The sequence below is a fragment of the Geotrypetes seraphini genome, chromosome 7 (genome assembly GCF_902459505.1).
Source record: "Geotrypetes seraphini chromosome 7, aGeoSer1.1, whole genome shotgun sequence".
Taxonomy (NCBI): Eukaryota; Metazoa; Chordata; class Amphibia; order Gymnophiona; family Dermophiidae; genus Geotrypetes; species Geotrypetes seraphini.
Window position 1 is genome coordinate 34,877,950 of NC_047090.1, and position 72,089 is coordinate 34,950,038.

The following is a 72,089-nucleotide window of genomic DNA, read 5'->3' on the forward strand; positions in this document are numbered from 1 at the left end:
CCCCAACTTACAGCGGGCACCCAGCTGGCCCCTGAAAAACTCCATTCTGGCAAAACACTGCATACAGCGTCTCGGACCATCCTTTACCACTCGTGTTGGACACCTGCAGTGCCAATCCTTATGGACTAAAAACAGCACCTCTCAGCCCGGTTGGACTTATTGGACCGGAGATCCTAAGTTAAAAATACCCAGACGATGGAATACTACTGGCAATGCTACCACATTAAATGTCTACCTCAACCTGCCTGCTTCTGCCCCTTGGGCTGCACCGGAAGGATACTACTGGATCTGTGGGAAAACGGCATACCCCACTCTACCCTCAAATTGGACTGGCACTTGTGTTCTGGGCACTATCAAACCAGCCTTCTTCCTCCTCCCGTTATCCGAAGGAGAACATCTGGCTGTCCCAGTATTCGATCAACGGGCCCGTCCTGAAAGAAGTTTGGAAATCGGTAAATGGGATGACACTTGGCCCCCGGAGCGCATCATTGCTGTCTACGGTCCTGCTACTTGGGCTGATGATGGTATGTTTGGGTACCGGACCCCAATCTACATGCTTAACCGCCTCATACGACTGCAGGCGGTTTTAGAAGTTATCACCAATGAAACAGCTAGGGCCCTGGGAGCCCTGGCCAAAGCGAACACTATGATGCGTACCGCCATCTATCAGAACCGACTGGCCTTAGACTATCTATTGGCCGCTGAAGGAGGGGTATGTGGCAAATTCAATCTCTCCAACTGCTGTCTACAACTAGATGATGAAGGATTTGTGGTTGAAGAGGTCATAGATAAAATTACCAGATTAGCTCACGTTCCTGTCCAGACTTGGAAGGGTTTTTCTGCTGATATGTTTGGACTCAACTCACTGACTGATTGGGCCTCCAAACCGGGACTCTTTAAAGCCCTCACCATAATTTTCCTGGCATTCTCTGTCATATTTTGTGTTCTTCCTTGCCTGTTACCATGTTTATTGAAAACCCTTAACCGTACTATTAGGACTACGATTGACAAAAGTACCACCGCCCTAGTCCTGGCCCTTTCCTCCTATCACCCAGTCCCCACCTCTGATACAGATGGCCCTGACCTCCCGTAACCCAGCTAGTCAGCTAGCCTACAGAAGAAAAGTTGGGAATGAAGGATCCCTAGCTAGCTGACATAGCTGGGTCACGGTGTAGATGAAGAAAACTTTATTTTAGACCAGTGGGTCATAATTAGTACAAAGAACAACTTGTGACTCCATTTTACTGCTCTGAGAAATCACGTATGCATGCAGGCCTGTTCTATGTATCTGTCTTAGTGCCTGGTACAGCCAGGAGGCAAAGGAATGTAGATGTTAGCTAGCCATTGATGTATAGATTATAGGATGGATTTATGGTTTTGTTTTTCTCTTTGCTCCTACCTTTTGGTCAGAACTGGTTAAACTGGTTCGGACTGGTTAGGACCCTATATAATCTTTGTGTTTGAAATTCTCAGGGTCTTCTGTTTATGCAGCCAGTTCTGCCCAGAAGTCCAGCATATATGCTTGTTTAATAAAAGCCTTTTTACATCTCTTCAGTCTCTGGCTCAAGTCTCTGCACTACTGACGGAGGGCCTTATCCTAAAAGGTACCTTCAACCCCCAGTGATACTGGTCTTGTTTTGCATGTATTCTGTTGTAAAATGGCTGCTCTTCTTGCAGTTATAAAGGTATTTTACAAAAGGCTCCACAGTGAACCTTTTGCATATTTGGTACTTTGAGTGTTCTGAGGCTTATCCCAGGGGATCTCAGACAGATAAACTCATTGAACCTGTAGCCTATAATATTACCAGGCTGGACGCTGTGATTCCTTAAACAAGCTTTCTTTAATATAACTTAAACCAAATAAATAAATCAACTCACGGTGTCAGGTCAAAAGCGCGCCGTGACAAAGGCGCGCCCAGACAATTGAGCGCAGCGCGGAGGTGCGCGCCGCTCTAAATTACTGTTTTTAGGGCTCCGACGGGGGGGGGGGCGTGGGGGGGAACCCCCCCACTTTACTTAATAGACATCGTGCCACGTTGTGGGGGTGTTGTGGGGGGTGTGGGGGGTTGTAACCCCCCACATTTTACTGAAAACTTAACTTTTTCCCTGTTTTTAGGGAAAAAGTTCAGTTTACAGTAAAATGTGGAGGGTTACAACCCCCCAAACCCCCCATAACGCCGGCGCGATGTCTATTAAGTAAACTGGGGGGGTTCCCCATCAAAAACCCCCGTCGGAGCCCCTAAAAACTGTAATTTTGTGCGGCGCGTACCTCCGCGCTGCGCTCAATTGTCGGCGCGCGCTTTTGTCTTTCGCGCCGGAAAGCCAGAAGTGTTTAGCACAGACTCTTTGTGCTGGGTAATACTGTACTCCAACTTATCTCACTAAGCTGTAATTAAACTAGAAATACAAAGATGCAACAACAGTGCTTTCTAAGCCATGTGCTAGCTAACAACAGAGTCTGCTTTTCTCTATACATACAAGAAGAAACAGGAAGGGGGGGGGGGTGTTCAGTACACAGAGCTGCAACAATGCACAATGTTTACATATCTGAAGCAATCTGCTGTCATGAATGTGAGGGCAGAACATCCAGATTTGGGTGTCCCTTGTCCTACCAAGATAAACAATGCAAAATCAGCCTTCCCGCCTAGTCTTCTGTTTGGAGTGCATGCTAATAATTTTCAGTTCATTGAGGTTTAAATTTCATTGTATTCCCTTTCTGTTTCATTTCAATCTGAAAAGTCAATCGCACTGTTTACAACTAGAACACCAGTTCTATAACACAAAAGGAAATGAGAAAAACATTTCTAGTTGTCTTTGATTTCATTTCATTTCATTTTTTTTTTTTTTTTTTTAGCAAAATGAGGAGCGGTTGCTGTTTCATGTTAATTAAAATGAAAGCACGTCCTTATTTTCCTGTAATAATTATAGGGAAAATAAAAATGTTAAAAAATGGACTTGTTATTATACATTTGTTTCACAGATAACATTTTTACCTATGCAAAAATGCTGTTTGAATATTATCTCTGTAAACATGTCTGCAAGCATGCAAATTAGATTAGCATGAATACATAAACATGGACAGTAATAGAGACATGGTGGACTTTAGTGAATTTGCTCCAGCGTGCCTAATTTTGGGTGCCATTTACTGAACTTAGAATTAGCCTCCTGTGACTTCTGGATTGTAAAGTCCTTCTTGTTGGTGTAGGGCAGGGGTAGGCAATTCCAGTCCTCGAGAGCCGGAGCCAGGTCAGGTTTTCAGGATATCCACAATAAATATGCATAAGATAGATTTGTATCTCAAGGAGGCAGTGCATGCAAATCCATTTCATACATGGTGGATATCCTGAAAACCTGACTTGGCTCTGGCTCTCGAGGACCGGAATTGCCTACCCCTGGTGTAGGGGTATGATTCTAGCTTTGGGTGCAAGAGGTCCTGGGTTTGAATCCCAAACAAGTCCCTCACTTTCTAGGGCAGATTCAAGATGGCTGAAGGGTGTGGCTTGGTACTGGTCACCATATTGTTACCTTGCATGGCTATTTCGAAAGAGTTGATTACTCAAATTTCTAATATCTTGGATAAGGTAGAACAGTGGATGTCACAGGTTAGGTTGAAACTTAACCCTGGAGAAACCAAGATTTTCCTAGCAAGTCCTAACGATAAAATACAGGAAACAACTATCCAATTGAAGGGACAAAGTTTCGAGATGGTGCCAAATTTGAAAATTTTGGGAATAACCTTGGACTGTAGTTTAACTTTTTTTTTATTTATAAATTTAATAATTAACAATATCAAATGATACCAAGGAAAAAAAAGGTTTCTAACACCAAATTTAACAACAATTATACAACACAAAAAATCCTTTTCAACTCCACAATAATGGGGAGACATGCTACTTTACAACTAACAAAATTAAAGGGAAAACTAAGAAATTGTTCTTGATTCATATGAATCTTAACCATTCCCTACTATTTGGGACTCTAACCCGTAGTTTAACTTTTAAGAAGCATATAGATTTGCAAATTAAAAAAAGTTATGCAGTACTGTTTAAGTTAAGGACCATCAAGAAGTTTTTTGATATGGAGTCTTTCCGGTTGTTGGTCCAATCTATGGTTCTATCAATTTTGGACTACTGTAATACTGTTTATTTGGAGCTACTGAAAAAGACTTTACTAAGACTCTGATTGGTTCAGAATGCTGCTGTACGTTTGATTTTCAGACTTAAAAAATATGACCATGTCAGCCCTTTTTATGCTAAATTACACTGGTTACCATTTGAGGCTAGAGTGTTTTTTAAGTTTGGGTGCATATGTTATAAGGCACTTTTTGGATTATTGTCATCCTATCTGGTTTCTTATTTGAAATTGTCTTGTTCAGCAAAAGGTACTAGAAACTCAGGTATTTTCATCTTCCCTGCCTCAAGGTCTTGCCGTTACAAAACCTTTTTAGACAGGACATTGGAACATCAGGCTGGGAAGATGAACTCCTGGTTACACCCGTTGATTCCTCAAACTTTACTCCTATTTTACATTTAGGAAATCATTAAAACCATATCTATTTGATAAACAAGAAAGTTGATTTTAATAGCGATGTGGTTCCGTTATTACCCTTCTTTATTCTCTAATTCTTAGTTTATCTTAAATTGTATTGTAATTAATGTTGGATGTATTTTTTTATTATTATTATTATTCTCGTTTTCAATTTCTTAGTATATTTTAAACTGTATTTTATTCATTATTGTATTTGACCGCTATAGGATAAATTGTTTTTACGAAATTGTATTTTTTCGCTGAATTGTTTCAGTTCTTCTTTTTTGTGAACCATTCAGAACTGTTGGTGGGGCAGTATACAAGAAAATAAATTATTATTATTATTTTATTTTTGTGGAGTGGAAAGGGTAGATGTGAATCGCTTGTTCACTCTTTCCAAAATTACTAGGACTAGGGTTACATGCGATGAAACTACTAAGTAGTAGATTTAAAACAAACCAGAAAAAATATTTCTTCACACAAACATGCAATTAAACTCTAGAATTTGTTGCCGGAGAATGTGGTGAAATCAGTTAGCTTAGCAGGATTTATAAAAGGTCTGGCTAATTTCCTAAAAGAGAAGTGCAGGATACTGGGCTTGATGGATCTTTGGTCTGTCCCAGTACGACAATTCTTATGTTCTTAAGTACAGGGCAATCAAGCCATTGTGACATGACCGGTGGAATGAGGCATTATGACATCACAATCTCAGCTCTGGAATGTTGCTGCTATTTGGGTTTCTGCCAGGTACTTGGGTAACACCTCCCAGTCGTATTTGCGTCGTTTTTCAATGACGACATTCCCTATGTGAGGGCGAGCGTTGTCGTGAAGAATGAGTGGCCCAGCCAAGTGCAACTGAGGTCAGGTTTTATACATTTTTCTGCAATAAATCACGATAATACACTGCTGTGACACTTCTTCCACATGGAACTTTGTCTATAATGATGACGCCTTCATGATCATAAGCATAAATAATTATTTGTTTGACTTTCGTGATTTCAAATATTTTTATTGAAATTTTTAAACAAGTAGAACATAACATATAGAACAAAAATGGTGGCTGCCAGTGTATGAGAACATAAGTGGACAAATAAAGTTTTCAAATCCTAAACATATAATAAGAATTCTGTAATCACACACGGCAACACCAACGGAGTCGGAAGAAAATCCTGGAGAGGGAGGAGAGAATAGTACCTTGCTCAGTCAATAAGTAAAGATGGAGGACTGTTCAAGAGGGGTGTTTTGAATTGTAATGTAAGTAGCAGGGAGACTTCAAGTCATAATTTCAAAGAAAATTGTAGTGGAAATATCATTGGCATTTAAGAAAAGTTCACTATGGGATCCCAAATCTTATTGACTATATTCTGTGGTGACAGGTCAAAAGCGTGCGATGACAAAGGCGCGCCGACAACCCAGCGTAGACAACTGAGTGCAAGGCGGAAGCGCACCGAAGAAAAACAGTATTTTAAAGGGCTCCGACGGGGAGTGTGTGTGGGGGAACCCCCCCACACTTTACTTAACAGAGATCGCGCCGGCGTTGTGGGGGGTTTAGGGGGTTGTAACCGCTCACATTATACTGAAAACTTTACTTTTTCCCTAAAAAAGAGGGAAAAAGTTAAGTTTCCAGTAAAAGAGGGGGAAAATGACAGTTCCCGCTAAGCTGCGCTGGCGTGCGCTGGCGCACAAAATATTACATCGCAGCGCACAAGTTTCTCGTCACAGCGCACACACTAGTGTGCCGCGAGATGTTGCCTGGTGTGCCGCAGGGCCGCCGGGCCCGGAGCTTACAGGGGGCCCGAGGCAGGGGCGCCAGTAGCTCGCCAAGGCAAAGTGAGTCGATCACCCAGGACTCACTTTGTCTTGGCGATCTAATCCACAGTTCTTCAACCGCCGGTCCGCGGACCGGTATCGGTCCGCAGGAAATTTTTGCCGGTCCGCGCAGGACCGGCAAGATTGACTCATTTGAACTTCCTGCCGGTCCGCGCAGGACCGGCAAGATCAGCATCGGAAGCGTGCGCTGGGCCGGAGAGATCTTGGGGAGCCTCCGACAGTGGCTTTCTCCCCTCTCTGCAGCTCTTCTTACTTCCCAGCGCAGCGATTCACGAAGGCAGCCTCGGGGCTTTTGCTGAGTCGCGGCTGCCTCTGATGATGCAACTTCCTCTTTCCTCAGAGGCGGCGCGACACAACAAAGGACCCGAGGCTGCCTTCGTGAATCGCTGCGCTGGGAAGTAAGAAGAGCTGCTGGGAGGGGAGAAAACCACTATCAGTCTGGGAAGCTGCTGGGCAGGGGAAAAAAGGGACAGCTGCTACTGGAAAGGGAGAAGGAGAGATGCTTCTGGGAGGGGAGGAGGGAAAGGAATCTGGGAAGCTGCTGGGCCAGGAAAAAAAAGGGACAGCTGCTACTGGAGAGGGAGAAGGAGAAGGAGAGATGCATCTGGGAGGGGAGGAGGGAAAGGAATCTGGGAAGCTGCTGGGCCAGGAAAAAAAAGGACAGCTGCTACTGGAGAGGGAGAAGGAGACGGAGAGATGCTTCTGGGAGGGGAGGAGGGAAAGGAATCTGGGAAGCTGCTGGGCAAGATAAAAAAAGGGACAGCTGCTACTGGAGAGGGAGAAGAAGGAGAGATGCTTCTGGGAGGGGAGGAGGGAAAGGAATCTGGGAAGCTGCTGGGCAAGGAAAAAAAAGGGACAGCTGCTACTGGAGAGGGAGACGGAGAGATGCTGCTGGGAGGGGAGGAAGGGAAGAGAGTTACTGCTGGACAGGAGGCTGGGAGAAAGAAAGAAAGGGGGCAGGCAGGGAAACAGAAGGAAAGAAGAGAAACAGAAAAAAAGAAAGAAAGGTCAGGGAGAGAGGAAGAAAAAGTTGGGGGAGGGATGAGGTGTGGAGGAGAGAAAGCATACAGGCTGATAGAAGGGAAGAAAGATTGGATGCACAGTCAGAAGAAGAAAGTGCAACCAGAAATCACCAGACAAGGTAGGAAAAATGATTTTATTTTAAATTTAGCAAAGTGGAGGCAGTATTACCACAGTTTTCAAAGGAATTTGCCCAAATAACTTAATAGTTAACTGGGTAAATTCCCAGAGATGAAAACTTCCCTTCACTTACTATGCACAGTTCTGAATTTATATCTGCTGTCTATATTTTACAATATGGTCCCCTTTTACTAAACCGCAATAGTGGTTTTTAGCGCAGGGAGCCTATGAGCGTCAAGAGCAGTGCTGGGCATTCAGCGCAGCTCCCTGCGCTAAAAACTGCTATTGTGGTTTAATAAAAAGGATGGAGGGTATATTTGTCTATTTTTGTATGCTATAAAAACCAAATACAGAGAGAGACTGAGAGCTGTTGACGAAGAGCTACGTGTGTGTCTTTCTTCCATTCCAGCCAGAATATCAGCTTTGTGTTCAGCCAAACAGGCCCAGGTTTCGCACTGAATAAAGTATTTTATAATTTTTATAATTTTTATTTCATAATAAAGTAATTATAAAATACTTTCTTTGTGTTTATTTGATTCCTATTCAAGAGAATTACTTTATATATAGTCAATATAGGCAGAGAGTTAAATTTTTTAACATTTTCTAATGGTGGTGTGCCTCGTGATTTTTTTCATGAAACAAGTGTGCCTTTGCCCAAAAAAGGTTGAAAAACACTGGTCTAGAAATTGAAAGCATCAAACGTATTGTCTTCTGGACTGTTTTTAATTTACAGTTTACACATATGGATGTAACAGACATAACTACATTTGTTGTAAAACATTTATTAAGATATCATTTCATCCCTACAATTTCTGTGTTCTTAAAAATATTATTTAACGTTATTTAATTTAGCGTGTAGGCCTAAAATTCCTTTGAATACCTCGTCCTCATGTATCAGCAACTTTGACAACATATTTATTTGGCTCATAACTTGCTGGCGCCCGATATTTTTAGCTCACAGTGAAAAAAGTTTGCTCACAACACCCGCCCGCTTAGAGGGAACACTGGTTACAATCCCCCAAACCCCCACAACGCCGGCGCAATCTCTATTAAGTAAAGTGGGGGGGGGGGTTCCCCACCAACACCCCCCGTCGAAGCACCTTAAAATACCATTTTTCTTCGGAGCACTTCCGCCTTGCGCTCAGTTGTCTGCGCTGGGTTGTCGGCGCGCCTTTGTCGTCACGCTCTTATGACTATGAACCATATTCTGTCTGTTGGAAAATTCTGCTGCTTTAACTTCATATAAGGGCTCCTTTTACAAAGCTGTGCTAGCGGTTTTAACTCACGCACCAGATTAGCACGTGCTAGTCGGAAATCTACCGCCTGCTCCAAAGGAGGAGGTAACGGCTAGCTCATGCGGCAATTTAGCGCGAGCTAATCCGCGCATTAAGGCCCTTTGTAAAAGGAGCCCTAAAGTATCACGAGGGACTGTATTCCACCAGAATGTGACATTCAATAGGTCTGCAGACTTCCAATTATGGAGTATCATTTGGATAGTAAGTACTAGCAAAATGTTAAGTAAGGATTTCTGCCAGGTGGTCAAGGAATCTTCAATGGCGAGAGCTCTAAAAATAAGAATATCAGTAGAGAGTTCTGATTGTATTGGAAGAATCTGTTTGATGATAAGCCATACTTGTGACCAAAAAGTAGCAATATTAGGACAAGAAAAAGATCATATGACATATGTCTCCCAAGTCTGAATGACAGTGCCAACAAGGATTAGAGCCTAGAAGGCCAGCATGAAACATCTTATTTGGAGTCCAAAAGGGTTTATATGATAGGAAGTAAAGAGACTGTGAGAGACTAGAGGATGCAGTGGGTCCTAGAATCTGACTGAAATAGAGCTCCCAATCCTTGGCTGATCCTTTCCAAGACATTTTGTTAGATCATATGTCTATGGACTTTTGGATCTGGGGAAAAGTTTGGAGCGCAGTTCCCTATAGAAAATAGATGTGGAATGACCCAAAGTGAATCCGAGATGTGAGAACGAGAGCAAAGCCGAAGATTTAGGATATTCAGAAATGGAAGGCGAGCACATTTGTTTGACTTTTGATTGAGCTCGTCAAAATTTTTTGGGCCGTAGGGAAGATGGAGCTCTCCACTCCTCCTTGGAGCGGCTGGGGCACGGGCAGTGTGTCTGGGAGGGAATGCATGGATGGGAGAACATCGCAGGGGAGGAGACATAGGCATCCTGGGACTGTCTGCCAAGTCTCTTCCCTGAAGAAGCCCTTTCTGGAAACGTCAATCGCTCCTCCTAAACTTACTTGCTCCACTTCATCACTGACGCTGAAACCGTGGATTGAAGACAAAGTTTTATTTTATTTTTCTTTCCAGCTTATGATTTATCTTTAATCTTATCTATTGTTTTGCCTTTTGTCTTTGTTTTGTTCTATTTCTATCATTTAAATTTCTCCAGAATTCTACTGTTCAACGGCTTCCCCTTCTGCTTCTATTCCTTTCTCTCCTCTCTTCTACCTTCCAAAGTATTTAGATCAATGCTGTCTTGTTAAAATGTTTATTTTATTTTTATTTTTCCTCTAACTCTACTTTTCACTTCTCTATTACCCTCCAGGTACTTTAGTTAGATTGTGAGCCTTCGGGACAGTAAGGGAATTTTTCAAGTACCTTTCTTATTTCTAATCTTAATGTATATTTTCTGTAAACCGCTTAGAACCTAACGGATGTAGCGGTATATAAGAAATAAATTACATTACATTACATTACATTGAAAAACCTCGCAAATACAGCTGGGAGGTGTTACCTCATGCTCCCTACAGTCCAGACATGAGTCCACCAGACTTTGACCTTTTTCCAAAGTTGAAATAATCTATGTGTGGACATCGTTTTGCATCTCTGGAAGAGTTTTCTTCCGCCGGTACCTGAACCGGCGGTATTCGGTAACTGAACAAAACGGTGTCTTGGATGGAATAATGAAGCTTCCTGTACATGGGATTTAGTCATTGCAAAGCAGAGAGACTATAATTGAAGGATTGTAAAGAAATACTTGAAAAAAAAATAAAACATGCAAATTAAAAAAAAAATAGTGTGCATTATTTATGAAATGACCCTCATATGTTTGATAATTGTTTATTAAAAGTTCAGGATAATTATTGCTTCAATTAAATCAACAATAAACATATATTACCTGATCCAGTTTTCTTTTGATTTTTCAAACCCATTTACGCAGGTAAACATCGATTTGTTTTCTTAAAAAAGGCTTCGTCAACAATCTCTTCTGCCTGAAGCCCTTGTAGCCGGGCAGAAAACGACACTCATAAGGACATATCCAAATCAGAGGCATAAAACAGCTTGCTTACTTTTCCAAAGTACACACAATATAAACAAGTAAAACAATGCACAGTAAAACAGTCGGCATTTTCAAACATCAAAGCAATGAAGAAGCAGCTGCTCTGCTTCCGTCTCCTTTGACCGTCTGCAGCAATGGCAGGTGCAAACTGCATGGTCACTTTCAATGCATGGACGTTTTGGCAGTTTTCAACGAGAAATCAAATAGGCATTTTTTCCTTTCCAAATTGGGTTTAATCTACACAGACTGAAACTGTCCCCGTTTATTGCTCGCAATATGCGTCGTTCGAAATAGTCTCTAAAGATTCTAAATTTTTATTACTGGGCTGTGTATTTCTGATATGACTCTATACTTATTGTTTATACACTAAAAGGCATAATTATATAATCGCAAAATCACACAAAAACACACAAAATCTGGCATATGCTGTTTCTTGTACATAGTTTCTAGTTTATTTGATTTTTTTTTTAATCTTTATTAATTTTTCAAAACTAATACAAAGTGCCAGGAATTATACTGACATTAATAAACAAAATAAGCACTTAAATTCAATCAATAACAGTGCAGAAGAAAAATATCCCTCCCATCCCGTCCAACAATTTAATCAAAGAATAAACCAAAAAGATATTCCCCCCCCCCCCACGTCCTGGATGTGTATAAAAAGAAACAAAAATAAAACAAAAGACAACTATGTTGAAGTCACAAAGGATGTCAACGGGCCCCAAAACAATTTAAATAATTTGCTATGCCCCAACATATCAGCATTCATCTTTTCGTATCTGTATCCTAAATATAAACTCGCCCACCAAAAAGGAAAATTGAGACGGTCGCAATTTTTCCAATTGCGAGTTACCATTTGCATGTCATAGGAAAAGCCTGCATTTGTAGCGGTCCATAGGGGGCTTAATATGCAGCAGTGTTCTTACGTGAAAGGGATTGTTGATCCCAGTATGAGGTTAATCTGTCCCCATCTTGACTTCCAGAAGTTGAGTATCAAAGGACAATAGAACAACAGATGATCCAGTGTCCCTATGTCTAGATGACAGTGCCAGCATCTATTCGATTAGTTTCTTTATTTGTGTCCCGCTTTACACAAAACAGGTCAGAGCAAAATACAAACATAATCGTCAAATCAACAATACGTACAGAACAGAATAATCACAAACAATAAAAAAGCAAAAAGCAACCAGCGCTCAAACATACAACCTAAAATTCAATTCCCATACTACAAAGTAACACTCTCTTGAATTTAAACATAGTTTGTGGTGTATCCACTTATCTGTTCCACCATTGGTTCTGGGATACACCATGTAATATGTTTAATTAAGTTGATTGGGGCAATCTTGGACATGTGCAATGATTGAGAGGCGTTATACAGATGCATGCTTTCGGGCTTTTGTGTTTTCCAGTGTTTCCTTGAATAATTATATAGTGGTCACGCTGTCCATTTCTCATCAAGTTGCGAACTTGCCAGCTTTGTTCTAATTATGGCAGGCATTTTGGCCCAGATTCTATAAAAGACGCCTCAAGTTAGACACCTAGATAGGTGCACCTAGCCAGTCTAGGCACCTAACTTACCCCCTCTTTTACAAATGCATAGCGTGGGTTTTAGCACCGGCAGTGGCGATAACTCTTACAAGCGTCGGAGCAGTTATCGCCGCTGCCGGCGCTAAAACCCACGCTACGCGTTCATAAAAGAGGGGGTTAATTATTTAGTAAGCTTAATCGCTGCCGACAATGAGCAATTGCCAGCTCATAACTGTCAAAAAATAAAATTAATTGGGTGGTAGTCATCTAACTCGGTAGGGGCCTATGACTTTCAGGATGGTGCCTAGGCCATGGTGCCTACCAGAGAATGTGTATGGTTAGAGGCGGCGGACCTTGGGTGTGTTTTGCATATAGGCATCTAAAGTGGACTTAGGTGCCTAATTTAGGTGCCCGAATTTAGGCCAAGAAAACTCTGGCATAAAGAGGGGGGCGTCTAAGTTCACTTCAGGTGCCACTAGGCGTGATTCTGTAAACGGCGCCTAACTGAAGATTGACAGGCACGATGTGCTGTGTTCTTTGGCACCTATGTTTTAGGCACCGTTTATAGAATCATGTCCTTTCTTTTCATAACATAATTAACAAAGGACCCCTAGATCCGCCCCATCCCCGCCCTGTTATACCCCAGTCCCGCCCCCAATTGTGCCCTAATCCCGCCCCAATCCCCCCTTCTCCCCCCCCACTGCCTGCTCTTGTCAGTTAGGAGGGCATCCGTACATGCAACAAGATGTCATGTGCACCCTCCTGCCCGACGCAATTTCAAGGAAGCTTTTCAAAACCCAGACAAAATGCTGGGTTTTTAAAAGCCATTTGGATCCCTGGACATGTCCTCGAAAAGGAGGATATGTTCAGGGAAATCTGGACATCTAGTAACCCTAAACAAAACATTCTGTGGATACCTCCATTATAGAAACATAGAAGCATGACGGAAGATAAAGGCCAAATGGCACATCCGTCTACCACTATACCACCCCCAAGGACTTTACGATCAACCAATCCACATTTGCTAGCCATTCCTTCAATACAAGAGATCTTCTACAATACCACAGTAAAACCATTTTTTCGGTCACAGCTCCCTCACTATAGAACTCCCTCCCAATAGACATCAAGTTAGAGACTTCGTTAGACAAATTCAAATCAAAATAAAAAATGCTCCTTTTTAGGGATGCCTTCAACCCTGAATTGCTTTCCTTTGAAATTTGCACTTCCTGCAAGCCCAGAAAGTAAAATGCTTCTTTAGAAGCGAATCTTCCCCCTATTGTGCTCTTCCCTTTTTTTTTTTTCTTCTTTTGACTTTGATCTACTTTTTTTTCCTTTCCCTACCCCCCCTCCCTATTGTTCCAGTTAGTCTCTGCCCTCATGAGGACTAGACGATAGGAGTTTGAACAAGTGCTGACATTTACTGTGCTGAGTGAAAAACAGAGAGCGAACCAAAGTATAAGCCACAAAAGGGCAAACAAAAAAAACAACAACCCAAAAACACAAGGGATCTTCAAGTTTTGGGCAATCAGACTTCAATGTATTAAGGGGTCCAACACGTGCCATGTTTCAGCATACGCGCCTGTATCAAGGATCAATCAATAGAATTGTTATTAAACAAACACAACCATCTGATATAAGATTATCTCAATATTATGAGTTTGATTGGAATTCTGTCTTGATAAAGAAGCTCGGCGTGTCAACAATCCATTAGCGTCCGCATCATGCCAAAACGAAAAACACATGCAAAGAAATCTGGTTGCGGATGGTTGTGTTTGTTTACTAACAATTTCATCGATTGACCCCCAATACAGGTGGGTATGCTGAAACACAGCCCTTATTGGGTCCATTAATAAATTGAAGTCTGATTGCCCGAAACTCGAAGGCCCTTTTGCTTCTTTTCTTTTTGCTATTTATTGTACTGAGCAATAACAAACATTGTCCCCTCTACTTCTGAGTGTTCGTATCTGTCTTGTTCACTAATTTAAAGGACCCTAGATGCACATGCCTTTCCTGGAGGACATGTTGCAATTATCTAGGTGATGGGACTGGGAGTGGGACCACAGAAAACAAAAGCAAATAGGGCTGGAGGTATGGTAGGCTGATCGATTTTCAGAGGATTGTGGTTGTGAGGAGCTCGCTAAACTAAAGGTGAATAAAGCAATAGAAACATAGAAACATAGAAAGATGACGGCAGAAAAGGGCTATAGCCCATCAAGTCTGCCCACTCTACTGACCCACCCCAATAAGTCTGAATTCTAATGACCCAGTTCCTTAACTCGACCTTCGTATGGATCCCATGTAGATGTCCCATTTATTCTTGAAGTCAAGCACGCTAGTGGCCTCGACCACCTGCACCGGAAGCTTGTTCCAGTGATCTACCACTCTTTCCATGAAGAAATACTTCCTGGTGTCACTACTAAATTTCCCCCTTCTGAGTTTAAGCGGATGCCCTCTTGTGGCCAGGGTCCTTTGAGAAAGAGGATGTCATCTTCCACCTTGACACGTCCTGTGATGTATTTAAATGTCTCAATCATGTCCCCCCTCTCCCTGCGTTCTTCTAGAGTGTAGAGCTGCAATCTGTTCAGTCTCTCTTCGTACGAGAGACCCTTGAGCCCCGAGATCATCCTAGTGGCCATCCGCTGAACTGACTCGACTCTAAGCACGTCTTTACGGTAATGTGGCTTCCAGAATTGCACACAATATTCCAGATGAGGTCTCACCATGGTCCTGTACAGTGGCATTATGACTTCTGGTTTCCAGCTGACAAAACTTCTATTGATACATCCCATCATTTGCCTCGCCTTGGATGAGGCCTTTTCTACTTGTTTGGCAGCCTTCATGTCTGCACTGATGATTACTCCCAAATCTCGTTCTACTGAGGTCCTAGCCAATGTTTCTCCATTTAAGGTGTAAGTTCTGCATGGATTTCCGCTACCGAGGTGCATGACCTTACATTTCTTAGCACTGAAGCCCAGCTGCCATGTTGAGGACCAGTTTTCCAAAGCAAGAAGGTCCTGTGTCATACTATCCTGCAAATAGCCTTCACTTACTATGTTGCATAGTTTGGCGTCATCGGCAAATAATGTTACTATACTCTGCAGCCCTCGTGTCAAGTCCCTTATGAATTTGTTAAAAAGCAGTGGACCCAGGACTGAGCCCTGCGGCACTCCGCTGGTCACTTCCGATGTTTCAGAGAGGGTGCCGTTGACCACCACCCTCTGAAGTCTACCACTAAGTCAATCATTGACCCATGCAGTTATTGTCTCGCCCAACCCCATCAATTTCATCTTGTTTAGTAGCCTGCGGTGTGGGCTACTAAACAGAGGCTGGATGGTATACTATACATCCAAGAGTACTGAGGGAACTTAAGAAAGTTCTGGTGGCTCCGCTGAATGACCTTTTCAATGCTTTTCTAGAGTCAGGAGCGGTACCAGAGAATTAGAGAAGGGTGGATATGGTCTCTCTCCACAAAAGAGGAAGTAAGAAAGAAGCAGGGAATTACAGACTGACTTCTGTGCTAAATAAATTAATGGAAACACATTTAAAACAGAGAATAGTGATGTTACTGGAATCCAGTGGGTTATAGGACCCAAGGCAACATGGATTCACAAGAGGAAGTTCTTGTCAGACAAATCTGATCAATTTGACTGGGTGTGGATGGTCAACTGGTTAAGCCTTCTTTTGGAGTGAGTCTTCCCCTTGTTTGGGTTCCTACTGGGTCCCTTCCGGTCTTCAGTTGCTTCTGGTCACTCATTAGTCACTTCTTGTCTCTGGTCACCCCAGGCCACTCTGTGGTCTCTGGTCACCTCTGGTCACTTCCTTTCTCTAATCATTCTGTGGTCACCTCTGGTCATTCTGTAGTCACTTCCAGTCTCAGGTCAACTATGGACACAATGGAAAGGATTGTGCCCTTTGCCATACTCTGGCCACAATGGTAAGGTTTGTAGCCAAGAATTCACCTTCCCAGAGGTCTTGTGAAGAAATTCCCAAGTGGCGTAGAGTGAGATTATTCTGATAACACTCTCCTGACCGGAATAGATTCGAGGACATCTTCCTTCCTTTATTGGGGTAAGGCTTGAGTCTAAATTTAATTTCTCTTCTCCAGTCACATTTTCCGTGTTTTACATTTTACATAAATGACATGCAAATTAGGATTCTCTTCACTTTGCCTTATGGGTTCCACTGGAACCCAACTGGTCTTAGCATATTATCTTTTCTTGAGGTTTGTAGATCTATTGGTCTTTCGTGTTGGGATGTATGCCCTAATCACACTGGGTGCCTAGAGAACTGGACAGAGGGAGAGCGCTGGAAGTGGTTTTAGCAAATCCTTTGACAGTGTTACTCACAGGCATCTAATAAATAAACTGAGTGCCCTCTGTATAGGACCCAAAGTGATGAAATGGGTCAGAAACTGGTTGAGTGGAAAGCAGCAAAGGGTAGTGGTCACTGGAGATCACTTTGAGGAAAGTGATGTTACCAGTGGTGTGCCTCAAGAGTCGGTTCTTGGGCCTGTTCTTTTTAACATTTTTATAAGTGATATTGCTGAAGGGCTTACTAGTAAGATTGACCAAAATCTGCAATAGAGTAGATATCCTGATGCTGTGGAAAACATGAGGAAAGAACTAGTGAAGCTTGAGGAATGGTCTGAAATTTGGCATCTAAGATTTAATGCTAAGAAATGTAAGGTCATGTGTTTGGGCTGCAAAAACCCAAGAGAGTAGACAGTTTAGGGCAAAGGGTCACAAAGTCCCTCCTTGAGAGCCGCAATCCAGTTGGGTTTTCAGGATTTCCCCAATGAATATGCATGAGATCTATGTGCATGCACTGCTTTCAATGCATATTCATTTGGGGAAATCCTGAAAACCCGACTGGATTGCGGCCCTCAAGGAGGAACTTTGAGATCCCTGGTTTAGGGGGGTGAAGAACTGTTGCGTAAGAAAGAGGAGCGAGACTTGGGTGCGAAAGTCTGTGATGATCTTAAGGTGGCCATACAGGTTGAAAAGGCAACGGCGAAAGCTAGAAGGATGCTTGGGTGCAAAGGGAGATGAATGGCCATTAGGAAAAAGGAGGCACTGATGCCCCTGAATAAAACTCTAGTGAGATCTTATTTAGTATATTGTGCACAATTCTGGAGACCACCCTTTCAAAAAGACATAAACAGGATGGAGTCAACCCAGAAGAAGGCAACTAAAATGGTTGGTGGTCTACATCAGGGGTATGGGGACAGACCAAAAGATCTCAACATGTATACTTTGGAGGAAAGGCGAGAGAGGGGAGATGGGATAGAGAAGTTTAATACCTACGTGGCATAAATACACATGAGGCAAGTCTCTTTCAATTGAAAGAGTGAGAGGGCATAGAATGAGGTTAAGAGATAATTGGCTCGGGGGTAATCTAAGGAAATACTTTTTTACATAAAGGGTAGTAGATGCTTGGAATAGTCTCCCAGTAGAGGTGATGGAGACAAAGACTGTGTCTGAATTTAAGAAAGTGTGGGACAGGCACAAGAGATCTCATGGGAAGAGGAGGAGATAGCGAATGCTGCGGATGGACAGACTGGATGGGCCATTTAGCCTTTATCTGCCATCAGGTTTCTATTGGTGACAGAATTAGTCACCGTTCTTGTCCCCGTGGATAACCATGAGAAACCATCCTGTGTCGCTCTTTAGTGTTTAGCTCAACCTCAGCATTCTTCAATGCAAGGCTTGAGGGTCAGTGGCTCTGCCCATTCATACTCTGATTCTTCCCTTTCTCCTTAAAGAATGACAAGGGGATGGTTTCCTGTGGTTATCCGTGGGGATGGGGATGGTGACAAATTCTCTCACCGTGTCATTCTCTATGATATTAAGGTTACCATATGGCTCCAAACTTGCCTGATCTGTTCTCCTTTCTCAGGAGTCATATGGTATCCCTAGATGATACCATTTTCTCTGTGACCCCTACAGTGGGCATGTTGGGGATTGTGGGTAACATTTTAAGTTCCTAATTATTTTTTCCCCTGGTGACAGAAAATGCATGCTTGAATAACCCCACTCTATTTCACTGAGATTTTGCTCAAAATGGCTGACAGATCATTTGCTGACTTGGTCTGATCATTTCACGTCTGTAATGAGCAAGTCTGGGCTCCTTAAATGATGGGCATGCTGGGTCTGAGTAATTTTAGGTGAAAAATGTTACTAATTATCCAGGTTTCACTTTTGTCTCAGAGATGCCGACTGCTGAGATGAAGCCCAGTGCACTGATTCAGAGGGAGGAAAAGACGTGTTTCTAAATCAAAGGTGACTGCCTCTTCTTTTGACTGTGGTAAGGCATTAATCTACAGCATTTTCTATTAATAATAAGCAGCTAATTAAGCATTATTACAATGACAAATAGTAGTCTAAGTACATAATTCATAAATCTAAATCAAAAATTAATCAAAATACCCAGTTAACTGTTTGTTTAAATATTCTGACATCAGTCTGCACAGACCCTCAGAAAGGCAAGTGTTTTGTGGTATTTGTGATCAAATTGGGACTAAGTAACTAATCTACAAATTCTTGGTCGCTCTGCGTTTATATAATATTTTCGCTACAGCAATGAATACAAGGTATATGATTTACTAAAGGCAGTTACTGGAGGTAAAGAAGCCCCCCAGGAACGATTAGCGGGGGGGGGGGGGGAGCAGCATAACATGGGGGGGGGGCTACGGGTAATTGAGGCAGGACAGGACAAGAGGCCAGGCAGGGATAGGTAGAGGGGAGGGGTGGCGGGAAACATTAAAAGGGGCTCCCCCGGCGCAGCCATTTCTCTTGCAGTGGTGCTAGCTGCTACCGCCTCCTCTTGAGCAGGCGGTAGTTTTTGGCCAGCGCGAGGGTTAGCGTGTGATGAAAAGTCGCGCGCGTTTACTCTGCTAGTGCGGCTTGATAAAAGGAGCCCTTAGTAGAAGGGAACATTAAGTAGCCAATTAGAATTAGACTATGATATCTTGAAGTATAAGACAGGAGCGTTAGGTTATAAGTAGTTTGGAACGACTGAGTTCTGTGGCATTTGGGAGAGTGTTCTTCTGATATTTAGAAGGGAGAAATGCTATACGGGTCGCTATGGGTGAGCAAAACTCTTAGATCAGTGTATCGCAAACTGTGTGCCGCGAGATGCCGGTGAGGAGCAGAGACGCTGGCACAAGCCGACTGTTTATAGGATGTGTTTCTCGTGGAGAGGGGCATGTCCTGTAGTCAGTCAGCCGGTGCCTCTGCCCCTTCTCCTTCTGCAGTACCCCCACCCCCTCCCATTGGCGGTATTAGGAGGCTCAGGGATCACGACTCGAGAACATCCGCTCATGTGCGGACGTTGACGTGATGACATCACGCATGCCCGTGATGTCATTGTGTCGACGTCCATGCACTTCCAGGTGCCCTCCAGCCACAGCCCCGAGATTAGTGTGCCGCAGCTTAAAATGTTTGCGACACATTGTGCTAGTTAGGGATGGCGTATATGTTCTCAAAGAGGAAAGTTTTCAGTTTCTTTCCGAACCTCTGTGATGATCGTTGGGAGATTGTTCCAGGTCCTGGTACTGAAGCCGACGTGGGCAGTAAGTTGGTGGCTGCTTGCGCCAAAGTTAAAAAGGTACAAGGAGAGAGCGCGCATGCGTGCGTCAGTTGGGGCGGGGAAGAGGGAGGAGGGTCACCACTGCTCTGGGCGCTTCTCACCGTCGATACGCCACTGCTTCCTACTATGAGCTGGGGAGGTAAATGCTTCGACTCTCATAGGAACTGAATGAGCGTTACCTCACTGGCCTGCAGTAAAAAGCTCTACCACAGTTTAGTAAAAAGAGCCCTCGGTTAAACAGAAGCTTACTCTGTAAAAAGACATATTCAAAATTAGTGCATCCTGCTATTGAAATATAGCCCTTTATGCCAAGTCTCTATCTTTCTCTAAATCAGGGGTGTCAAACTCAGGCCCACTGGCATTAGATTTGGCCCTCAGTTCCTTCCCTCCCTCCATCTCGGCTTCCTGTTCTCACATTAAAGCAGCCTGCAGAGGATCACCGGTCAGCTGTAGTGATCCTAGCAGGCTGCCATAGCCTCAGCAGCACATTCCTTCTGCCGCGGTCCTGTACGTCAGAGGAGGGGCGGGACTGCTGCAGAGGGAACGTGCTGCGGAGGCTGATGGCAGCCTGCTAGGATCGCTGCAGGCTGCTTTAATGTGAGACCGGATAGCCGTGATGGAGGGAGGGATGGAACAGAGGGCCAAAAGGAAAGATGCCAGAACTCCGGGGGAGGGAAGGGAAACGGAAGGGGAGAACAGAAATGGAAGATGGATGGTTAGTACAGAGAAAGAAGAAAGAAGAAGACCCTGGCAAGTGAGTTATCAGAAGACAAACAGAGCCTGGGACCAACATGATTTGAATAATGACCAGACAACAAAAGGTAGAAAAAAATATTTTTATTTTCTGTTTTGTCATTACAATATGTCAGATTTGAAATGTGTATCCTGCCAGAACTGGTGTTAGACAGCAAGCGTGACTAGGATCTAAAAGAGAGAGGAAAAGTCTTTTTTTATTTATTTTGTTTACATCACAGAGCCATCGTGGGGTTGGACTAAGACTAAGGGGTCCATTTATTAAGATGCTCATTTAGCACACGCAAAATCAGTTAGCGTACCTTAATAAAGGGACCCCTAAGTATCTTAATAAAAAATTTGGCCCGCAACTTAGCCTATGTTTTAGATTTCGGCCCCTTATGTGACTCAGTTTGACACCCCTGCTCTAAATCATGCACCAAAATAATTTTCAAAGTTTACCAAACAGAAAATCCAAGGCATCTTTGTCCAGTTTGATATATGTAAGTGGATTACCTGTGTTTTCATCAGCAGTTTTACTGACTTAAAAGCATTTTTTAGAAGTAAATCTTTGGAGGAATAATTTGCTTCCCATTCCTTTCAGCAAGGTGTCTACACAGAAAACATATGTGAAGCTTTTTAAAGTTTCTTCTTGTCATTTGCATGAAAGCAACACATGAAAGTGCAAAAGTTTTCGATAGCAGGGAAGAGTTGCCAGTAGGTTATTTGAATGCGTGGGATAACCAGTAGGCACAGCTGTTTTCATCCACCACATTCTGCAAAGTTGGGCAAATCTGCATGTAGAATTTACATATACTTTGAAGTGACCTTCACACAATAGTTAGCTCCTGTACTTTGCAAAAAGTGTGCTTCATCAACAACTGCCTTCTGGCAATTTTTGCATGTTTTGGGATTTTTCTGTCTCTTTATTTGTGTGTGGGTGGGTGTACCTTTTGCAAACATATTTCTCACTTTAGTAAAGGCCCAAAGTCTCTTGAGAGCTTCTTTGCTGCCAGAAGTTAGCTGTTCCTTAGCATGAGCGCTGTCCTGGCATACCCATCCTGCTCACAGACTGGAAAAAGTAGAAAGGGCAAGTTGGATCATCTGGTATGCGGAGGCTGCCTGGATCAGCTGGAGCTAATGAATTTAATCACAATAAAACAGCACATTTTGTATCAGATTCACAGAATAGATCCAGTTCCAGGCTTTGGTTTTGTCCCACAGCTGCTAGTCCAATGGGGACTCAACAGCTTGATCAGTTAACACAGATCTGACCGAGGTGGGCATGGAACTCATACTTTGCAGTCCCGGACAGTTACTTCATGACCTAGGTTTTGAGAATCCTCCTGACCACATTGACCTGACCTGAGGCAGCAGTGGATCAAATAGCCTTACTCCTTATGATAGCAACATCCGAATAACTACTACTACTACCTCTCATTTCAGTAGCGCTGAAAGGCATACGCAACGCTGTACATTTTGACATTTATAGAGCTTGCAATCTAACGTGGACAGACAGATATGACATATAGGGCTGGGGATGAACCCAAGGCGAGAGGAGTTAGGAGTCGAAAGCACTCTCAAAGAGGGTAGGCCAAAGAGGGCCTTGAACACTGCTAGAGACGGAGCCCGCTGTAGGAATTCGAGCAGCTTGTTCCAAGCAAACATGCAACTTAATTCCTACTTAGGTATAATAATGCTTAGCACTAACAATAACTACTTATCTATCACTAATTTCTACCTTGGATAGTAGCTGTCCTAATCTAGACCTGGGGGCCACACTATCACACAAAACAGGGGAAGCTGGAGCCGCTGCCATTTACATTAATCATTCTCTGAGTGTGTAGTTGATTGCATATGAGTAGGTACCGCCATTCAAGGTATGCTTTACTCCCACTTGGCCTGAGCCCCCATCCAAGCTTCTCAGGTCCCGCTGACTGCCCCGTGCCCCTTTCACCATTCAAGTGAGTGGGTACCACTGGTCACTTCTCAGGCATGCCCCTCCAGGAGGAGTTTCTCATTAGCCATCGAGGGGTTGGAGCCCTCACTTTAAAGTGGTACACATCCTAGTCTCCTTCCTCCCACATGGCCCCTCCCCAATCATCTTGTGGCCCCCAGGGTCACCAATCCTGCCACAATCTGAGGCAGTGACTCTTCTAGTTTATTCCTTGCAACATTTATTAATGACCCTGCTGTCACATGCCCTTCACCAAACTTACCATGAGATAACGGGCCTGAAGAAGATCAAAAGTTAAAATGGGATAGATTCCGTACAAATATAAGGAAGTTCTTCTTCACCCAGAGTGTAGTAGAAATCTGGAAAGCTCTTCCGGAGGCTGTTATAGGAAAAAAACACCCTCCAGGGATTCAAGACAAAGTTAGACAAGTTCCTGCTGAACCAGAACATACGCAGGTAAGGCTAGACTCAATTAGGGCACTGGTCTTTGACCTAAGGGCTGCGGTGTGAGCGGACTGCTGGGCACGATGGACCACTGGTCTGACCCAGCAGTGGGAATTCTTATGTTCTTATGTAAAAGTAAAAACCACATAAGCTCCTCACTGATAATAACCGACCATTATTAGTCAAGGAGGTAGGGAGTAGTTTCGACTAATCCTGCTCAATGACTATTTTGGAACTTCTAGTTACTCCACTCTAAGCTGCTCGTGTCACTGGAATTAAGGATAGCCTCAGTTTACACCCTAATTTAGAGGTTTGAGTGAGGAATGTGAGGATCCATCATTTTTCTTCTACAAGTTTATTATCTACTGATACATTGAAAATGTGGTTGAAGAATGTTTTTAAGCTTTTCCACACTGACCAGATTGTGGTACCAAAATGTTGGAATTCATCTATTATTGAAAGTGAGATGAACATCGCACCATCTGGCGATCTTGATGTTACTATAGCAAAAATCAATAAAGCAAGCTTGTCTTATCTTTAGATGTATGCCGCTTGTATCAAATCTCTCCACTTCTTTCTGTCTCTGTGCAGATTGAATCAATCACGAGATAGCCTCCAGAATCTATTCTGCCGACGTTGGCCAGCATTTCATGAGGAAACACATTTCTTCAGGGCTCTGAAATGTTCTGGACGCTGTTGCTCTCTCAGGTCCATTTGGCAGAATAGAGTCAGGAGGATAGAGTCGGGAGGATATTCCGTGATTGATTCAATCTGCACAGACAGAAAGAAGTGGAGATAACGGCATATCTCTAAAGTGGAGATACGGCGTACGTCTAAAGATAAGACAAGCTTGCTTTATTGAATCTTGATGTAACTACAATTTTAGAAGATTCACAGGATCTGATTTCAGGTCAGGCTACTCTTTTGATAACATTCCATATCTGAGAAAACCAATTACTTTCTTAAAAGTATTTGTGGAGCTATAGTTGAATTATTCTTCCCTATGTGCATCATTCTGCACTTATCCACACTGAATTTCATCTGCCGTTTGGATGACCAGTCATCCATCTCGCAAGATTTCCCTGCAATATCTCCCAATCCACATGTGATTTAACAACGTTGAATAAATTTGTGTCATTTTACGCAATGGGCCCAGTGGCTGCTAATAACATTGTTGACATGCACTAACAATGACACTCTAAGATGTTTACTTCCTGTACAAGTTGTTTGTTTTTCAAATGGTGCGCCAAATTGCTTGACCCACTAAACTTATAGTACTAACTGGTGATGATGCATGACCTAGGGTTACCAGATTTTAAGGAAGTAAAATCCGGACTCATGGTCACGCACCCAGGCCCGCCCAGTTCTGCCCGGCCCTGTTCTGCCCAAGTCAAGCCCTGTCACACCTCAGCCCCACCCCCTCAATCTGTTCACTTGTTCAGAGCGGCGTCGGGAGGGCATCTGTGCATGCACAGGTGTGACGCAATGATGTCACACATAAGCGCTTGATGTCACCACATTGCATCTGCGTATTTGCAGATGCCCTCCTGACGCTGCTCCCAGCTGAAAGCTTTTCAAAACCCGGACAAAGTTCTGGGCGTTGAAAAACAGTCCAGACGCCCGAACATGTCCTCTAAAAAGACAGCCGCCATCCTCTAAAAAGAGGACACGCCCAGGTAAATCCAGATATCTGGTAAACCTAGCATGACTTGACCTAACCTGTCTTCCCTCTACGCAGGGCACCTGAACAATTGCTCATATATTCTAGAAGCAACACTCACAAATTTTACATGGTTGCTCACAAAAATACTTGCAAATCCGGAAAATTGTTGGATTTTAGAACTTGTTGGTCAAAGAAAATTGTTTTGTTTTGGGTTTTTTTAACTTGTCTCTCGCATGAGAAAAAATATGCATGCACCTGACCAGTCCTTAGAAGAAGCATTGGGCCTAACCCTAAGTCCTTATTAATACATGCATCCCTCCTCCTTAAAGCCTTCAAATACACTCTCTTTCTGTTGAGTCCAAGTCTGCAGCCAGGAATGTCTAATTAATACGAGCAGCCCAGGATGAGCAGTCAGTGAAAGGAAGAGTACGCTGTGAAACCAGTTTAGCACACTTTGGTTGATTTATTAGACGAACACAAAGCCAAAGTGGCCGAGTTTCAGCGCATTGTGTAACTCCCGATTGGCTCATTCTTGGATCACATGTAAGAACATAAGAAATGCCTTCACCGGATCAGACCTTGGGTCCATCTAGTCCGGCGACCCGCACATGCGGTGGCTAAGCTAGGTGTTGCCTGTTGAAGACCCGTATCCCGCAATGTGAGTTGCAAGAAGGTGTGCATCCAACTTGCCCTTGAATCCCAGAATGGTGGTTTCCGTCACAACCAAGTGTTCACGATTCCCTGTGTGAAAAAGAACTTCCTGACATTTGTCTTGGACCTGTTGCCCCTCAGTTTCAGTCCATGACCTCGTGTCCGAGTCACATTTGACAATGTGAATACCGATGTATCTTGCTGAAGTCTGGTCATTTATTCACCATGAGTGTTAAGCTTGCCTGTGCTAAAGTGAAATCATACCCCTGATGCAGGCAACTGCTTAAATGTGGCTGCGCCTGGTTTGCCTCTTTATTTGACTATGTCTCAGTTATATCCTGGACTTATGCTGATACCTCAGCTTTCGCGCTAACCCAAACCTTGCTTGACTTATTATGGAACTATGCCTTTTTCCTCAGCAACTTTATTTCATAGCTGAAGGGCGAATGCATACCATCTTCTTTCACCTATGACCTAAATACTTCCCCATGGTGTACTTTTAGCGGGGCAGTGGGTGGCAGCATTTTTCAAGGCCTATCTTCCAGAGGAAAAAAACCTCTGAACTTAGGACAAGTTGATGACAAAAGAGGAACCTGGTTGTTGCTCCTAGTGACTGTGGGCAAGTCATTTAACCTTCTGTTGACTTGGATACAAACATATTCTAAGCGCTCCAGGCAGTGGTGTAGTGAGGGGCAGAGACGCCCCTCCCCTGTCCTCACCTCCATCTCCCCCGCTCCTAGGGTTGCCAGATTTTCCAATCAGAAAATACAGACCCTTAGATCCGCCCCCAGGCCCACCCAGTTCCATCCATCCTCGCCCTAATCCCGCCTACAGTCCCGCCCAAGCTCCACCCTTGCTGCCTGCTCTTGTCCGCAAATTGCGTCGGGCAGGGAGGAAGTCTTTGCGCGGACTTCCTCCCTGCCCGACGCAATTTGAAGAGGCTTTTCAAAACCCCAAAGTGCCAGGTTTTGAAAAGCTGTCCAGACCTCTCTCTGCCCCCCCCTGCCTCTTCCCATTCCTCTCTTTGCCACGTGAGCTCCCTCTTCCCTTCCCCCATACCTCCAGCAAGTAAGGTTACCAGATGTTTGGATTTCCCCGGACAAATCCTCCTTTTGAGGACATGTCCTGGGAAATCCAAACATCTGGTAACCTTACTTGCTCCTTCCCCGCTCCTCCTGCCACCCTTCCTTTCCCCAACCCCTCTAGTTCACTGCTGCAAGTAACAACTTCAACGTGCTCCTTGGCGACCCCAGAAGCTCTACCTTTGACACCACTTCCTAGGTGCAGCACCCTGAAGTGACATCAGCCGGAGAGAGCTGATGCGGCTGCGAGGAAAACATTGACGTTGTTGCTCGCGGAGGTGAACAACTGGAGGTATGGGGGAAGGGAGCACTCACGTGGCGAGGGGAGGAATGGGAAGAGACAGGGGGGCAGAGAGGCAGAGGGGTGCCGGCACCCTCACCAACATGGTGCCCAAGGTGGATCCTCCCCTCACTATCCCACCCCCCCTACTATGCCACTGCCTCCAAGGAGAGCGAAGTTCTTGCGGTATCTGCATGCAACTCACCTTAGCCACTACTGAAAAAATGTGGGATAAATCTAAACAAAGAATTGACATCAGCGTACGTGTCACATTCTTATTTCCCTAAAAACATAATAAGCAGGCATCAGCATCCATTCGTTTGAAATTAATCTCACTGTTTGCTCCCTCGTCTGAACTGTGCTCAGCGATGTACTCTGCGTATTGATAAACAGTGTCTCTTGCGCACTTGAAATATCAGAACTAAAAGCAAGATTTTGTACTTTTGCCATTGAATGAAGACCTGAAATTCAATTGTCAGCATAACACTTTTTTTTTTTTTTTTACTTGTACAGACTCCTGAATTAATGAAGCATTTTCGCATTGCTTCGCTCTGCTTGTTAAGGTTCCCTTTATTGCTGCCGTCCCAAAGAGCATAAACCATAGGTTACAATTTCTTTCAACTCTTAATATTAAAAATTCATCATAAATAAGGTCCTTATGGATGTCACCATTAAAATATCACTGGCGTAAAAAAAAAAGAATTGGTACCAAAGGGCAGCATAAATATTTACTTTACAACATCAAGGTATTTTTAAGCACAGAGCAGATTTATTATTATAGAGCTGAACTGCCTGAAACTAATTTTAGCCACTCAAGATGCCACATGAGTAAATGGTTCGAGCCTCAGCGTCTATATGAGGGGGCGAAGGAATGAAAAAAGGAGAAGGCCGAAGGCAAAACGTGACTTTGGATTCATTTGCAGAAAACCCAGTATTGAGAATTAACCCCTTCCTGTACTAACACGTAGCATGAGTTATAGTGGCGGTAACTGCTCCGACGCTCAAAAGAATTCTATGAGTGTCGGAGCAGCTACCTGCCACTGCCGGCGCAATAGCCCTCACTATGCTTTAGTAAAAGAGGGGGTTAGTTTGCAGTCAAAGGATAATAAAAAAAATTGACCAAATAAAAGATTTAAGCAGATTGTGAAAGCCTTCATTGGATTAGCGTAAGAACGATCCAAATAATATGGTGGTCCATGAGCTCTTGTGACCACATAGGTACCTTCTCTAGATATGGCAAAATGGCCACATGGAACACAATGTCCAGAAGGTCACTGGTTCTCAAACCTGTTTTGGGGACCACCAGCCAGTTGGGCCAGAGCCATTTTTTCCCAAGTTAGAGTTTAGCATTTGGATACGATACAGCGCACGGGAGCACTGTTCCTTTCTGGTCGTGTGGTCCCCTGACGCAGCTTTAACCTGCGAGACGGGGATTCCCTGTTGGGAGGGGAGACGGTGCAGCCGAGCCAATAGATGTGCTGAAGATATTTGAAGCAGAGCAGCAACCAAGCTCTGGCCGCACAGATAAGTTTTTGCTTGAAATTGATCAGTGTGGATATGTCTATCTTTGTCTAAGAAATGAATGTGTAGCGGTATCGTCATGAATGAGTAAACCTAAACAAGACTGTTGCATATTTGTGCTATCCACAGAGTTTGTGGAATGCCACAGGGCTCGGTCCTGGGTCCACTCCTTTTCAACATATTCATAGGGGATCTGACTCAAGGGCTTCAAGGTAAAATAACACTATTCGCCGATGACACCAAACTATGTAATATAGTAAGTGAATGCAGTTTACAGAATTATATGGCGCAGGACCTGCTTACATTGGAAATTTGGTCCTCAACCTGGCAGCTAGGCTTCAATGCTAAGAAATGTAAGGTCATGCACCTCGGAAGCGGAAATCCATGCAGGACGTACTTTTTGAACGGAGAAACTTTAACTAGGACTTCAGCACAACGAGATTTAGGAGTAATCATCAGTGCAGACATGAAAAATGCCAATCAAGTGGAGAAGGCTTCATCTAAGGCAAGGCAGATATTGGGTTGTATCAATAGAAGTTTCGTCAGCCGAAAGCCTGAAGTCATAATGCCGTTGTACAGGGCCATGGTGAGACCTCATTTGGAGTACTGTGTGCAATTCTGGAGGCCATATTACAGTAAAGATGTGTGCAGAATTGAATTGGTTCAGCGGATGGCCACCAGGATGATCTCGGGGCTCAAGGGTCTCTCATACGAAGAGAGACTGAACAAATTGCAGCTCTACACTCTCGAGGAACGTAGGGAGAGGGGAGACATGATCAAAACATTTAAGTACCTCACGGGACATGTTGAAGTGGAAGATGATATTTTCTTTCTCAAGGGACCCTCGGCCACAAGAGGGCACCCGCTCAAACTCAGGGGCGGAAAATTTCATGGTGACACCAGAAAGTATTAGGGTAGGAGCACTTTCAGGTCCTGGACCTGAGGGGCCGCCGCGTGAGCGGACTGCCGGGCACGATGGACCTCCGGTCTGACCCGACAGAGGCAATTCTTATGTTCACAGAGAGAGTGGTTGATCACTGGAACAAGCTTCCAGTGCAGGTGATCGAGGCAGACAGCGTGCCAGACTTTAAGAATAAATGGGATACCCATGTGGGATCCCTATGAGGGTCAAGATAAGGAAATTGGGTCATTAGGGCATAGACATGGGTTGGGTAAGCAGAGTGGGCAGACTTGATGGGCTGTAGCCCTTTTCTGCCGTCATCTTCTATGTTTCTATGTTATTTTGAGTGTGGTGGTGAAGCTTTTTTTTAGGGCAAATGAAGCCTTAACTGAGGCCCTTTTTTCTCCAATGGCCAATCTGGAACTTTCCTAGACTCCTCCCTAAGGAAGTCCCTGATTGGCTGAGATGCCCCAGGCCCCTCTAAAGGGAGGAGCCTGAGGCGCCGCAGCCAATCAGGGCCTTAGGCCTCTCCCCAGGCATCACATGATGCACAGGGCGGGGCCTAAGGCCGTTATTGGGCAGTGGCGGGCCGGAGCAGGAGGATTTTCCTCCTGCTCCCGAAGAGAAGACCTTCGGCGTCGGAGTAGGGGGGTGTGGGCACCCCTCCTGCTCCCGAAGATGGGAGCCTTGAAGGAGCAGGAGGGACCGGGCACCTCTCCTGCTCCAGAAGATGGGAGCCTCGAAGGAGCAGGAGGGACCGGGCACCCCTCCTGCTCCCAACTATTTTAAAGGTACCGTGTTGGGTGGGCCGGGCCCAACTGCCTTGGCCTACCAGGGGTGGTCCAGAGGGATGGGAGGACTAGGAGCAGGATGGACTGAGCACCCCTCCTGTTCCCAACTTTTTGGTGCCGCGAGGGCCGGGCCGGGAGGGGGGCGAGGGCCATGCCGTACTGGTCATGGGGAGGGAGGGCGGGTAAGGGCCATGCCGGTCGGGAGTGGGGGGCGCCTTTGTGTGTGGGGGTACTTTTGACAGGCTTGCCTGTCTTTTTTATTCATTTATTTTTATGGGGCAGATATTTTGCGTGCGTAACATATGCAAAATATATGTGCTATGGATAAAAATGAATAAAAAAGACAGGCAAGCCTGTCAAAAAACCTGCAGACCTATCGGTAACTCAGTTACCGACAGGTCTGCAGCAGTCAAGTTTGTCAGTAGTAAAATCCGACTCAAAATAGCCAAGCAATTGTTAGTGAATTAATCGCTTGGCTATTTTGCATGGGGTTTTGCTAATTTGCATGGGAGGGTCGGGATCGAATCGCTACTGCCTTTAGTGAATAGTGCTGGAGGGAAATTTGGTCTTAAAGAGCTCGCAAACCGATCGGTACACGATCGGTTTGCTTAGTGAATCTAGCCCTTGGTTGGTTGTGCTGAGAACTTTTCAGCACCCCCTCGTATATGCTATTTAAACAGCAGGAATTTCTCCTGCCTGTTTAAATAACACTGGATATTGACCCATTAAATCTTTTGATTGTCCCTGAACTCTGATTAATGATGGGGTTCAGAAGGCTGCTTCTACCCTTTCTGAACACTTTCACACAAGATACAGAATGGCACACTTCCTTGCAACAAAACTACCTGCAAACTATGCCAACATATTTCACAAGATCCCACAGTCACCAACATGGGAAAAACATTTAGCACTAGTGTTTTAGCCTGTTACATTAACGGGTTCTAGAGTAGATGTCTGTCTGTCTGGTTTTTTTTTTTAATTTGTCTCTCTCTCCTTGGATGCTGTCTGTCATTCTTTCTGTCTGTGTTTCTCCCTGGCCCCCTGTCTGTCTATCTTTATTTCTAGCTCTGTCCTCTTCCCTCACATGTGCCCTTTTTTCTTTCTCCTCCCCACTTCCTTCCAACGTCTGCTTCCCCTGTCCCTCAAACTTCCATTCAGCAGCTGTCCCTCCTCTCCCCCACACTTCCATTCAGTGTCTGTCTCCCTCTCTCTACCCCTTCTATCTACTGTTCACCCTCTGTCTTGCCCCTTCCATTCACTGCCCTCTTTTTTTCTTTCCATCCAGTGTCCGCCTCTCTCTCTCTCTGTTCCATATGGTATGTACTTCTTCCTTTCCCCCTTCCTTTTCCCTTGATCTGGCATACCTTCCTCCTTACCTCCATGCCCTGCCATCTCTTCTTCCCTCCAAGCCATTCTCTCCCCCTCTGCTCCCTTTCCTGCTTGAACTTCATCAGGCAGTAGCAGCAGCAGCAACATTCACAATTCATTGCTGTTGCCGGCTTCAGGTCTTCCTCTCTGGTGGGTCCTGTCTTCATGAAAACAGGAAGTAGGCAGGAACCGCCAGAGAGGAAGGCCTGAAGCCAGCAACAGCAGCAAATTGTAAACGCTGCTGCTGCCTGAAGAAGCCAGGCCTTAACAACAAACCTCCCTCCAGCATTGGTAGCCGCGAGAGCCATTTAGCGAGGGAGGATTACCGCTGGACCACCAGGCTTTTTAAAAAAAACTTACCAACGATGGCGACAGTGCTGGGGAGAGGGTTTGAAAAGGTGCAGTGGCGGCGGTGCTGGGGGCGGGGGGGGGGGGGTTTGAAAAGCCGTCGGTCGTGAAGTATGCTGTCTGCTTTAAAAACTTACCAACGATGGCGGTAGTGCTGGGGAGGGGGGGGGTTTGAAAAGGTGCAGCGGCGGCTTTGCTGGGGGGGGTTTGAAAAGCCGCTCGATGTCAACTTCGGCCGTGAAGTATGCCGCCTGCATCGACTTTGGCCGTGGAGTAGGGGGTATGCGACAGAGGGAACTTTGTAAGCGCGCATGCGCACTCTTGCTGGCCACAGCTCGACAGATCAGGGATCAGGGAAATACGCGGTAAGAGTGTGCATGCGCGCTTAGCATTTTATTATATAGATAAGGTGATCCTTCACATGCTCATGTTCAAACGTAGTTAAATCATTCAATGCAAAAGATATAGAGAAGGATGCTATATTGGAAAAACAAGCCAGATTCTAACGTACTAGGATTAATTTACACAGATGTCATATTAAAAATGACAATGCCAAACAGGACAACACCTCCGTGTGACAACATTTCAGAAAACCAGAGCACTGCATCAGTGATTTCATGGTGCAAACATTAGAAGGAAAGTTTAAGACAATCTAAGAACGCAAGACCTTCGAGATCAAAATGCTAAAACAATTTGAAACCCACTAGACAGAACTTAACAAAGATATTGGCTTTCTCACGCCTTACAAAACATAATATTTTCTGCTTTGGCACCTTCATATCACCCTTCCTTAGCTCCCTGACTCCCACCCACCCTTTCCCTCCCCTCCCTCTTCCTGTCTCATTTGAATACTTAGATGTTTTACTCTTATATACTGATAGCTGCCTTCATTTGCTTATCTCTGATCTGAAGAAGGATTACTTGAAAGCTAATCTAACCATGCTCTAGTTAGTCCAATAGAAAAGGAATCTCTTGGATTCTTTTTGTTTTGTTAATTTCTTCTTATTTCTACATATTATCATAAGCGATTTCAAATTGGTCTCTGTTACAGATTCAGATCCTCTTCTCTGAGGTAAATTTGAATTGGCTGCTTGGAAATCTGTTTCAGAGAATTGTTTGACAAATTACATCAGTGTGGGGTGGGGGGGGCGGGTGGACCGCCCTGGACGCCATCACCTCCTCTTCCTCCTCTCTGTCCCCCTGCTCATTCCCACTCCTCCCCCACTGTGTGCATACCTTCAGTTCACCCCTACCGTACTGCTAGCTTTTCCCCCGTTGCGAGCAGCAGTCCCAATTGGCTCTTCGCACCGGCCTTGGTGCTCCTCTCTGACATCACTTCCGGGTCCCATGACTAGCAAGTGACATGAGGACATTTGAAGTCAGCCACGGACAGCAAGTTAAAGATGCTGTTCACGCCGAGGAATCTAAACAGGTATGGGGGAAAGGAACGGGAGCATGGGGGGGGGCCGACAGAGAAGAGGGTGAGGGGGGAACCACCACCCTGGATGCCTCCCACTATGCCACTGAATGACATCAAAATAAAATGAATATTTAATTGTTATCCAATTTATTTCATATTCAAACAAATATCCATCCCTACCATCTTTTACTTTTAAAAATGGTGATGCGTCAAAACCGCACGAGACAATTGTGCGCAGACAAAGCCGGGCCGACAATCGCGTGCAGGACATCAGCACACTGGATTTAAACTCAGTTTGAAAGTGCTCCGAGGGGGGGGGGTTGTGTGTGTGTGTGTGGGGGGAATCACCACACTTAACTTAGTAGGAAAAAGTCTGTTTCCTCTATAATGGGGGGGTTCCCCTCCCACAACAGTCCCCCAACGGCAGCGCCAACACTACTAGGTTAAGTGCGGTGGTTCCCCCTCCAGCCCCCCCTCGGAGTGCTTTCAAATTGAGTTTAAATCCGGCGCGCTGATATCCTGCGTGCGATTGTCAGCCCGGCTTTGTCTGCGTGATTGTCTCGCGAAGATTTAACTATGAACCTTAAAAATAACCAGGCTACGTTCTGCCAAGAACACCCCAGTGTCCCAAATTGACCATTGTCAGAGACAGAATGATAGGTTCAGTGCAGTGTTTACGAAGGTGGTCCTGGAGTACTTCTTGCCAGTCAGGTTTTCAGGATATCCACAATTAATATGTATGAAGTTAGTTTGCATACACTGCATCCGTTATAAGCAAATGTCTTTCATAAATATTCATTGTGGATATCCTGAAAGCCTGACTGGGTGCTCAAGGACTGACTTGGGAAACATTGGTGTAATGGACAATCGGTTTATGCTTATTGTGTTTTTTTTGTAAGTAAATAATTCAGATAATCACCCCCCCCCTTATTGTATCTTCCCATACCATACCGCAACAGTTCACATTATTTTACAAAAATCCAGAACTACTTTCTTCCTGTCAATAAAACATGGCCAATGTTGTATTGAAACACTTGAAATTTCACTGATGCTTCAAGGTTCAAGCACTGCCCTTGTAAATAAAAGAAGTTCTTGGAAGACCCCTTAGTCATGAATTTAGACACTTGGAAATAAAACAAGTCTGAATTATTCCTATGCTGAGGAAAACTCGAGATTGCTTAGGCAGGGTGTCAAAGGTCATATTATTGTAAATCATTATAATGGAGTGGAAAGAACATTGTATATATAGGTTGAAAGAAGCAATCTAAATGTAAAATTTATAGTGTTTTGTATAGACACCAGCAGATCATTTCATGCAAATATGAACATTCATCTTCATGACTGTTGTTATATTACATTTTTATATTGTCTCAACAGTATAATACAAGGGTCTGCTGTAAAGTTCTCAGCTCATTGAATAAGGTTGGAACAGTCTCCATTGAGGGCTATACACTTAGTCCAGTGATTTTTTTTTCTTCATTCCATCGGAAAAATACAGAACAAAAAAAGTGGAAAATCACTGGACTAAGTGTATAGCCCTCAACGGAGACTGCCCCAACTTTGTTGGTTGGGCTGAGAACTTTTCAGCGGCCCTTCATAATCCATTTTGATTTAAATCCAGTGCTTTTAAATCTCATTAAAACATATATATATATATATGGGGGAGGGCCACATGGGCAGGGAGAGAGGCAGAAAGACAGACAAAGGGGGCCAGGGAGAGAGACAGAAAGAAAGAAAGACAGACAGACATATATTCTAGCACCCGTTAAAGTAACGGGCTAAAAGACGAGTATATATATATACATATATATATATATATATACATATACATATGTATATACATATATATATATATATATATATATATATATATATATATATATATATATATATATATATATATATATATATATATATATATATATATATATATATATATATATATATATATATATATATATATATATCCAACCAGAAAGCATTCCCTCCCATTTGCATGCAAATGGAATAATTGTTCCAGGAAGACATTTTGGCCCCGATTCTATAAATGGTGCTTACTGGAAAGCACGTAGCTTGGGATGCCTAACGAGTTAGATACATATGTTGGCTAATGCAGAAAATTACACATTAATGGGCCTGACCTATTTTTATAAGGCACCCAAAAAATTAACACTGAATAAAACGGTGCGTGCTTAGTGCAATTCTACTTAATGTGGGTACCATTTATAGAATTGCGCTTATCACCTGTGTGTGTGGCATAACTTTTAGGTGCATTCATTTAGGTCAACTAAAACCAGGCCTAAATGCCTGCCCCTAACTTGTGCGTGGATTAGGCATATTCTATAACGATGCACATAACGTTTAGAAATGCCTGTGATCCGCCCCTGCACTGCAACTGGCGAAGGTAACTTTTTTTAAACACCTCCCACCCACCCCGGTGTACCTTTATAAAATGACCCCCCTCTTTGGGGGTACGCGGGCTGACTGCTGCCCGCCGCTGCTCCCTTCTGGCCGCAGCTGTGCCACAACTCAAAGAAGATAAGGGAAGGGCCAGCGTGCAGTGATTTCACATCACAGGCCCACAAGCCTTCTCCTGACGTCAGAACTGTCGTCAGTTCTGACATCGGGCGAAGGCTTGTGGGCCAGCGACGTGCAATTGCTGCAAGCTGGCCCTTCCCTTCCCTTCTTTGAGTTGTGGCGCAGCAGTGGCAGACCGGGGCCAGAGAAGGATTTGGCGGTGGGTAGGCACTAGGCAAGTTTCAGCACGCAGGGAGAGAGGAAGGCAGTGGCTGGAAGGCAGTGAGGGCAAAGAGGCATGAACTCGGGACATGGAAGGGAGGGCGAACAAAGGACAAAGGCTAGAAGGCAATGATGGGGCACGAACTCGGGACATGGGAGGGAGGGAATAGAAAGGGACAATTCTTTGGCCTGAGTGAAGAAAGGAAGGAAGAAAGAAAGGAAGGAGACTCATGAAATCACCAGCCAACAAAAGTAGGAAAAATTATTTTATTTTCAATTTAGTGATCAAAATGTGTCAGTTTTGATAATTTATATCTGCTGTGTGTATTGTGTGTATATGAAAAATGAAAGGAACAGCTTGCCGGGGAAGGGGAGACAGGGTGCAGAGCCTGGGATATATTAGTACACAATTTGGTTCAGAATGATTTTTTTCTGGTTTTCCTACTCTAAATCTAGGGTGCGTCTTATGATCCGGTGCATCTTATGGAGCGAAAAATACAGTACTTTTCATTAGGGCTGCACATCAATTGTGATTAATGCTGTGATTAATGCGTTAATTATTAATCATGGTTAAAACATTTATTCATGATTAATACTTAATCACGTGCAGCCCTTTGCCTGTCCTCCTCCGTTCCCTTCCCATACCCAATGATGTAGAGAAGGTGAGAGGCGCCTGGGGCAGTGGCACTGCTCCCCCTCTTTCTTCTCCGCCTCATCCCTCCATCTGACCCTTCCCCACGCACCCCTTCCCTTTCCCTGTACCGTTTTAACATTTGTAGTACGAGCAGCAACCCCAACCTGCTGCTTGCACCGGCATCGGCTCTTCCTATGACATCACTTCCTAGGTGCGGGTCCAGGAAGTAACATCAGAAGAAGAGCCAATGCTGGCACAAGCAGCAGGTTGAGGTTACTGCGAAGTTAAAAAGGTCCAGGGAAGGGAAGCCGTGTGTGTGCACGGTAGTGGATAGTGGGGAAGTAGAGAGCGGAGAGTTGGATGGGTGCTGGTGCCCCAACCAAGAGGGCACCCGGGGCAGACTGTCACCCCCCTTACTATGCCACTGACCATACCCAATTGTGTCTTGTTGCCCCCACACCGGCATTGTTACCTTTGCAAGATCCTCTTCAGCCCTGCAATTGGCAGGGGCCCTATATGAACTACGCATGCTCAGGAAGTGCACCCCGCTGACTTCCTGAGTCATGATATGGCACATGAAAGAAGGAGGCAGCTTTGGGAAAGGGTTTCTTTGGAAGGACTTCGGCATCCTAACCAACAATGTTAGGATGCCTAATGTTGGGAGGAGGGAGAAGAAATCTGTAGCTGGCTATGTCCTACCTTTAATTGCGCAATTAATCGTGGTTAAAAGTCGTGGTTAAAAATGCAGCCCTACTTTTTATGGAATCAAGCTTCCCGAGTTGTGTGTAACTTTTAATTATGTTTATTAAAAACTTTATATACCACTTAATAGCCAAAAAAGGATCCAAGCGGTTTACAATACGTATTTCAAAACAATTAGAAAAATAACTCCTTTCCAAAATAGAAAAGGAATTAGGGCTAGATTCACTAAGCAAACCGATTGTGTACAGATCGGTTTGCGACCCGATTTCCCTCCAACCCGATTCACTAAACTGTGTAGTGATCCGATCCCTATCCTTGCATGCAAATGAGGGGAATAGGAATGCAAAGTAGGAAGGACGCGATTCACTACACTTTTTTCCTGTTACACCGACTGGCTAGCCGATCAAGAACAAGCGACTGGTGAAGACCAGTCGCTTGTGTAAAAAAACTGCTCTCTGCCCTGATTCTCCTGCTCTGGCCGCCCTGCTCTCTGCCCCGTTCAGGCTTCTCTGCTCTCTTCTCTGCTATTTTTTGGGTGAGGCTCCACTCGGAGTACTGCTTGCCCCAACTCTTTCTGACTCCCCCGACTCTCCTGCTCTCTGCCGCAACCTGCTTTCTGTCTGCCCCGACTCTTTCTGGCTTCCCCGACTCTCCTACTCTCTGCTGCCCTTTTCTGCGGCACAAGCTGATGGTTTTAATCCACTTTAAACCCGCGGGTTAAAACTATGGGCTCGCACTGCGGGGAAGGGCGGCAAAGAGCAGGAGAGTCAGGGCCAGTAAAAAAAACCCAACATAAAAACAGACAGCAGACACATGCGCAGACCATCTATAGGCAAAATAAATGGTCTGCTCATGCGTTGGGATCGCTACCTAGCGATCTGTGTTGCCAGATGGGGGCGTGCCTCCGATCGCCCCCATTAGAATATTCTTGGTTGCAGAATCCATCGGACAGGTTAGTGAATCTAGCCTTTAGTGCTAGAAAGGGTCAATTACAATGTATTAATTGCCAAATATCAGTGCCAATTAGGCCAATTAATCAGTTGTGTGTGCAAATCAACTGTGTGCAATGATTTGCAAACACAATGTAAGGCATCATTTACAGAATTTGTGGATATGATGATGGCCATTCATTTTGTGAATTTGGAGAATTAGTCTGAATCTCTGGCCTGACTCTCCTGATTATGAAACTCTCCGTCATTCCTCACGAAGGGCCCTGTTTATGAGCGTTTGATGATGTGCCACTGTGCATTAATGTGCCTTGTCATGCAATGTTTGCAAATAGGCACCACGGAGATTAATGGGACTTATTTGATATTAACATGCATTAGCACATTTTCATAAACTGGCCTCTAAATCTGAGCCTTAAAATATACAGCTTGGCACAAATTTACCGAATAAAGCATTACAGTCCCACTGGTTTCAAATGGATATAAGTTGGCATCAACCAGAGGATTCTTAAAAAAAAAAGAAGCCATGAATTTTACTTTAACTTCTGAACTCAACAGCATCATAAGAATAGCTACACTGGGTCCATCCAGCTCAGGATCCTGTCCCCAACAGTGGCTAACCCAGGCTATAAACTCCTGGCAGAAAGCCTAATAGCAGCAACATTCCAAAATCCCCAAAATGAGTAGCAAGGTTCCAGAACCCCAAATAGTAGTAATACTCAATGCTACCGATCCCAGGGCAAAGAGTGGCTTCCTCTATGTCTATCTCAATAGGATACTATGGACTTTTCCTCCAGGAATTTGTCCAAATTTTTTAAAAAAATGTTTGCAAATGTTGCCACAACTTCAAAAAATATATTAGTGGCTTGAATGCAAATGGCCACCAGCTTTCAAATACTAGAAAGCTATTTCCCCTTTTGCATAATTTTACTCTGTAGGTGTGCATTAATGGAAGATTAACCCTACTCCTCTGCCCTCCAACCCAGCCAGCTGATTAACCATTCCCCTTAACTCTATCCATGACATCCTGTTTGTCTTTGGGAAGCAGAGCTGAGCTTCTGATGTCATAATGCCTCATTCCACTAATAAGAGCCAACCTCATCAGTGATGTCACAATGGCTTACTTGTCCTGTGCAAGCCAGCTGATTAACCGTTTCCCTTGTCTGTATCCATGACATCTTGTTTGCCTGTCTTGCCTGTTTAGATTGTACGCTCTTTCGAGCGGGGACTGTTTTCTTACTCTTTGTGACTCTACAGCGCTGCGTGCATCTGGTAGCGCTATAGAAATAATTAATAGTAGTAGTAGTAGTAGTAGAAGATTACATTACTGATTAGGTATTAACACATTTTGAATCAGACAGCTGTGAATATTTGATCTCTTTTCTCGTACTATATCAGTTCTGTAATTGCCACATAGAGAGATCCAATTATGGGTAGATTTCTAAGCCTTTTGGGGGCGGAGCGATCTGTTTGGTTTAGGGGACAGATCCACAGACATTCTTGCTCATTTGCGTACACCTCCAGTCATACCTCTCGCTAATGACATCAACTTCTCACTTCTCATTGATCCTCCTTCCTGCTGTCCTTGGGATCAGTGTTCTCTCCGTAAGACTGTACAAGCGATTCATTACGATGACACTAAAAAGCCCTGAAACCGGTTTTGTTCCCTTCCTATTAATAGGTAACCTTCATTTTTCTTTTGTCAAAAAAAGCTGTAAGTACATGATTAAAGTGGCAGGCAACTGGAATATGATTATCAATTATCCTCATTAAGGCCATACAAAAAAGAACAGCAGTCTTTCTTGAAAACAATAAACTGCTATTAATTTTGGGCCATCACGTATGGGCCTGGCAGGTTCTGCGCACCTTATAATTAATTATTTCTAGGTAGTCGCTTGGAATCATCACTCCAAGACCTCACTTGTTATCCTGTACTTTTTCTTCTGAAAAAAAAAAACCCCCAACAAAACCTTCAGTGGGAACCAGTGTCTTTTCCAGTGTTGCAAGGTTAATGATCTAGCGATAGGCTTTGTCAGAAAAGTCTGTCTTCCTCACCCTTGTCATTCTTGTAATGGTCTAACCAGAAAACATTGCTTTGATATTTTAAAAAAAACAACAACTTTTTAATCTTTGGAAGGATTTACGCAGCAGGTCGTATTTAAGTCTAGCTTTGTGTTTAGGCCCAGATTCTATAAACAGCCCCTGAAGATAGGCGCCTCAGTCAGCGTGCCTAGCCAGTCTAGGCACCTAACGTACCCCCTCTTTTATGAATGCACAGCACGGGTGTAGCGCCAGCAGCGGCGGTAACTGCTCCGACGCTCCTAGAATTCTTAGGAGCGTCGGAGGAGTTAGCGCCGCTTTCGGCGCTAAAACCCGTGCTGTGCCTTTGTAAAAGAGGGGGGTTAATTATTTTTAAAAGCCTAATTGGCACTCTCAAGCAATTAGCAACTCATAATTGCCAAAAATTAAAATTAATTGGCACCTACCAGAAATTAGGCATTGTCATTGGCTTAGTAAGGGGGTACAGGGGGCAGACCGCCCTGGACACCTGCATCTCTCCACCCCCTCCCCGCTCCTTCCCACTCCTCCCCCGCTGTGCGTGCGCCTTCAATCCCCCCCCCCTACCTCTAGCTCTTCGCCAGTATAAGCAGCAACTCCAACCTGCTGTTCGTGCTGGCCTCAACGCTCCCCTCTGATCTTACTTACGGGTTCCGCGACTAGGAAGTGACGTTACAGAGAGAGCCGACGCAAGTGCATGCAGCCAGTTGGATATGTTTCTCACGCCGTGGAAGCTAAACAGGTGTGGGGGAAGGGAAGGAGTGCGTGTGTAGCAGGGTGGCGGAGAAGAGGGCAGGGGGCACCACCGTCCCGGGCACCTCCCACCCTCACTATGCCAGTGGATGTGATTGGGGTTGGTTGTGGGCATGTTTGGCATGGTAGGTGATTAAAGTGGACTTAGGCTCTGGTTAATGTGACCATACGTCCTGTTTTTGAATGGGACCGTCCCGTTTTTAGATCCCCTGTCTCGTCTCCAGGCACAGCTTCGGGACTCCGAAATATCACATTTTCAGAGGCAGCATCCCGAAGCTGTGGGTGGGGACAACAGGACAGGGGATTACGGGGAATGGACGCTCTCCCTTCTTCCCCGCTCGCCGCCGCAACTACAGGAAAGAAAGGGCCAGGTGCTGGCCCACAAGCCTTCTCCCCAACGTTAATTCTGACGTCGGCGAGGAAGTTCCAGGCCAGCCAATCGCTGCTTGGCTGGCCTGGAAGTTCCTCTCCGACATCAGAATTGACATTGGGGAGAAGGCTTGTGGGCTGGTGCCTAGACCTTCCTTTCCTGCAGTTGCAGCGGCAGATGGGCAGCGATGGACCGGATGGGGTGTTGTGAGAAGAATCGGCGGTAGGCCAGGCTTCGGCGCTGGAGGGAGGAAGGCACACAGACAGGCATGCTGGCTTTGGTGCGGCAGTGAGGCAGTCAGGCTGGCTGGCTTCGGGGGAGGGGTGGGACAAAGGCTGGAAGGCAGTTAGGGGGGCATTGGAAGGAGGGAGGAAGGAAGGAGAGAGAGAGAGGCAGAGAAGGGGGGGGGGGGGTTGTAAGCAGAAGAAAAACTAGAGAGAGTAAGGCCTGGACCAAAGGGGAAAACAGGAGGCAGATGCTGGACTATATGAGGTGCAGACAGAGTGGGAGAGACCCTGAGGAAGAACAGAGAGATGGAAGATCATAACCGAAGAGGGAGAGAGAGGGTGACCTAGAACAAAGGTGATGGTAGGTACAAAGGAGAACTGACACTGGATCTAGGGAGGGTAATAGATGGAAAAGAGAGAGAGACCTGGACCCAAAGGGGATGGGGCTGGATTATGAAAGAAATGTTGGATACAAAAGAAAGAAAGATTGAATGCACAGTCAGAAGGAAGTACAACCAGAAACTCGTAAAATCACCAGGTAGGAAAAATGATTTTGTTTTCAATTTAGTGATCAAAATGTGTCAGTTTTGAGAATTTATATCTGCTGTCTATATTTTGCACTATATTTGTCTATTTTTCTATAGTTACTTAGGTGACATTGCATATTTTAAAGTCATCTGCCTTGACATCTTTGAAAAAAACCCGAAACTCATAAATGATAATTAACATTTTTTCTGCGTACAGTGTGCTTTGGGTTTTTTATTTTATTTTATGGTTGCCATTATGAATTAATAAGATTTTGTGTGTACATGAAAAATGAATGAAATAAATTGGGGGCGGAGCTGGGACAGGGCTAGGATGGGATTGGAGGTGGGGGGTGGGGCTAGGGCGGGATTGGGGGCAGGACTGAAAATTAATAGCTATCCCCTTTTGATGAAAAAAAATAAATGGTCACGTTAGCTCTGGTAGGCACCTAACTTAGGCTCCGATAGTTAAGCCAAGGAAACCCTGGTTTTAATAGGGAGCGCCTAAGATAAAGATGCCTACCGGCGCCTAAGTCCACTTTAGGTGCTGCTAGGCATGATTCTATAAATGGCGCCTGACTTAAGATTGACATGCAGTAAGTGCAGCATTCCTCAGCGCCTACCGAGTTAGGCACTGTTTAAGATGTCCCCAAGGAGCATTTCACCACAGAGTAGTAGCCTGATAGTGTTGACACTGTTACCACCACGGCCGGCATCAAAAACCACGCTACGGTTTTGTAAAAGTGGGGGGTTAAAGAGGTTTGCAGGGAGATGATGAGGAGGAGAAGTGCTAGTGAAGATGGCCCTTGGGGCGGATCGCCCCCGCTTCCCCCTTCCTAGTCCACTGTGCCACAGAGTCTTCAGGACAGGTTGGAAAGTCCTGCTGTCTAGCTAAGCGTACAGTTTTACAGTGACACATCCCGAACTTGCCTTTCATTACACTGGCCCTGCTCTGATTGCAGTTACTGAGCTCTCTCAAAAGCATGCACATTAGCAAGTTAATACCTTGTCCAAAGCAATTTCAGGCTGTTAGCAAGCGCTCACTAAAAGCCATGTGGAAAGAACATACTGCATTACTTATTTTGCACATACTAATTCCTCATTTGCGTGTAATGTTCATTTCCATGCACAGAAGCACTAATTTTAATGTACTCATGCCAACATCTTTCTGGACCTGTTGCTATTTTTTGCATGCATGAAAGGGCCTTAATAAGCAAGGGAAAGCTAACATGAGTAAAACTGTTATTTCTAAAAATTAAATTGAAATAAACTCTATCCACAGCCATTTTCTGAGGCTGAGAGATAACTATCTTTGCCCAGTTAGGCATACGGGTTCCAGCAAATAATATCAGTTGGCAGTTGCATAACATCTGGGTCTGCTGGGATACGGTGCCGGTGCCTGGACATGGCCTGGCGTTGAATGTCTGCTATAATTCAGTCCCAAACTGTCAGCGGCTCTTAAACTGCTGGATACGAGAAGATAAAACCCACCGTGATGGGGGTGGCAAGAGCAGGAAACAGTGGGGTCCTTTCACTAAGGCGCGCTAACCCTTTCAGAGCGCGCTTATCGATGTAGCGTGCGCGAAATGCTAAGGCGCCCAAAAGGAGGACATGTCCTGGGAAATTCAGATGTCGGGTGACCCTAGGCTTTGGCATCCCCACCAGCAATGTTACGATGCCTAATGTGGGGAGGAGGGAAAGGAAATCTGTGGCCTCCCCAGTCCCTCCCAATGACTGACTGGCTATGTCCCACCTTTAATTGTGCAATTAATCGTGGTTAAAAATTTTAATCAAAATGCAGCCCTATTTTTTTTTTTAATAGAATCAGGCTTTCTGAGTTGTGTGCGTAACTTTTAATTAGTGCTAGAAAGTGTCAATTACGATGTATTAATTGCCAATCAGTGCCAATTAGGCCAATTAATCAGTTGTGTGTGCAAATCAACTGTGTGCAATGATTTGCAAACACAATGTAAGGCATCATTTACAGAATTTGGGGATATGATGATGGCCATTCATTCTGTGAATTTGGAGAATTAGTCTGAATCTCTGGCCTGACTCTCCTGATTATGAAACTCTCCGTCATTCCTCACGAAGGGGCCTGTTTATGAGCGTTTGATGATGTGCCACTGTGCATTAATGTGCCTTGTCGTGCAATGTTTGCAAATAGGCACCACAGAGATTAACAGGGCTTATTTGATATTAACATGCATTAGCACATTTTCATAAACTGGCCTCTTAAGTCATTTATCTGGTACATTCTAATTACGGAAGAGATTGGTGGTTTATTAGGCTAGACTAGAGTAATATGGAATCTTCCTTTCTGCTTTGAGCGGGGATATACGAGATCAATGAGTGGAAGGGGACTGAAAAATGTGGGGATAATGAGGGGAAGTGGTTGGAAAGTAAGCATCGCAGTGGGGATGGGATGGGAAAAATTATTTTGCTGTGGGAAGGGAATGGGGGTGAATTTTTGACTCTGCGTCACTCTCTACATTCAGTACTGTGCCAGTACAGCAGGGTCTAGCAAAACTACATGACAAAAATAGTCCCAAGCAGCAGAATTATCAGGAAAAATCATACAGGCAGAGCCACCACCATCCAGCTCACACTGTACCAAACTCATCGGAGAAACAAGCAAGCCCCTCTGTGCTGTGACCCGTTCTAAATCTACTTTGGTATGGATCAGAGAGGAACGCCCATCCGACAATTCTCTTAGCTTGTCTTCTCGACGACGACTTCCCTATGTAGGAAGAAATGAAATGGGGCTCTTTTAGCACTGGTTGAACAACAGCTTTCTTAAGGTCAGCACTAACCACTGCAGTTACTCTCTGGCCCAGCGATTCCCTAGGAACGACAAGGATCCAAAAGGTAATGAGAAGATCTGACCTGAGCGATAATTTGCAAAACCAAATCGAAAGATGGTAAACTAAAGCTGTTTTGCTTTGAAAGAATGGTAGCCAAAAACAGGAATATACTCAACCACAGGTAGGGCACTCGGATTATCATGCACTTTCTTGCACTAAAAATCTCCCACAAGCTCACAATTTAACAAAAAGTCTACGTGTATGGCCACAGCAATACTTTTATTTTTTCCCCCCAAATATTTTATTAATTTTAAGTTAAATAATCAAAATATACAAATAATCAGTATAAATATACAATTAATCAATACAAATATACAACAGTTAACTATAACATGAAATCAACTAGTTGCTTATATCAGAAATGATGTACTTAAAGCGATGTTAATTATAAGGCTATACATCTAGTGTTTCATGTCCAGTACATTTAACTATGGCTGATAGTATGCGTGAAAGGTTCCCAACAAGCTTCAAAGAATAGCTTCATTGAATAACTCGTATATTAACACTGAAGTACTACATGTCAATGATCCAAAGCACAATAAGACTGATGAGATATTTACTTATCCAAAACAGTGCACAAGAATGAATTGAAGCAGATATGAGCTAATTAAGAATATAGGGCTCCGTTTACAAAGCAGCGTTGTAGTTGCTGCTGCAGTAATAGCTCCAACGGCCATAGGGATTTGTTGGGCATTGGAGCATTTGCCACGTGGCAACGGCTTTGTAAAAGGGGGAGATAGTTGCTCCTATGGCAGGGGACTCAACTCAGTCCTTGAAACACACCTAGCCAGTCAGTTTTTCTGAATATCCACAATAAATATGTACGAGATAAATTTGCATGGACTATTGCCATTCTATGCAAATCTATCTCATGCAGCCATTTTGAGATTGGAATTAGCATAAGTATGAACCACTAGATTATTCTCGCTTAGGTTGGTTCCTATCTCAAACTGGGCATTGGGACCTCCCACGATAATCTCATGATGTTGCTGTAGGAATTCCTGGCAGCCATTTTGCCTGCAGAACTGGTGGGAATGACTGGGGAATGTTCTCTCCATGAAGAGCCACTAGACCACCAGGAGATATACGAGGGGATGCCAAAAGGTTCTTATCCCAACTAACTAATTTCCTAAATTCTGCCACGGTAGCTGAAAAAAGTGTTATCTTATTTCATTAAGTGCCAATTTGTAGACACAAAATTCTATGTTTTAGCATTGTTTCAAATCATTATCCACATCATTCTCTTCTTGGTTGGGCTGAGAACTTTTCAGCACACTCTTATAAATGTAGGCCCGGAGATGACCTTTGGGTGATGGGTAAAGGATGGTGATAGTGAATGGATGCCAAGAGTGATCACAAGAGGGCAGAGGGAGAAGGCACTGTGAGTGATCACAGGAGAGTAGGGGGTTGAGTTTCAGCTGAAAATGTACTCGTATTTTCAGACAAAATCCAAATGAAACCAGATTTTGAATTGGTTTTGGTGCTGAAACCAAAACCGAAATTTGGATGACCTCTACTGTCTATAGTACTGTAGTTTCATTTGTATTGTACTTACATTGATCATATTTCTCCTATATACAGTGGTACCTTGGATTAACATAATCCGTTCCAGGAGCATGCTCGTAATCCAAAATGCTCGTTTATCAAAGTGAGTTTCCCCTTAGGAAATAATGGAAACTCGCTTTGATAGATTCCCCCCCTCCACGAGAACCGGCATTGCTCCCCCTGCGATCCGGCACCCTCCCCCCCGCGATCCGGCACTCCCCCCCGCGATTGGGCACCCCCCTGCCATGATCGGGCACCCCCCTGACGTGATTGGGCACCCCCCTGCTGCGATCCAGCACCCCTCCCACCGTGATTGGGCACCCCCTCGCCGCTTCATACCGTCATCTGGGCACCGGCACCAGCATGTCCTGTGCTTGGTGCTGGTGCCCGAAGATCAGCCTCCTCTTCTGCTGGGCACCGAGGTACCACTGTAATCATTTTGCAATGTTGTTAAATGTTTATATTGTGGATACTGTTTCATGTTATTCCTATTACTAAATTATATTTATTTATGCTTTTATTTCATTTTCTATCCTATCCTCCTCAAAGAGGTAAAAACAAGTTACAGGCTAACATACGTGGAGGGGCATAATCAAAAGAAACATTTAAGTCCGATTTGGTCGTAGGGTGCTAGTTGCCAAAGTCGAAAATCATCTACATCCAGACATTTGATCGTCAAGACCGCTTGTATGACTGTTTATACCACATTCTCGTCCAAAAAATCATCTAAGTCCCAAACGCCTAGAACAAGACCTTTTGGACATAGGAGGGTCCAGCAAAATGATGCACTGGCCACCCAGACAGGACAATATAGCAATGGGGCACCTTACATTGCTGTAAATTTCACAAAAAGGATGCCACATAAATATGTCACCACAACTCCCATATAAGTATCGTTGAGCCCCCCCAAACCCACTGTACCCACTTGTCTACAACCACAATAGCTCTTATGGCTGCAGGTTACATAGGAACACAGTGGCATAGTAAATGACGTCAGATAGAGACCTGAACAGTCCATCCATTAGTTATACCCATTAAAAATACATGATTAAATTAACTTGTCTCTTCTTTGATATTTCTGGATCATAGACTGTAAAGTCCACCTGGTATTGTTCTAGATTCCAAATGCTGAAGTTGCCGTCCAAGCTCAATCCAACCTAGCCAACCATCCTGTTTGCGGGATATCTACCATAAAGTCTAGCCAGTAGCATCCTTATGTTTCATATAGGTGACACCTATATAGCAGTACAGTAGGGTTTTGGGGAGGTTTGGTGACCTCACATTTTTCACCATAAATGTAGTGGTTAGAGTGACTTATGGGCCTAGGTCCTCCTTTTTATGGTTCACTTGCCCACCCCCCAGACTACTTAAACCACCTCTGTGCAGCTCTACTAGGCTTTCTTATGCCAGGTGCTGATGCTCTGGATGCAGGTATGGATGTTTTTATTCCAATTTTTATGTCGATGTGAGGGGATCAGTGATCACTGGGGGAGTGTGTGTGTGTATGTGTGTGTGGGGGGTCACTATTTTGTCCCTACAGTGGTTAACTGGTCACTTCAGATACTAGTCACTTCAGATACCTAGTTTTAGATCGCCTAAGTCACAACATATAAGTTCCGTCCAGGAAGCCTCGTAAAACTTTTGATTATTCCTGCAGTACAACTAAGTATCAATTCGATAATGATAATTTTGGATTTTGATGCCTTTAGATTCAGGCTTTTATGCCATGTCAGTGGCTAGTGTAAATATTCACAACCAAATGCTGGCAGTTATGTGCATATCTGACAGTATTCTATAACTTAACACCTAATTGCTTGATTCACCCTGACCTGTCCATGCTCTTCTCACATTTATACCACCCTTGGAGTCTTGTTCCATAGAAATTACGCACTAAGGCTCAAATTCTATATATGAAACCAAGCTTAGCAGGTGTATTGCAAAAAGCAAGGTGCCATTTTTGTGTGTAGTCTGGCGTTTTTAAAACAAAAGTATTCTGCTCAAATACAGCATGAATAAAGAGATTTTAATCTTGTTAACTAAATGGACAATTTAGAGCAATTAAAAGGCCATACAAAAAGCAGTAAGAGGTTGTTTGATGATATCATACTGCAGAGTCATTAAACAATAATAGGAAATATTATAATTAACCAGGTGGACAGTGACAGGTTCTGTTTTAGTGACTAAAAGCAAAATTTTGACCAGAGCATTTTCAATGATGTTTAGTGATTAAAAGTACCGAGTATGAGTTATATAAGCTAACTAAAAGCAAAGTTTTGAGTTCAATGATGTTTAGTGATTAAAAGTACTAGGTATGAGTAATACAACTTGATTACAAACTATTCTGAAATGCAAAGTTTTAAGTATAATTTAAAACACACATACAATATTTATTCCATATGTGCAATTAACTTACTTACTTGAGAGTAGGGCCTGGGGAAAGGAATAACACTGTATACTTGATAGGTTATATTTATTCCATGTGTGCAATTAATTTCTTGATCGGTTGACACTGTCTTTAGTTCATTCTGGAATTTGGCCAGTTCCTTAGTGTCCAGAGATGGCAAATGTTCTGTCCCTAAAATGCCAGTCTTATTAATTATGAGTTAATTATCAAGCTTGGATAATGTATAAAAGGGCAGGGGGCATTCAAATTTCGAAGATCTTTTCTGTGTCAATGTCCAAGGGTGTTTGACCCGTTGAAGTTCTCCGTGTTTGGCTGCAACTTGGATCTCTCCAGTCACTGACATAGATGATGCGCACTTCAATGGTGATGTATATTTAATTTATGTTTAACTTGTATATTTGTGCATGAGCAGTTTGTTAGACTAATATACAGGGAATGAAAGCTTATTCCTTGTATTATGTTATGTGTCATATTATCTGACAAACAGATATTCAAAAGAACCTAAAGCAAAACAGCAGGGTTTGGCTAATTTCCTAAAAGAGAATTTCATAGGCCATTGTTGAGATGGTTTGGAGAAATACACTGCTTATTCCTAGGATAAGCATCATAAAATCTGTTTTACTTCTTGGGATTTAGCTAGGTACTTGGGACCTGAGTTGGCCACTGTTGGACTTGATGGACCTTGTCTGTTCTAGTATGACAATTCTTATGTGAGCCAAGTATAGGACAATCAAGCCATTATGACATCACTGATGAGGTTGGCTCTTAGGCATTGATGGAATGAGGCTTTCTGACATCACAATCTCAGCTCTGGGTTTCTGCCAGGTACTTGGGATCTGGGTTGGCCACTGTTGGAAACAGGAAACTGGGCTTGATGGACCTTCTGTCTGTCCCAGTATGGTAATTCTTATGTTCTTATGTAAAAAAAAGTAGGCGCCAATCAGCATGGTTCTTAGTGCAATTCTTTAAAAGTTCCCCACTATATATAGTTCAAGTTTCAAGTTTATTAGTTTTTTGAAATACCGACTATCACATGTATCTGGTCGGTTTACAATAGTAAAAAGATAAAAATAGAAAATCAATTTTTTAAAATAAAAGTTCAGTCTAAGTATAGGAAAAAATAAAATCTCTATGGAAGTAGGGGAAGAGGGTCAAGACAAAGACTTGATTACAAAGGATACTAAACAAAGGAAAAAGAAGGGAGGGAAAGATTTGTAAATTACATTGTATAAATAAATTTTTTTAAAAAGGGAAGAAGGGGAAGGTAAAACAGAAGGAAAGGACAGGGTATCGCTTCCTAGAATCACGCTTGGCGGCCAGACGCAGAATAACATTTAGGCACAGACATTTGAAGCCAGGAAAGCCAGGTCTAAATGCTTCTAAGTTGGGTGTGAATCAGGCATATTCTATCAGAGTTTGCCTAACTTTTAGGAATACCCACGATCTGCCCATCCTCCTCCCCCGTCCACAATCCCTTTTTAGATTCGTGCACTAGAAATGATGTGCACCACTTTATAGAATGTTCCTACCAAGTTGTGTGTGTAATGTCAAATTAGCACCGATGGCACTTGTTAAACAATTAAGCTGTGCATGCAAATCAGCTCCATGCACTGATTTGCATAACTTATGGCATCATATACAGAATTTGGGGCTAACTTTATAGGCTAGGGAGTCATTTACACACATAGCTACAAAGTAGCACCAAATAATGCTTGATGCCAATTATAGGTACTTAATGTCAATTTAGTGCCAATTAGCTAATTTAGTTAAGCACATAAATGACCCCTATGTGCCCTTTATACAGTAGAATTTGAGGTTTTTTTTTTGCCATAGCCTAAGTTTAAGTTTATTAGGATTTTATATACCGCCTATCAAGGTTTTCTAAGCGGTTTTATAATCAAGTACTCAAGCATTTTCCCTATCTGTCCCGGTGGGCTCACAATCTATCTAACGTACCTGGGGCTATGGAGGATTAAGTGACTTGCCCAGGGTCACAGGGAGCAGCACAGGGTTTGAACCCACAACCCCAGGGTGCTGAGGCTATAGCTTCATCCACCGCTCCACACACTCCTACTATTACACTTAGGCTCCCTTTTACAAAGTGACGCTAAACGAGTGCCCCATGGCTTTGGGTGCAAGCCATAAAATATCCCCTGGCAATGTTGGGTTACCACTCTCCTCTGAACTACCACTAGCATTTGCTGTCTCTAGATCTTTTGCTGATGACGCACTTGAAGAGTTAATATATGCAACTTTCTTTTGACTCTGATAAGTTCTACGGGATCTATAAGATTTATTCATCCAGGTATAAATATACCCTTATGTGTAATCAAATTTGTCCTTTTTGAATTTATTGATTTTTTTGCTGCTTAATCTCTACTTTGCATTTATCCATTGTTTGAGTATGATTCAAAAATAATTGATCAAATCGTTCATCAGTTAAAGTCTGTTGCATTTCTGCAATTTTTACTTGTAACTCTTTCTGTGCCTCGCTCAGCTTCTTATCCAAAACATCAATGGTCAGCAGCATAAGATCCAGCGAGCATGCATGAGAGAGATTTGCATATAATGGAGGAAACAGGCATGCAAATACGTCTTATGCATATTCATTAGGGAGATCTTGAAAACCCAACTGGCTGGGGGTCCCCCAGGACAGGGTTGAGAACCACTGCTCTAGAGTGAACCACACTTGCTTCACTGATTCCTTCTCACCTCTCTCCGGTTTCTTTGATCAGGCTCTGCAATTTCACTGGGCTGTTTTAATTTACTATGAAACCGCCACAAAACACAGAAGCTAAACAGCTAATCGGCTGTCACCAGAAATCCAATACTGCACTAATCCTCACCCAGAAGGAAGCAAAATTGGAAAACAAACACTTAAAAGACCAAATTCATCAACGTTTTGATCCTGAGGTTTAGAGTGAGAAAAAAAAACAAAACCCTCCAGGGCTTGTTTCAACCTCACTGAGCCAGTGGACACCCTCTACATAGTAATTTGAAAGCCAGAAGTCAAATCAGTATACCATTTGTAAAAAGTCAGCTTTCCACTATAGCCTTTCCCTAAGTAAAAACCTATCAATGCAGGTAATGCTATTTTTGCCAGAGTGTGAAATAGTCTCCCGAATTAATCAGATTTTTTTTGGTGTTAATTGATAGATGACAAATGAATCTATTCTAGTACATCTGCCCACCAAATTCTATAAAAAGTGCTAAAAATTGTGTATGAAGTTTGGATTGCGTATCCAAATTGTGCACACAATGTAATTGAATCATAAGCTAATTAGTATCACTAATTGGCTTTTTTAATAAACAATTGCTGCTGCTAATTAAAATCAAAGCAAAAGAGCAGAAAATAGTTCCACGATACCCAAACATAAAGCGAAAAGCAACAAAAGGTGCAACTGGTATCTCGTAATACAGTTTATTTGAAAAATGGCGCAGTGGTTTACGCAATAAAGTATACAGTAACACGAAATAATTGTGGCATAGACCCGACACGGACCGTGTTTCCGTCGTAACAACGACCTTCTTCCGGGGTCCGGTCTTGCTAAGAGCCACAAGTTAAAAACGGCAAAAAATGCAAACAGCTGTTTTACAGATTACGCTATTGCGCACATAGCAGCGGCAAATCTTATGTTCTTATGCCACTGACTTTGATATGACTATCTTATGATACTATGATTGAGAGACATAAAGGAACAGAGGATCTTGAATTTGACATAGTAACTTTATTGCATTATTTTACCGAGAAATGTAAACATTACTGTTTTTGTTAATATCTGAGCTATATGTTGTTTGTTTTAAGATTATGCATGTTCTTATGTAAACTGTTTAGATTTAAGCTGTCTATAAATTTTTTTAATAAATAAAATTAAAACAATTAAGGGCCTCATATCAATCCTCAGTAGGGATTTTTTACCACTGGCTGGCAAAGTAAGTACTCTGATGCTTATAGGAACTGAATGAACATCAGAGCATTTACCTCACTGACCCACAGTAAAAATCTCTACTGTGGTTTGATAAAAGGGGCCCTAACTAAAAGGCAGCAATAGGGCATCTACTGCCCCTAACATAAGGCGCTATTTATAGAATATGGCTCTTTGTGTCCATATATGGAATTTAAGAACATATGAACATAAGCAATGCCTCCACTGGGTCAGACCTGAGGTCCATCGCGCCCAGCAGCCCGCTCACGCGGCGGCCCAACAGGTTCAGGACCTGCACAGTAATCCTCTATCTATACCCTTCTATCCCTTTTCCAGCAGGAAATTGTTCAATCCTTTCTTGAACTCCAGTACCGTACTCTGCCCTATTACGTCCTCTGAAAGAGCATTCCAGGTGTCCACCACACGTTGGGTAAAGAAGAACTTCCTAGCATTTGTTTTGAATCTGTCCCCTTTCAGCTTTTCCGAATGCCCTCTTGTTCTTTTATTATTTGAAATTTTGAAGAATCTGTCCCTCTCTACTCTCTCTATGCCCTTCATGATCTTGTAAGTCTCTATCATATCCCCTCTAAGTCTCCTCTTCTCCAGGGAAAAGAGACCCAGTTTCTCCAATCTCTCAACGTATGAAAGGTTTTCCATCCCTTTTATCAGACGTGTCGCTCTCCTCTGAACCCTCTCGAGTAACGCTATGTCTTTCTTAAGGTAAGGAGACCAATATTGGATGCAGTACTCCAGATGCGGGCGCACCATCGCCCGATTCAATGGCCGGATAACTTCTTTCGTTCTGGTAGTAATACCCTTCTTGATTATACCTAGCATTCTATTCGCTCTCTTAGCGGCCGCTGCGCACTGCGCCGTCGGTTTCATTGTCATGTCCACCATTAACCCCAAGTCCCTTTCCTGGGTACTCTCTTTCAATAAGATCCCTCCCATTGTATAGTTGTACCTCAGGTTTCTGCTTCCCACATGCAATACTTTACATTTCTCAATGTTGAACTTCATCTGCCATCTCGTCGCCCATTCCCCTAGTTTGTTCAAGTCCCTTTGCAATTTTTCACAGTCTTCCTTAGTCCGAGCTCCACTAAATAGTTTGGTGTCGTCCACAAATTTTATTATCTCGCACTTCGTCCCTGTTTCTAGATCATTTATGAATATATTAAACAGCAGTGGCCCGAGCACTGAGCCCTGCGGAACACCACTCGTGACCCTCCTCCAGTCCGAGTGGTGGCCCTTCACCCCTACCCTCTGTTTCCTACCCGCCAACCAGTTTCTGATCCATCTATGTATGTCTCTGTCCATCTATGTATAGCCCCTAATGGACTATTGTTTTGTTACCATTCATTGTAAGGGAATCAATGCAAAATAAAATTATATGGAGTTCTAAGGATAAACAGACATTACCGTTAAAATATTTTCATCTCTTCTTGTAAGTGTACAATACAACATATTTACACTCAATTAGGAAAGGCACAGAGAAGGGCGACAAAAATGTTAAAAGGTTTGGGATGGCTTCCCGATTAGGAAAAGGCAAAGCCGCTAGGGCTCTTCAGCTTCAAGAAGAGATGGCTCAGGGGTTACATGATAGAGGTCTTTAAAATACTGAGTGGAGTGGAAAAGGTAGATGTGAATCGCTTATTCACTCTTTCCAAAAAAAAAAATACTAGAACTAGGGGGCATTGTGTTGAAGCTACTACGTAGTAGATTTAAAACAAACTGGAGAAAATATATCTTCACACAATGAGTAATTAAACTCAGTTTGTTGCAGGAGAATAGGGTGAAATCAACTAGCATAGCGGGGTTTAAGAAAGGCTTGGATAATTCCTAAAAGAGACGTTCCTAGGCCATTATTGAGATGGCTTGGGGAAATCCACTGCTTACACTGCATCCTCTGGACCGACTCAGCTCGAAGCACATCTTACCGGAAAGATGTGCTTCGAGCTGAGTCGGTCCAGAGGATGGCCACTAGGATGGTTTTGGGGCTCAAGGGTCTCTCATACGAAGAAAGACTGGGCAAACTGCAGCTCTATACCCTAGAGGAGCGCAGGGAAAGGGGTGACATGATTGAGACATTTAAGTACGTCACGGGTCGTGTCGAGGTGGAAAACGATATATTCTTTCCCAAAGGACCCTCGGTCACAAGGGGGCACCCGCTCAAACTCAGAGGAGGGAAATTTAGTGGCGACACCAGGAAGTATTTCTTCACAGAAAGGGTGGTAGATCACTGGAACAGACTTCCGGTGCAGGTGATCAAGGCCACCAGCGTGCTCGACTTTAAGAATAAATGGGACATCCACGTGGGATCCCTACGAGGGTCGAGTTAAGGAACCAGGTCATTAGCATTCAGACTTAATGGGGTGGGTCAATAGAGTGGGCAGACTTGATGGGCTATGGCCCTTTTCTGCCGTCATCTTTCTATGTTTCTACTCCTGGGATAAGCAACATAAAATCTGTTTTACTACTTGGGATCTAGCTAGGTGCTTGGGACCTGGGTTGGCCACTGTTGGAAACAGGATACTGGGCTTGATGGACCTTCAGCCTGTCCCAGTATGGCATTTTCAAGTCTCTTGAGAAAAATGAGTTATTTGGAAAACTGAAATTTGCCTCAGGTTTGAAATATTTTGCAATAGTTTGCAAACTTTCTGACATATTATTTTATGAACTTTTTAATTAAATATTACATTTATTGTATGGTTTTGATTAGAGAATGACACGGGAACAAATTTGTCCCCATCCCCACAGGAACTCAATTTCTTTGCTGTCCCTTTATCTACCCCATTCCTGTAAGCACTGCCTTAACCACACAAGCCTCGAACGCTTATGATTTTAAAGTGCTTGAGGCTTGTGCAGATGAGGATGGAGCTTAGGCATTGGTGGAATGAGACATTATGACATCACAATCTGAGCTCTAGAATGTTGCTACTTATGATTTTAAAGGGTTTGAGGCTTGTGCAGATGAGGACGGAGCTTAGGCATTGGTGGAACGAGACATTATGACATCACAGTCTGAGCTATAGAATGTTGCTACTTATAACATTAAAGTGTTTGAGGCTTGTGCAGATGAGGACGGAGCTTAGGCATTGGTGGAATGAGACATTATGACATCACAATCTGAGCTCTAGAATGTTGCTACTTATGATTTTAAAGGGTTTGAGGCTTGTGCAGATGAGGACGGAGCTTAGGCATTGGTGGAACGAGACATTATGACATCACAGTCTGAGCTCTAGAATGTTGCTACTTATGATTTTAAAGGGTTTGAGGCTCGTGCAGATGAGGACGGAGCTTAGGCATTGGTGGAATGAGGCATTATGACATCACAATCTGAGCTCTAGAATGTTGCTACTTATGATTTTAAAGGGTTTGAGGCTTGTGCAGATGAGGACGGAGCTTAGGCATTGGTGGAATGAGACATTATGACATCACAATCTGAACTCTAGAATGTTGTTACTTATGATTTTAAAGTGTTTGAGGCTTGTGCAGATGAGGACAGAGCTTGCAGGAATGGGGCAGGGACAGGAAAAGAACTCGCCGGGATGGGAAAATGAGTTCCCAAGGGAACGGGGAAAAATCTGTTTCTGTGTCATTCTCTAGTTTTGATCTTATCTTGCTGAGTCCAGGATGTGTTTTGTATTAAAGGGATGAAGGTGTCAAAAATGATATTAAAGAACTACTTCTACAAAGCATCAAATGTGGGAGATGATAATGGCGCTGCAGAAATTTTCTACAGAAAGAAAAGACCTAACGCAGTTTTAAGGACTTTTATGTAAGGTGACAGTTAAGAGCTTGAGTGGATCAACAAGGATTTGAAGTGAATGTTGCTCAAGTCTTCTCCATATTTGTAGCAATAATTATTTGCAGGGATATTAAATCTCACCATTTTATTGCAGTTAGAACCTGTGATGTAAAATTGGAGCTGTGCAACTTTATATGATATTGCCCCGATGGTAAAGACAGGTGTCATGTGACATGGATCATTAGGCAATAGGTCTCTTTATGAGACCACATAATTACTTTCTTAAAGGCGGTCCATTAAACTTTGTCAGAAATAAAACTGTATTATGGCTTTTGGGAAATCACATTTTTCAGATGTGATCTTTTTTTTTCCTGTAGCCTTCCTGTCGGTAAGGGGATGAGATAGCCGCAGAGGTGCTACACAAAATAAATTTTATAAGGTGCTTGTCCCTTTAATTAGAAAAAAAGAACCAGTCAAAAAGTGCAGGACAAGTTGTGAACAGAAATGAGAGGGTTCGGATGACTAAGGGAAATTTAGGGCTCTTTTTACTAAGTTGCTATAATTCTGTGTGCGCTAAAAACGCTAGCGCAGCTAGAACTAATGCCAGCATTGAGCCGGCATTAGTTCTAGCTGCGCAGTGCGGGTTTAGCACGCGCTAAAATTCTGCATGCGCTAAAAACACTATTGCAGCTAGAACTAACGCCAGCACTGAGCCAGCGTTAGTTCTAGCTGCGTAGTTCGGGTTTAGCGCGCGCTAAAATTCTGCATGCGCTAAAAATGCTATCGCAGCTAGAACTAATGCCAGCATTGAGCCGGCATTAGTTCTAGCTGCGCAGTGCGGGTTTAGCACTCCCTAAAATTCTGCGTGCACTAAAAACGCTATCGCAGCTAGAAGTAATGCCAGCATTGAGCCGGCCTTAGTTCTAGCTGCATAGTGCGGGTTTAGCACGCGCTAAAATTCTGCGTGCGCTAAAAACGCTATCGCAGCTAGAACTAACGCCAGCATTGAGCCGGCATTAGTTCTAGCTGCGCAGTGCGGGTTTAGCACTCCCTAAAATTCTGCGTGCACTAAAAACGCTATCGCAGCTAGAAGTAATGCCAGTATTGAGCCGGCCTTAGTTCTAGCTGCGTAGTGCGGGTTTAACGCGCGCTAAAATTCTGCGTGCGCTAATGCTATCGCAGCTAGAACTAACGCCAGCATTGAGCCGGCGTTAGTTCTAGCTGCGTAGTGCGGGTTTAGCGCACGCTAAAATTCTGTGTGCGCTAAAAACGCTATCGCAGCTTAGTAAAAGGAGCCCTTAGTTCAGGGCCTAAACTAGACTAACCCCCTCTTTTACAAAGGTGTGCTATTATATAAACACGCGCTAAACGCTAACATGTGCATGTTATCCTATGGATGCATTAGCAGTTAACGCATGCGTTGATTTAGCATGCGTTAAACACACGCTAAAACGCTTAGCACACCTTTGTAAAGTTAAAAGGACAAAAGACAAGAAAAGGTAGACAAAGGAATGTTTTAAGTTCCAAAGTTATTAAATTTTGTATAAAAATAAATTTTGTATAATACAATAAAGCAGGAAAAACAAATTGAAATATAAAATTGTTAGCTAAGGACTTAGGATACTAATAGACAAGATCCTTAAGGTAAACTTTCTGCCCACCCATTTCCAGAGATTGAAAAAGTTAACATTCATCCATCCATCCAAACATATATCACCATTCTCACATTAAAGTTCAGCTATTATCTGCAAACTCTTATACAGGTGCCCACAATAATTTAAATTTAGCCCCTTTACCTCTCTTTTCCATTATGGCTGCCTCGTATTTCCCAATTAAAGAAACTGAATTTCAGAGGAACCAAGATGGCGGAAAGACTGTTGGGCTGAGAGCTTCGCTGCAGAGAGCTCCTCCATGATTGTCCTTTTCCCATTACAGCAACTGACCTGCAGTATGCCGAAGCAGAGGGGCCATAGCGCCGTTGGAGCCTCACGGTGTTCGGGCCCGACTGGTTTCAGCTCAAGGGATGAACTTCTGCGCCAAATGCAGGAAGTCACGGGCGCGTCGGCACGCTTGCAGGAGACGTACTGCGGCGAGACGGAGGCGTTCTCCATGGGCCCGGATACCACTTTGAGCCCCAACGCCAGAGTGCCTTCTCCTCCTCCTCGGATCGCCAGTTCCTCCCGGGTGGAGGAACCATCGGAAAGCGGTGAAGGACTCTCCTCCGGAGGCCATTGGGAGCAAAGAGGGGAGCATGGAAGTGGATCCCCTGCTTTCACAGGGGATTTGATTGGAACCTGAGGATTTATCATCACTGCGGTCTGCCCGTGAGCAGGAGAGTTTTTCTCCTAAAGAACCTCTTTTTACACTAAAGAAACCCCAAGAGGTAACTCTTAATGCAATTTGGGACCTCGTAGCGGATCTAGCTAAATCAATTGAGCCCCAACTGTCGTAGTTGGAGCATAAGATTTATATCCAAGAAAATGAAATTAAGAATATTAAAGTTGACTTGCAAGATTTAAAACTTCAACACTGAATTCTTCCCAGGAAATGAAAGTTTCTAAACAAATTACTGAAACACTGGTGAGAGATAATATTAATTTAAGGAGAAAATTGGAGTCTCTAGAAAACTTTTCCCGTAATAATAATCTTAGATTAATTAATTTTCCCAGGGTTGTGGAGGTAACTCCTAGAGACATGTTAAAACGTTACTTAAAGGAAGTCTTAGAAATTACTGAGGAACTATTACCGCCATTCACTCGAGTGTATTATCTACCTATTAAAAGGGAAGAAAAATTAAAGGAAGATGGTCAACAATTGCTTAACATCTCTACTGTCTTGGAGCTTTCGGATCGGGAAGTAGCAATGCCAGCAACACTTTTGCTTACAGTTATCTTAACACCTGATAAGAATTGGTTATTGAGACTTTTCTTTAAAAATAAACAGAAAGAATTTCATGGTTACAAGATACAAATGTTTCCAGATCTGGCACGAGATACACAAAAACGTTGACGTGAATTTTTGTTGTTAAAGCCAGAAGTTATTGTTCTTGGGGCGACCTTTTTTCTTTGTCACCCATGTAAATGTGTAAATGCAAAATATGTATTCTTTGATTCTAGCCAACTTACAACCTTCTTGTCAATGGCTTCCCTGAAAAAAGGAGGGGGAATTTGAGTACTCTTTGATTGTTTGAACTCCTTTATCAGCCTATACAATCTTTAGTCTTTATTTTTTTCTTATTTTGTAATCTCGTGGAGGGGCATAATCAAAAAAAACGTCTAAGTCCCCTTTTGGCCTAAGTCCTTAAACGTTCAAAGCAGAAGCAGGGAAAGTGTCCATAACCAAAACAAACGTCCTTGTTTTGATTATGGTCTGCCTCTACTAAACGCCCAGATCACCACTACGTCTAAAAGTACACCCCCAGGACGTCTACACTTTTTGGCCATAATGAACCAAAAAAACGCCTAAGCCCCAAACGTCCAACAGAAGGGCTTTTAGGGGCCCAGGCGCCTTAGGCCCCACCTGTGGGCAGGGCTTTGCAACGGCTGGGACACTCCGGGCCCATTCTGGCATCGGCTGCCTGCCAGATGGGCGGGTTTGGCACCTGTCCATCCGGCCAACTTTAAAAGGTACGGGGAAGGGGGGATGGGGTGGGGGGGTTGTGGATTCGGCCGGGGGGGTCGCGGGTTGGCGGGGGGGCATTTGGGGGTTCTGGGGAGGGCAGTCGTTGGGGGGAGGGGGGTTGCGTCAAGGGCAGGAGGGCCTGGGATCCCTCCTGCCTGTAATGTAGTGGGGGGTGGGGGGTAGGGGGTCGCCGGGGCCAGAAGGGCTTGGGCTCCCTCCTGGCCCAATCCATCGTGGGGAGGTGGTCCCTGGGGCCAGGAGAGCTTGGGCTCTCTCCTTGCCTGATGTTAATCGGCGGGGCAAGAGGGCTTGGGCTCCCTTTTGCCCCGATATCGTCGGGGAGTCGGCGGGGCAAGAGGGCTTGAGCTCCCTCTTGCCCCAATGTTGTGTGTGTGTGGGGGGGGTGATGCATCGCGGCAGAAGAGATGCCTCATCTCCCCTACCACGATGCCATCACTCCTCTACCCGAGCTGCTGCGATCCGCGGCAGGAGAGATAGGGCATCTCTCCTTCCGCGGGTCGCGGCAGTTCGGGTAGAGGAGTGATGGCATCGCAGTACGGGAGATGAGGCATCTCTCCTGCCGCGATGCTTGCGGTGGGTAGGTTGACAGGCCGCTGAACTGATTGCGCCAGCGGCCATCAGCTCAGCGGCCCCTTTTTCGACACTTAGACCTGGTTTGACTTCGTCTAAGTCAAAAAGGTCTAAGTGCCGACTAGGCAACCTAATAATGTTTTGGTTATACCTGTTATACGCCTAGGTGTAGGTTGGCCCACCTCCCGCCCACTGCCCGCCCTTTCCCCTCCTCTAAACACGCCTCTTTTCTCTCTGTGCATTTAGAGGCAGGGGAAAGGCCTAAGCTGTTTTTAGATATGTCTAAAACCCAGCTTTGGTTATGGGTACTTGGACGATTAGGCTTTTTGATCGTCCAAGTAGCCATTTAGGACACTTTTTAGACTTTTTTTTTATTATTATTAACCCCATATTATATATTCTCGCTGATTCTACATCTTGGTTTCTTTATTTTAGAGGACTTGAGTTAAAGTTAAGCTATATATATATATATATTCTCTTGTTAAGATAGAAGATAAAAATCTGTCTTGTATTGTATTTTGTATTATATTTTATTTTCGGCTTAACTTTATCTTTCTGTACAAGAGGATGCTTGATATGTTATTGAAAAATGAAAAATAAATAATAATATATAAAGAAACTGAATTTCACCAAAATTGGAAAGATAACAAAGAAGCGTTCTTCCAAGTTTTCAAAATGGTTTAGATTGCTGCCGCAGTAAGTATAGCTATTAGCCTTCTATGAGTATTGGCTATATCATCAGGAGTATCAAAGAGATTGAAATTCACTTCAGCATACGATAAGGGAACATTTATATGTAATGTTGCTTGAACATGACCCCACACCTGTTGCCAGAAGTCAAAAAAGGAGTATAGAGTAGAATTACCTTTAATAAATATGCTCTTCAAAATTTGATTGTCAAAATACCAGCATATATCTTCAAATATTCAAGTGTCCATAAATATAACATAAATTTTTTTTTTTTTTTTAATTATAATGTGAAAAGTGCTCAGTGTCCTTTGTCTCCTGCACAAACGGTGCCGCTAAGAGAACAAGTTTGGGACCATCATGACACTCTTCCGTCCCAGCGCAAACAAGTTATTACTACGGCTACTTATGGAAATGTAAAAAGTAGCACTTATCTGATTTTGTTCCTTCATTATAACTAAATAGCGGCCTGGCAGGAATTTTTCTTTGCTATTGTGCTTTAAAGTGACTGCTGCATGCTCATAAAGTTGTGCGTAAAATGACTGCTTCATTTCCATAAGTAGCCGTTGTAATAACTTGTTTGCGTTAGGACGGAAGAGTGTCATGATGGTCCCAAACTTGTTCTCTTAGCGGCACCGTCTGTGCAGGAGACAAAGGACACTGAGCACTTTTCACATTATAATTAAAAAAATATATATTTATGTTATTTATGGACACTTGAATATTTGAAGATATATGCTGGTATTTTGATAGCCAGAAGTCATGAACCATCCTCTATAATAAAACCCTAAGCGCTCATGCGCACTTAGGACGGCGTGATCCCTGTCACCACGGTGTCTGGGTCCGTGCCAAATTCCATTTTCGAACACGGAGGCCTCACTCACCAACTGCTGCCGCTGCTGCCACTCCTCTTCAAAGCAGAGGGAACGTGCTACCGAGGTGGAGAGTAGCCTGTGAGGTTTGCTACAGACGGCCGGCGAACCTCAGCAGGCTGTTTTGAAGAGGAGCAGCAGTGGCGGCAGCGGTTTGTGTCAGTGGGAGGGAGGGTAAGAACAAGCAGCAGCGGTGGCAGCAGTTTATACCGGTGGGAGGGAGGGTAAGAACAGGCAGCGGCGGCGGCAGCAGTTTGTGCCGGTAGGAGGGAGGTGAAGAACAGGCAGCAGCAATGGCAGCGGATCATGCCAGTGGGAAGGAGAGTAGGAACAAGCAGCAGCAGTGGCAGCAGTTTGTACTGGTGGGAGGGAGGGTAAGAACAGGCAGCGGCAGCGGATCGTGCATCTGGGAGAAAGGGCAAAAACAGGCAGCAGCAGCAGCAGCAGTTCATGCCGATGGCAGGGAGAGTAAGAACAGGGGCAGTGGATAATGCCGGTGGGAGGGAGGGTAAGAACAGGCAGCAGCAGTGGCAGCAGTTTGTACTGGTGGGAGGGAGGGTAAGAACAGGCTGCAGCAGCGGCAGCAGTTTGTACCGGTGGGAGGGAGGGTAAGAACAGTCAGCAGCAGCGGCAGCGGATCGTGCCTGTGGGAGGGAGGGTAAGAACAGGCAGCAGCGGCAGCAGCAGTTTGTGCTGGTGGGAGGGAGGGTAAGAACAGGGGGCAGCAGTTCATGCTGGTTGGAGGGAGGGTAAGAACAGGCAGCAGCAGCGGCAGCAGCAGTTCCTGCCAGTGGGAGGGAGGGTAAGAACAGGCATGCACAACAGGGGCAGGCATGGGCCAATAGGGGGCAGGGGGAGAGGGAAAGGGGGCTGCTTTGGGGGGAGGGGTGTGCTGGGGGGCAGACAGCAATCATGCTTTGCTCTGGGAGGGGGGAGAACAGAAGGAGCCACAGAGCAGGCAGGCATGGCTCAACAGGGGGCAGGGGGAGAGGGAAACGGGGCTGCTTTGGGGGGAGGGGTGTGCTGGGGGCCGACAGCAATCATGCTTTGCTCTGGGAGGGGGGGAAACAGAAGGGGGCCATAGTGAGACAGGCAGGCATGGCACAACAGAGAAATACAGGCAAGCAGGGGCCCAGGGAGACAGAAGACAGAAAGAAAGACAAACAGACAGGGGGCCAGGGAGAGACACAGACAGAAATAATGACAGACAGACAGACAGCATCCAAGGAGAGAGAGAGACAAAGAAAAAAACCCAGACAGACAGACATCTACTCTAGCACCCGTTAATGTAATGGGCTTAAATACTAGTAGGACAATAAAATAACATATGGTCTAATGTTCCTTTTTCATGTCCATAAGAGCAGCATAAAGAAGAATATTTTGTATTAATTTTGTTTAATCTGCCAGGCGCCCATACAGCACATCTAATCACAAAAAGGAAGCAGATTGACAACATCAGATGCGCTTAAGGAACATAAACTGCCATTGATCATCCGAAATAGACATCATTATTTCCCGTGAACATACGTCACGTAAACCATCAAGGTTTCATTTTCTTTGTTCCAACTGTACCAATATTTTATAGCAGTTTGATGCTTCATGACCTAATTCTGATATTTTTTTACATATTGATAGAATATTTGGTCCTGGTGATTTTTACAGGATTTTTGTAAATTATTTTCTTGTAGAGAACTAATTTCTAGCAGGTTGGGTCTTTTCATTGTTTACAAATCTGGGTTTTAAAATACGAGTCTGCACTCAGCCAAACATGTTTCTTTTGGTTCAGCTTTCTGACTTGAAATGAGACAGATTTGGAATAATTCCCTGTAGATATTTGTCTAGTCTGCAGGCAAACAATTCAAAATATTTACTGACAGCAATTTTTTGAGAAAAATAAGTGAGACTAAGGACTTCTATCACAAAGCCATGCGGCAAATGCTCCAAAGCCCGTTAATTCCCTATGGGCTTCGGTGCATTTACTGTGCCGGCCTGTAGTAATCGATTTTATCAAAGGGGTCCTAAAAAAATAAAAAGCTATAAGTGACAAAGTATAAAATATAAAGAAGTAAATAAAAAAATTGTCACCAAAGGCCTGGTTTGGAAATATTTGTTATCATCCACCACCTTAGGTGAAACTCTTCATAAAGGTGGTTAATAAATTCAAATAAATTAACACATGAATAACACACTTAAGAGGCTGTTTGCAGTTACTATACCAAGTGGGAAAGGTTGAAATTAAAACATTTACAGGATTTGAAAAACATTTTAGCCAACTGTTTCAGGGCCACAATGGAGGACTTCAGGGGCCGCATGCAGCCCAGGGACCACCCATTGGAGACCCTGCCCTAATACATATGACGTGTATTACCAACTATATTCTGGGTTTAAGGGGTCCTTTTATCAAGCTGCGGTAGGGGTTTAACCCGTGTAATACTGCGCATTCAACTGCTTGCTGCGCTAGCCGCTAACGCCTGCATTGAGCAGGCGTTAGTTTTTTAGCCGGCCACGGGGGTTAGCGCATGATGAAATGTCCGACGAGCTAACCCTGCTAGCGCGGCTTGATAAAAGGACCCCTAAGTATTTGTCTCATGAGTAGGAATGATCCCCTTCTTAGTACCACTCCTGCTTTAAGTTGAAGAGGAAAGAAAGCAAACAGATCCTAAATCTGGCAAGTACACTGGATATTTAGCAATTAATCTAAACACTGTAACCGGCAGCCTCAGGGCAAGGTGTCTTGGGCCACCGGTACAAGAAAAATCTCTTGTGAGCCGCTGCGGGCAGCACAAGGAAAATAATATAGCGTTTAGATAAGGACACCACCACACCAGGTAAGTTCTTTTCAAAATAAACTTGAGCTTTAATTCTTAAAATAAAAATAAATATCAAGCTTTTGTCAGGATGATTCTGTTCATAACTCAGATACAATGTCCATAAGGCAAAACTAACTAAGTTGCCAAAGTTCACAAACTCATAGTCCATCAGCATGTATCCAAAAGCAAAGAAAAACTCAAAATACACAATCTTCAGAATTGTATCAATTCCCAATAAGTCAGTGTAATTACACTGGCTCCTTCAGCCTCAGAGTGCTGGCCAGACAGAGTGCACCGTGTGGTGTTAATCTGCCATGAAAATTGGCCCTCTATCCCACCACTATGAACACGGGGCTAACCCCTCTGTCTGGGCATGGGAACAGTTCACTTCTCCCAAAGAAAAGAAAAGGAAAACAAGTTCCAACAATTCAGTCCTTTAACAAGTTCAAGAGATAATTTATTTTGTTCTTCAGCTGACTTAAAATAGTCAGCACAGGCAAGCAATTAACAAAACAAACTTTCAAAAACATTCAATAGTCAGTCACTTGCCTCTCACACAGCATATCTCCATATCTTCACTAGGCAATTCAATAATGGACTCAGCATTGGCTTCTAGTTCCATATCCTGAGGCTCCTGCAGTAGATTAAGAGACATGTCCTCACCAGCCTCTGTTAGCTCCATAGCTTCTGGAGTTTGGCTGATATTCAGAGCTCTCAGCCCTGAGCGCTGGAACCTGTCCTCTCCAAGTGTCTGCTGCTTCTCATCCTCCAGTAACTGGGATTTCAGGTTAAGGAGTCTGCAGCCCCGCCCCAAGCCCTCAGGAGGAAGTGATTTCCTGTTAATCAGCCTAGGCTTGTGTGGGGGATGGGAATTCTGCAGTTCTTCCCTCCTACTCCCTCTACAGGACACAGAAGGAAATTCATTCACTGACTGAAATTGGGTTTTAAAAGTAGGTAATTGTGTGGAGCCTAAACCTGACTTGTGCACTGCTCTTGGGACATTCCTAGCAGGCATAGTCTGCTCACCACAACACATAATGGAGAACCGGTGGATATTATATACTTGGATTTTCAGAAAGCGTTCGACAAGGTTCCACATGTAAGACTCCTCAGGAAACTGCAAGGCCATGGAATCGAAGGAGATATACTAAGATGGATATACTAAGATGGATAGGCAAATGGCTGGAGAACAGAAGGCAGAGAGTGGGTATAAATGGGAAGTTCTCGGACTGGGAAAATGTGGCTAGCGGTGTGCCCCAGGGCTCGGTACTTGGGCCCATCTTATTTAATATTTTCATCAACGACCTAGAGGATGGAACATCCAGTGAGATCATCAAGTTCACAGATGACACAAAGCTATGCCGGGCAATCAAATCACAGAAGGACAATGAGGAAATCCCAGAGCGACTTGAGCCGATTGGAGAATTGGGCAGATGAAGTTTAATGTGGAAAAATGCAAAGTGATGCACTTAGGCAGAAAAAATAAAGAACACAAGTACATTATGTCAGGTGCAACTCTGGGAAAAACCAAACAGGAAAGGGACCTGGGCGTATTAATCGATAGGACCCTGAAGCCGTTGGTGCAAAGCGCGGCGGCAGCGAAGAACGTGACTAGAATGCTAGGCATGATAAAGAAGGGAATCACGAGTAGATTGGAGAAAGAAATAATGCCGCTTTATAAAGCGATGGTCAGACCACACTTGGAGTACTGCGTCCAACATTGGTCTCCATACCTAAAGAGGGATATAAAAATGCTCGAGAGGGTGCAGAGTCGAGCAACGAAGCTAATAAAGGGCATGGAGAACTTGGAATATGAGGAACGACTTAAGAGACTGAGATTGTTCTCCCTTGAGAAGAGGAGACTGCGAGGGGATATGATCGAGACTTTCAAAATACTGAAAGGAATCGAAAAAAATAGAGCAGGAAAAAAAATTATTTACAATGTCCAATGTGACGCAGACAAGAGGAAATGGACTGAAGCTAAGGAAGGACAAGTTCAGGACAAATATCAGGAAGTTCTGCTTCACACAGTGAGTGGTGGACACCTGGAATGCTCTCCCAGAGGAGGTAGTTGCTGAATCCACCGTTCTAGGATTTAAGGGTAAGTTAGATGTGCATCTCCTTATGAGTGGCATAAAGTGACATGGGTAAGAGTAATCTAGATGCACTTCTCCTTATGAGAAGCTTAGAGTGATATGGCAGGGCCTCTGCGTGTGCGGATCGCCGGACTTGATGGACTTCTTATGTTCTTATGTTATGTTCATATTTATTTATTTTTTTAAAACACCAAACTTATATTCCACTTATGCCTAAGCGGATTCCAAAACAAAACAAACATAGGGGTCCTTTTACTAAGGTGCGTTAACCGATTTAGCCTGTGCCATTATATTCTTTGGCCACCTTCCCATTTAGCACGCGCTAACGGTTAGCGCGCTCTAAATTGATTAGTACACGCTCAATCGGTTAGCATGCCTTAAAGTAAAAGGACCCCATAATTATAAACCCTAACCCCCTCTTTTACAAAGGTGCGCTATGCTTTTTAGCGTGGGCTAAGCACTAACGTGTGCATGTTATCCTATGGACGCATTAGCGGTTAGCTTAAGCGTTGATTTAGCGTGCGCTAAACGCGAGCTAAAACGCTTAGCGCACCTTTGTAAAAGAGGGCCGAAAAAAAACAGTATGAAACACAATAAAACAAAACAATAAATAATTTTCATTAATCACTTTATTCCTTCAGTCACTGCTTGTTAACCACTTAAAAAGCTTCTATAAGTAGAGATGTCTTTAATAATTTTTTTAAACTCTGAATGTTATTATTTATTCTCAATTGTCCAACCAGATTGCATATTTAGATTTCTGGTTGGTAATAGCACTCCATCCTTCTGCGTCATTGTACCAGGTAGTCTTGGTTTTTTTTTGTATTATATCCTTATTTTCAAAGATTTTATAGTTACACAGTAAGAAGCACCTGTATGAAAACAAAGCTTCTATTCTTAGCATTAACAATGCACTTTGAAATGAATTATCATCGTCTAAAAAAAGAATAAAGGCACCATCTTGCACACTGTTAAAAACTGGATATTTCAAATTACGTATAAGCGGAGCTGCCATCAACTGAATATAAACTAATGAGCCAGATGCTTTCCCTGCTAGAGCACAATAAAAAAAAAATATATTGTTTACAACAGGTAATGTTCCAAGCTCACCCTTCAAATGGAGATTTCAATCATGAGAAACACCTCAAAGCCTCAACCTTTTTGGCTTCTCAGGATGGGTTAGGAACCTGTTTTAGGAAGGCATTTTGAGGGCAATTCTACGAGGCTCAAGTCTCTTTCCTGAAAAGTTCTCAGCCCAACCAAAAATAGAACAATGTGGAGCCATGAAACTTACGAGTTATTCCACACTTGTCTTGATACTTTTTGTTTCATTTCATATCATTGAAACGGAAAGTGTCAAGACAAGTGTGGAATAACTTATAAGTTTCATGGCTCCACATCATTCTCTTCTTGATTGGGCTGAAAACTTTTCAGTGGCCCCTTGTATTGTGATGTCATAATGCCATAATGCCTCATTCCACCGATGCCTAAGAGCCAACCTCAACAGTGATGTCACAATGGCTTGGTTTCCCTATACTTGTGTCCATTTGCTAGATGCATTTGCCTCTTTGAAACGGAGTGTCAAGACAAGTGTGGAATAACTTGTAAGCTTCATGGCTCCACATCATTTTCTTAGTTGAGAACTTTTCAGTGGACCCTTGTGTAAACAAGGAACTGATGTGCATGTAAGTTAGGCAGATAAATGTTTATACTACTATCACTATATACATGTATATGTACGCTTGTGCACATATGACAACATGCCACCTACGGGCTTTTCTGAAAATACCCAGTTACAGTAGAGTCTTGATTATTCAACCTTTGCTATTCCAACTGTCTGGCGTATCCGACAGACCCCCGATGGCATCATTGTGGCTTTATTTCTACTTTCCTGGCATCCTGACTGAGTAGAAAGGCAGCATCAATCTCTGCTTGGCTTTGCTACCGAGATCCTGCTTTCATTGCAACACTTGAAATACAGATTTTCTAGGCAATTTCAGTGTGTTCCATGTTATCCAATTTTTCAATTATACAACAATGGGATACTCCTCTCAGTATTTTATAGACCTCAATCATATCAGTGAAGTGTAGAATGTTAGCATCTAAATGTTGGCACTTCTGAGTGCAACCTATAATGTTCTATGTTTTCCACATACAAATGTGTGATCCTCCCATAGCCTGCACATGCTCAGCCTATGACCACACCCTTTTGCAGCTATACTCTAACACACTTATGGAATGGACTGTCATGTACTCCCATTTTAGTGCTTAACTTCTGGTTTAAGTGTGACAAGTCACCTAATTGGACCCTAACTTGTGGTGCACACTATCTGCTTCTTTAAAAGGCGCTCAAAAAATTGTGCTTACAAATTTGAGCGTGTACCCAATTGTGTGAAATTTAATTGAGTAACAAGCCAAATATCACTTTTTTTAAGTTCAGATATTTTCATTGAAAACATTTCCACATAAAACAATTAGACAATAGAATATACTTTCAAAATGTTTTAACAATTACCGTAACATAAGCAAGGGATACATACAGGTCTAAAATAAATAATTCCCACCCCCCACCCTAACCCCCTCATAAAGAGAGTGTGACATCATATTTAAACATACCTATGCATATTATTCACCTCTAACCTTAATATTTTCCACAAATTGTTTAACAGGTAAGCCATATTTTATCAAATTTTGCTTTTTTACTTCTCTTTTCCATAACAACTGATTCATATTTCTCAACCAAACAGAATTCCACCAGAACTGAAACAATAATGATGCCGAGTCCTTCCTTACTCTTAGAATTGATTGCATAGCCACTGCTGTCAAAATAGCCAATAGTCTCTTAAAACTTTTCTTTATAACAAAAGAGTCATCAAAAATATTTAAAATAGCTCCAGCATATGTTAATGGTCTAGGAACAGGTAGCAATATTTGAACATGACTCCAAATCTCCTTCCAAAATTCCTGTATTATTGGACAATGAAAGAGCCTATGGCCTAAGGTTCCCTTTTCACATTTGCACAACCAGCACAATGAAGAATTATCAGTGCTGTTTTTGCTGGTCTTAACAGGGGTCCAAATGACCCGTCTCAACATAAAATAAAGTGAATGCTTCATTGAAACTGATTGACAGCATCTAATACGTTCAAGCATCATCGAATTCCACTGCTCATTTGATAATTGTATTTTAAATTAATTAGCCCAAATATCTATCAATCTGTTTGTTCTTCCCTTTTGTTGTTCCTTGTGGACTAGAGCCTTGTACTAATTTGATGCTTCGTGACCTAGACATATAGGCCTTGATTCTGCAAAGTGCTCCTGATTGTAGGCAGCTGTAGGCGTCCTACAGCTGTCTAATCAGCCAATCGAAAGGCACTTTTTCTAAAAATAAAAAAAAATGCTCCCCAGGCAGGCCGCCTATATTGAAGATGCCTCCAGGGAGCCTAGAGAGGACCGCAAGCCCGCCTAAGCTCGCCTAAGGCTAGGCGGAAGCCTTAAGCAAACCTAGGCGGCCCTATGCGTCTCCCTAGCAGAACAGGAGACGCTTACAATGTAGGCTAGCAAAATTCTGGCCTACATGGTGAGTAGACGCGGCCGATGTACCTAATCGTGGCAAAGATCTCCCTGTCGTGATTAGTATAGCGGCTGTAGCTACAGCCACAAGTCTCCCCTCCTCCCCAGCGATTGTAGCAGTAGGATGCCCAACCCCTCCTGCCGACAGAACCCACCCCTCCTGACGATCGCCGGCAGGAAGGTACTCAACCCTTCCTGCTGACAAAACCCGCCCCCCTGACGATTGTGGCAGGAGGATACCCAACCCCTCCTGCCGATCCCCCCAACAGCCCTCCTGAAGATCATGGCAGGAGGATACCCAACCCTTCCTGCTGGCCTCCCCAATGACCCCCCCTAAGATCACCAGCAGGAGGGTGCCCAACCCCTCCTGCCAGACTCCCCCCCAACGAACCCTCCCACCCTGTAACCCCTCCTTGGGCTTACCTGCATGTTGGACCGGACTGCTCCTTGCACATCTGGCCAGCAGGCCTGCTTCCGTCCAAATGAGCACAGTTGAAACAGATAAGAAGATAAAATGAAGAGAAAAAGAATAACAGAATAATGAAGATAAGCAATATTCTGCTGTTTTTTTCAAAATTTTGAAGTGGTCTATAGTTAAAGGCACATGAGTTAAGTTAAGTTAATAGTCATCAGTCAAGAAAAGCACTAAAATGAGACGATAAATAACTAAATAGTATAATACAAAAAATAGCAGTTTTTTGGCCAGTGATTGAAGTATGGAGTAGCTATATCTATAGCATCTACGCTGATACCACAAGTTAAATGTGACAACCAAACGTAGTACTCCTTGACTCTGAGGCCTTTTTTCCTGCATTTTAGTAATTACATAAAAATTTCCGATTTAGGAATAGAAAAAAAAGCACAATTGTTTATAGTTGATATAGACCTCTTTGCTGGTTGATTTGATATTTCTGTATATTATATTCTATGGACACGTTACCATTTAGCATGCGCTAATCATTAGCGTGTGCCAAATCAATTAACGCATGCTAAATCGGGTAGCGTGCCTTAGTAAAAGGACCCCTACATTATTCTCAAATATGTATTGTTTCTTGGAGATACACAGGACCAAATATGTTCCCACTGCAAGCGTGCCTCGGTTCATATTTTAAGTCGAAGGCTACTGTGTTTTATTTTGCTCTTCTATTGAAATTGTGCCCATAAAATTAAATGATACATTTTCAGTGTCTGATAGTTTTTGAGTCAGTCACAATTTATACACTCATATTCCTCTTGGCTAATCATTCTCAGTAGGCAGGCATCTTCAGTAATTGCTGTGTCAAAAAGAATTGATTAGACCCCAGTGGTATTACAGTTGCAAG